At 40.3% G+C, this 72,089-nt stretch overlaps 1 protein-coding gene across 1 annotated transcript; it reads right to left on the bottom strand.

The window, feature by feature from the left end:
* Positions 1 to 25,980: 25,980 nt before the first annotated feature.
* prpf3 (PRP3 pre-mRNA processing factor 3 homolog (yeast)) lies at positions 25,981 to 56,549 on the bottom strand. Its single transcript, XM_052578149.1, has 17 exons — positions 56,314 to 56,549; positions 55,463 to 55,620; positions 49,487 to 49,617; positions 48,413 to 48,568; positions 46,961 to 47,047; positions 42,310 to 42,551; positions 42,003 to 42,121; positions 41,739 to 41,926; positions 41,469 to 41,635; positions 39,569 to 39,651; positions 39,293 to 39,436; positions 38,929 to 39,028; positions 27,684 to 27,797; positions 27,272 to 27,390; positions 27,083 to 27,160; positions 26,940 to 27,001; positions 25,981 to 26,745 (listed from the first exon to the last, which is right to left on the bottom strand). The coding sequence occupies exons 2-17, from the start codon at positions 55,605 to 55,607 to the stop codon at positions 26,596 to 26,598; spliced, it is 2,085 nt and encodes a 694-aa protein (XP_052434109.1). The 5' UTR covers positions 55,608 to 55,620; positions 56,314 to 56,549; the 3' UTR covers positions 25,981 to 26,595.
* Positions 56,550 to 72,089: the final 15,540 nt, after the last annotated feature.

Genomic DNA, 72,089 nt, shown 5'->3' with positions numbered 1-72,089 from the left:
CTTCGGGTATTGCAACTAGGGGCGCAATTTTTCTCAGATAATGTAAGTCTATAGGTAATGTATTTTGACATTTAAAAATTAATTAAAAAAAAAACTTTAAGTCTGATCAGTCTGAAAAGATATAGCAACCAGCACCGCTCTATCCCGCAGGTGTCTGCCGAGTTTGGGGCTTGTGGCTTTAAAGCCCTAGGAGGAGAAGCGTTTAGAATTTCTGTCAGAAAAATAATAATAAGAAAAAAAAAGAAGAAGTTTAAATAGCATAACAGCAACAAGCCAACATAATAAAAATAAAAATAAAAATAAGTTTAAATAGCATAACAGTTTGGGGCTTGTGGCTTTAAAGTCCTAGTAGGAGTAGCGTATAGAATTTTTCTCAGAAGAATAATAATAACTAGAATTAAAAGTTAGTGAACTAACTTTGATGTTGGCTTGGCCATCTTGGCCATGGGGCAAAAGAGCCACAGTACTTGTGTGCCCAACATTCTTGAGTTGCCCCGCTGCAAAAAATAAAAAATAATAATACCATAAAAAATACACCTGCAACAGTCTTTTTCCATGGTCCCTTGTTGTTTTCTTTTTTAATAAAAAGCCTAGGCTATGATAACAGCTACGACAGGGTTGTCTAGCTGAATGCGAAATAAGTCATGCAAAAACCATAATCTCCTAAATACCATTCAATTTAATGTTATTTTAATAGTACTGACAACATATTTAAAGTTATCACACTACTGAAAAATTAAAGAAGGGACACTATATATAGTATACTTCGGTGAGTCAAGAGCTAAACAAAAAGTCCTGTTTCATTACAAAATACTGTAACTTTTATAAACGTTATAGTATCACCACAAAATTTTAATTAATATGTATTAAAAAATAAATATTTCATAAAACTGAAACTTAAATATATTATTTCTATAGACTATACAAAACAGAAAAGAAAAAAGACTAAATAATAAGGCTGAATAAGCTGATCTATAGCATGTTAAATGGTGGTTGCCTGTCTATGAATGGTACTCGAAGCACACAGAAGTGGTTTGACCCAAGTCCTCAGCAGCCAATGACACTGGCCTGTTCAAACTGATTTTTAAGGCATACTTCACGTGTATTTCACGTGTATTTAAAACGTGAAATACACGTTAAATACACGCTGATTTTTCACGAGTAAACAACGCGTATTTAACGCTTTAAATACGTGTCGTCTATGCGTGAAATACACGTATTTAACGTGTATTTGACCCTCTTGGCCTTCCATACACATTAGAAGGGAGTCGTGAAAAAAGGACATCGCGTACTTTTATCACAGAATATTTGTTCGGCAGCACTTGTTTAGTTTAAAAGTAGACATGTCAAGCTTTCTATAGATATATCTCTCATGTCTCTTCGTTGAGTATTCATGGAGTTACAGTTCATTTTAATGACGTGTTTGTAAATGAAGATCAGCGCAGACAAGGTTGAAGACAGCACACCTTGTTTGTTATCTTTATTTTATAAGTGCACAAAGTTTTGTTGTTATTATGTTTGTATCCAAAAAAAAGTAGACCCTTTACAGATTCGATTGATGTATTGCTCTTATCTGTACGATTAAAACTGAAAATGTAATTTAAGTAATTGTCGGGGTTATCAGGAGAAAATGACTCAAAACGCGTATATGCGTTAATCGACTCCAGAGTTAAAAGGCTGTCGTGACTTTTTTCCTTGCAGTATTCATAAGCTGTATCACGCTGTCAAATTATATGTCATTTTGCACACATAAACATATCAAAAACACCTGAATTCTGCTCTTGTTGTGTTCTAATGGGTGGATTAGTGCTGTGATATTATTTTTGGAATCTCTTAAAAAATGCTGATGAGGTGCTCATTTCTCTCTCGTCTTTCTCTCTGTTCTTTGGTCAGAGACATAATTTGTTAATGAGATATCTGACCCGTTAATAATAACATATGTTGATTTAGCTTGTCAGAGTGAATGAAATGTGTAGCCTATTTATTTGTGAAATCTCGCCCTAAACGTGGCTGTCATGTGACTTTTTTTTCCCTTCGCGATGTCAAATATTGCATTTTGCACACATACACGGCTCAAAAACCCCTGGATTTTTCTCTTAGTGTGTTCTAATGGGTGGATTGTGTGCATTCGCAGGAATATTTAGTTTAAGAAGCTCTTAAAAATATATATATAAATGACTTTACCATGTTGTGACGATGGATAACAATTGATGTGAGGTTCAGCCTTACAGATAAAATCTCACAATCACATATAAACACTCATTTTCATGTGTATAATATATTCTTCTAATTGTTTTGTGCCGTTTCGCTGCAGTGTTTTAATGTGACAGGCTGTAAATTCTCTTCAAGTGTTCAGAGAAATACATCGCGACCTCGCGGGCAGTTGCGCTGCCGCGAATATATCATGTTATTACTTTAAACAGTTCAGAAACATCTGAATTTAGCTCTTGGTGTGTTCTAACGTGTGGATTGCGTGCAATCGCCGTTTTAAAAGGTCTTAAATAAGAATGAATTCGCTCGTTGTGAGCTCCGTGGAGACAGCAGCAGTGATTCTTCTCTCATCTTTCTGACTGCTCTCTGCCTAGAAATCAATTATTAATGAGCCCTGACCCCTGTAATAATCAGATATGTTGGTTTAGCTTGTCAGTTTGAGGGAAATTGTATTATTTACTTGGTATTTTTAACCGGTTTAAAAGTGAAACGAAACCCTGCCGACTCCTCCCTTAATCTCGGGTATTGCAACTAGGGGCGCAATTTTTCTCAGATAATGTAAGTCTATGGGTAATGTATTTTGACATTTAAAAATTAATACAAAAAAAAAACTACGTCTGATCATTCTGAAAAGATATAGCAACCAGCACCGCTCTATCCCGCAGGTTTCTGCCGAGTTTGGGGCTTGTGGCTTTAAAGCCCTAGGAGGAGTAGCGTTCAGAATTTCTGTCAGAAAAATAATAATAAGAAAAAAAAAGAAGAAGAAGAATAAGAAGAAGTTTAAATAGCATAACAGTATGTTGGCTTGTTGCCAAGCCAACATAATAAAAATAAAAATAAGTTTAAATAGCTTGTTGCCAAGCCAACATAATACGTTTAAATAGGATTTCAGTAAGCTGGCTTTCTCAAGCCAACTTAAATAGGATTTCAATAAGTTGGCTTTCTCAAGCCAACTTAATGACTGCAAAGAACTTTGAGAAACATTTGAGTTGCGAAAATAAAGTAAAAATACAAATATGAAGAATTTTATTTTTAAAATGCATATAGTTTCTGACAAGTTTTAAACTGGGCTAGAGTAAAATGATAGTATGATGAAAATTATGTTAAAAATGAATGAAAATGCATTGTTACGAGTCCTGAATCCCTCAGAGTTCTCTCTCTCTCTATTATTCAAAGTAAGCTAAAATGCCTTTATCTGAGCCTGTGTTTAAGTGATAAGATATTTATAGTACAGCACAGTGTTTCAGTCAAATCATAGGCACTGAGATGTGAGTCACATGATAAAAAGAGCTCAGATTTAATGCATTAAGAGGGCAATTGGTAGTTAAATGTTCAACTGCCCAATGCATGTAAGAAATAAGAGATTATAAAAATAATGAATAACAATTTAGGAGCAATTGTTGAAGAGACATGAGGTCTTTAAAATCATAATACAGACCCTGACCTATAGATGTAATAATTTTGAATAGTTAAACAGTTGTATTGCTATTTGTTCTATGACCAGTAACTTATCTGTCTTATTTTTAGTCTTCACCATCATACAGGGCCTGATGGCTGCAGCTACAGAAGCAACATAAAATTACAATGAATGGACGGGTGTGAAAAATAACTTCACTGAGTAATCTCAGCATGATAGTTTGGAGGTATCCAATTGATTTTAGCGATTAAATATTAGTTTGATTAACCTTTTTCAATGTTTTAACACTAGTAGGTGCTGTCAATGGCTCTCATGGTTCTTGAGTGCACCTTTCCTAAGCTGCAGGAAATACTGGATTCTGGAAGAAGACTGTTGAGGATGTTGCAACGGGAAAGAGTGGTTACCAGTGTGCATGAGGTGATTTCTCAATGACGGGTAAGATCCTCTTCTGGCCAATAGGGGACAACCTAAGGCAGGGGGTCACCGCCACTGGGCATTTGCCCAGTAGGGAAGTGTTATATGTGAGATGGTAGTGGAGTTGAGCGGATGCTTGATAGGCCTAGAGCATCATGCGTTCGTGTGCGCCTGAGGGTGTGTTAAGAATGCAGGAGAGAGCCCTGCTTTAAAGCCAACGAGCACTAGTTGCGGTCCATGATAGCAAGAACCCCTTCAACATCTGGCAACACGCAGTCTTCCGGTGACGGCGGCTCATATGTTAACTGCACGATGCAGCAACAGCTAAATTCCTTCTTCAATGGAAGCAACAAAGCAAGTGTTAAAAATAATTTTAATATGTTTTAATATGCTCCGCGACGCAGACAGTCACTGAAAATAATGGGATAGTATTTTGTATCACTGCTTCCATCCAACAATACGCCTTATCTATTGGGATAATTTGCAGGTTGTGTCAAAATGTTGTTGGTTTAGAATAGATAAATAACTATTTTGACTCGTGTACGACAATTTTCTTCCAAATACGATAATTTTAAACTTCTGGTAAGATACTTAGACATTTCCAATCTGCTAACACAAACAGCTTTGCGCGTTGGCTGGCACTGAGAGACGGACGCGCTCAGCGCTTGTCATATATCACAATTAATATGCAGTGTTTTCAACCACATAATGTTTATTTTAGGTTTCATACATTTAAATATACACTAGTAAAACAATACATTGGTAGTTTGTAAAATACACACTGATGTCTATGGAAGCAGCAAAAACTATCTAATCAAATGCAATTTGCACACGTGTTTTATTCATATATCAGACACACATATAAGAACAATAAAGTTTACTCTATTCTTCATCCAGTTCAACAGCCACTTGTATTTCGGGAGAAACTGGGGAATTAAAGTGCTGTACGTTAGAGCCCTGCACGGGCCTCAAATCTAGGCCCGAGTCGGCCCTGGCCCGAGACGCTCAGGCCCGACCCGTGTCCGACAGCTCATCAGAATTATCAGCCCGAGTCCGGCCCGAGCCCGTGTTTTTATTTATTTATTTTATTACACAGCAGAAGCCTGCCCTATTTGCAGCAATTAAAAAGGGGGTCAGTTTTGTGTTTCTTTTCATTGCTTTATCAAGTTAGTTTAGAAAAATGTTTGAAGCATTTCTTTAAAAAATGACGATTAACGTTAAACAGCCGAGCCGACAGCAAGTAGCCTAAAACATATTTAATCAATTAAGCCTCTCAAATGAACGCTTTACTTGGCTACAATAAAATCCATAGATATAAAACACTTCAAGCATATCACACATACAGTTAGTTTAATAAATGTTATTAAACCACAGTGAGTAAAATAAAATAAAAAATAAATAAATACTGAGGCAGGCTCGCAACAGCGCTCGCAAACGAAATGAGAAAAAAGCCTACAATCTAAACAAATTAAATTAATTAAAAACAAACTTGCAGGTTATCTTACCTCAAAAATGCACCACAGAACATGTCCATTCTTTTTTCCATTAGTTTCCAACAGTTAAACGAAAATAAAGTCAAATGAAAAGTTAGAACAGTCTCTTACAGAGCATCGTGGAGAAAAAGAATAGGCTCCAGAGTGGAAGGTTTTAACCCCGTCCTCCTCTCTTCCCGCGGCACTGAAGACACGTTCGCTGCTGCTGCTGGCGGGACACTAAACACAGAGCGAGCCAGTCTTGACAGTCGCGGTAGCAGGGTCTCGTGCCTGTTTCCACCATAGCAGCACATCTCGTCCATCACCTTCCATGTTGTGATTGAGGCGCATATATTGCTGTACATCATCGTCGTCATCCTCGTCCTGCTCCACAATGTTTTCAAACTCGGCCAGCGCTCTCTTCTTTGCTGCATGGCCCGCAGCAACAGGTGCAGACGCAGAAATGCATGCTCGCCGCTACATGAATCATCATTTTATAATTATTAGTTGGCAAACTAGGCTATTATTAAAACATTAATTTAGAGGTATGTAATAGCTACTACTACAATAAGTGGATATGAGTGAAGTATAATCGTGGGTCGCGCTGACGGAAAAGCGAGCGTGAGACTGTCATGTCAGTATGTCAGTTTAATTATAACGGGTTGAATTATCAGATTATGAAAGTTATGAGGTTATGAAATGTCTTTCTATATTTGTTTTTGTATCGTCGACGTCAACTTCTATTTTTTTTATTTTTTTTTTTATTAATATCTAAAAATATAAATATAAGGATAACCCAAAAAGGCCCGAGGCCCGGCCCGCATGTCAGCTATAACGTGAAAATTGACCCGAAGCCCGGCCCGAGGGGAATAAGTCGGGGCCCGTCGGGCTCGGGCTGAAATGCAGGGCTTTACTGTACGTTAAATCCGGACTCTGAACTGCAGCGCTCATCTCTTTATAGATCAAGATACTTTATAAAGGTTTTTAAACGAAGAATCGGAATATCAGATAGTTGAGATGGTAAGCAAGTTTGTGTATATATTTTAATAAAAAATGAAAAACTAAATAAAACGAATACCGATACATCTGTTAGTGGCTGCGTTGTGTCACGTGACAATCATGACGCGTCGCCATGGAAACAAGGGGTCAGTTAAAATATTTGTCATTTACGCGTGTAAGGGTTGATTTAAATAGAAATGTATTTTCTAACTAAATAACAATAGCCCAAGTTTAGTAAACATTTTTTATTGAGACTATAAAAAATAATTCTGCATCTATTTTTAGGTTGTGCCAGCTGCCACTGTTGGTGGCACAGGCACACCCTGGCATACCCGTGGCTACACCACTGCCACACTGTCATCTGATGAGAGACTATCTGTGGTTCCTCATTCTTTGCCTGACTACCCTTCTAAAGAGTCTGACATGTTGGGGTTTTGCAGCACAGTAAACCTCAAAAGAATTTAAGTGAGGCACAGGAGGGACCTGATCGGTGCATACCTGGTGAGAGTAGAGCTGGGAGGAGGTTGAAGTCCCCTGGTTGCTTTAAAGATTTTGTACTGTACTAATTTACATGTTAATACAGAGATAAACAGTCATCATTGTTCCCAATTTTTTAAAAGTAAATTGTTCTAGTGTTTTAGATGGTACAAATTGTTTCAAGGTTAGATGCAGGTTAAGGTATTATGCATGTTAATGCTTATTTTTGTTTTGTTACCTGTTCTATCCTTTACTGTTTGAAAGTTAAATGGGCACGTTTATTTTAGGGGGATGAGATGTATGTAGCATACATTTTGAAGTTGATATTAAGGCTGTAGGGTTGCATTTGTATGTGTGTGACTTTTCTATCCCTTGGGGTTTGCCGTAGGCAAGGTTGGAACACACACATGTTACGAGAGCACCCAGTTGTGCCATGTGAGTTGCTTTAGGTGTGAAGAACAATAAAAGTGTATCATTCATGTAATACTTGCATTTTGCTTTCTTTATTTTATTATTTAAAAAGTGTTTAGGCGAACCTGAGACGTAAGCTCGGTCACACAATTATAAACTCAACAGTTCTATAAAAGGGACGGAAACTTAACATGAAGGGGTGCTCCGGATACTGATCTCCTTTCCCTATATGGGTACACCTCGGCTGGGAAACGGCACGATCGATTGAAGATATGAGTAAACAACGCACTCAAGTATTCCTAGAAAGGAACGTTCTTTTTCTTCCTCTCGTAAGAGAGCTTGATGCTGATGGTCTAGCGCTCGCTGTAGCTGCTTTTGCTGAGGACTTTTTACTGATTCCTTATAGGACGGAACACCACCAAGCCACGCAGGAGCCAGACCACCAGCTACACAACTCGAGGTAGTGGGAGAGAAAGGCGTCATCCCCATTTGGGACAGGAAAGTAGTTTTTCCGTACTGGTCCATGAATGAGGGTTTGAGCTTTGCTGCTCTTTTGTCTTATTGATTGCCACAATATTTCTCGGTTGGGTCAGAGGAGTTACGCTGTCGGTGGCGAAGACGTTACTGATGTGCCTACACTCGGCCACGCCTCCAGGGAACAATTTGAGCAACTGTTTTGTTTGGGAACAGATTTTATTCAATTTGCAGAGAATTGTGTATATTTATTGTGGGAAGATCTGCCCTGGTTTTTGTGTGAACTATAAATAAATTGGTTTCAAAATGTCCTAAATATCTGTTTGGCTCTAGTTCCTGGGAATCTGTTAGTGTGTAGAGGGGTACCTCTGACACACACACTGGGAAAAAACAATGCATCTTCTGGTTTGGCAACTCATCCAGATCCCAGCAACAGACATCATCCACCATTCTCAGAATAGCAGGATTTCTAGTGAGGAAACTAGGATAAGTGCTGTAGTATTAGTAGGCCTATGTCAGTGGTTCTGTAAGTTTGTGGTATCTACACAAATTCACTAAAGTCAAGTCATTTATATAGCACTTGTATAGGTACCAGTTCTCTGGTCAAACGAAACAATCATAATGTGGATTAATTCCAGGCCGCAACACAGGTCAAATTGTTGCTTGATTCCCATAGTCTTGTCCTAATGGCCATCTAGTTGAAGTCATCGCAGGGTATCTGTCTCTAGGTCTCATAACTGACATGGTCTTAATAGGGAGCCAGTTGAGTGTTGACAGAACCTGCTAATGTGGTCATAATTCCTAGGTTCTAGTAAGAACGTGAGCTGCTGCATTTTGGACCAGCTGGATTATATATTAAGAGTGCAGAGCAACCAACTATTAAACCCATTATAATAAATCTAACCCTCGAGATAAAAATCACATGAAGCAACTGTTTTGTTTGGGAACAGATTTGATTCTATTTGTAGAGAATTGTGTATATTTATTGTGGGAAGATCTACCCTGGTTTTTGTGTGTGAACTATAAATAAATTGGTTTCCAAATATCCTAAATATCTGTTTGGCTCTAGTTCGTGGGACTCCGTTAGTGTGTAGAGGGGTACCTCTGACACACACACTGGGAAAAAACAATTTATCTTCTGGTTTGGCAACTCATCCAGATCCCAGCAACAGACATCATCCACCATTCTCAGAATAGCAGGATTTCTAGTGAGGAAAATAGGATAAGTGCTGTAGTATTAGTAGGCCTATGTCAGTGGTTCTGTAAGTTTGTGGTCTCTACACAAATTCACTAAAGTCAAGTCATTTACATAGCACTTGTATAGGAGCCAGTTCTATGGTCAAATGAAACAATCATAATGTGGATTAATTCCAGGCTGCAACACAGGTCAAATTGTTGTTTGATTCCCATAGTCCTGTCCTGATGGCCATCTAGTTGAAGTCTTCGCAGCGTATTTGTCTCTAGGGCTCATAACTGGCATGGTCTTAATAGGGAGACAGTTGAGTGTTGACAGAACCTGCTAATATGGTCATACTTCCTGGTTCTAGTAAGAACTCTTGCTGCTGCATTTTGGACTAGCTGTAGTTTGTTTACTAAGGGTGCAGAATAACCACCCAATAAAGCATTACAATAACCTTGAGGTCATAAATGCATGGATTAACATTCCTGCATTTGATATTGAGAGCATAGGCCGTAATTTAGATATATTTTTGAGATGGAAAAATGCAGTTTTACCAATGCTAGAAACGTGGCTTTCTAAGGAAAGATTGCGATCAAATAGCACACCTAGGTTCCTAACTGATGACGAAGAATTGACAGAGCAGCCATCAAGTCTTAGACAGTGTTCTAGGTTATTACATGCAGAGTTTTTAGGTCCTATAATAAACACCTCTGTCTTTTTTCAGAATTTAGCAGTAAGTAATAACTCGTCATCCAGTTTTTTATATCGACTATGCATTCCATTAGTTTTTAAAATTGGTGTGTTTCACCGGGCCGCAAAGAAATATAGAGCTGAGTATCATCAGCATAACAGTGAAAGCTAACACCATGTTTCCGGATGATGTCTCCTAAGGGTAACATATAAATTGTGAAGAGTAGCAGCCCTAGTACTGAGCCTTGAGGTACTACATACTGCACTTGTGATCAATGTGATACATCTTCATTCACTGCTACGAACTGATCCCGGTCATATAAGTACAATTTAAACCATGCTAATGCACTTTCATTAATGCCAACAAAGTGTTCAAGCCTATGTAAAAGAATGTTTTGGTCAATTGTGTCAAACACAGCAATAAGATCCAATAAAATATTAATAGAGAGAAACAACCACGATCAAATGATAAGAGCAGGTCATTTGTAACTAAGGAGAGCAGTCTCAGTACTTTGATACGGTCTAAATCCTGACTGGAAATCCTCACATATACAATTTTTCTCTAAGAAGGAATGTAATTGTGAGGATACCACCTTTTCTAGTATATTGAACAGAAAAGGGAGATTTGAGATTGGTCTATAATTAACTAGTTCTTTGGGGTCAAGTTGTGGTTTTTTGATGAGAGGCTTAACAGCCAGTTTGAAGGTTTTGGGGACATATCCTAATGACAATGAGAAATTAATAATAGTCAGAAGAGGATTTATGACTTCTGGAAGCACCTATTTTAGGAGCTTAGGTGGTATAGGGTCTAACATACATCTTGTTGGTTTAGATTATTTAAAAAGTTTATACAATTCTTCCTCTCCTATAGTAGAGAATGAGTGGAACTGTTCCTAAGGGGGTCTGTGGTATCTGTAACTGTAGCTGACGGCTGAATGGTTACAATTTTATCTCTAATAGTTTTGATTTAGAAGTAAAGTAGTTCCTGAAAAAGTTCATAAAGTCATTACTGCTGTGATGTTGGGAAATGTCAACACTTGTTGAGGCTTTATTTTTCGTTAATTTTGCCACTGTATTGGATAAATACCTTGGGTTATGTTTGTTTTCTTCTAAAAGAGAAGAAAAGTATTCGGATCTAGCAGTTTTTAATTCTTTTCTGTAGGATAGGTTACTTTCCTGCCAAGCAATACGAAATGCCTCTAGTTTTGTTTTCCTCCAGCTGCGCTCCATTTTTTGGGCTGCTCTCTTTAGGGTGCGAGTATGCTCATTATACCATGGTGTCATACTGGTTTCCTTAACTTTCTTAAACGTAAAGGAGCAACTGTATTTAAAATGCTAGTAAAGAGAGAGTCCATAGTTTCTCTTACATCAAATAGTTTTTCTGATGTTTTGGATATGCTAAGGAATTCGGATATATCAGGAAAACAACTTAAAAAGCAGTCTTTTGTGGTAGAAGTGATGGTTCTTCCATACTTGTAACAAGAATTAGAATTTACAATTTTGGCTATATGAAGTTTGCACAAAACTAAATAAAGATCTGAGATATTATCACTTGGCTGCGTAATTTCAACACTATCAACATTAATTTCATGTGACAGCATTAAATCTAGAGTATGATTTCGACAATGAGTAGGTCCTGAAACGTGTTGTCTAACCCCAATAGAGTTCAGAATGTCTATAAATGCTGATCCCAATGCATCTTTTTCATTATCAACATGGATATTAAAATCACCAACTATTAAAACTTTATCTGCAGCTAGAACTAACTCGGATGTAAAATCAACTAACTCTTTAATAAAGTCTGTATGGTGCCCTGGTGGCCTGTATACAGTAGCCAGTACAAACATAACGGGATTTATCATTAACATTTGTTTCTCTGAATAATGTTAAATGAAGCACCATTACTTCAAACGAGTTATACTTGAAGCCAGCCCTCTGAGAAATCCTGAAAACGTTATAATAAAGTGTAGCAACACCTCCCCCTTTGCCTTTTAGACGCGGCTCATGTTTATAACAGTAATCTTGGGGGGTGGACTCATTTAAAATAATATAATCATCAGGTTTTAGCCAGGTTTCTGTAAAACAGAGCACATCTAGATTATGATCAGTGGTCATATTATTTACAAAAAGTGTTTTCGTAGAAAGGGATCTGATATTCAATACGCCAAGCTTTATCATTTGTTTATCCATATTGCATTTGTTTTGTATTTGTTGAACCTCAATTAAATTGTTAAAGGGGGGGTGAAATGCTCGTTTTCACTCAATATCCTGTTAATCTTGAGTACCTATAGAGTAGTACTGCATCCTTCATAACTCCAAAAAGTCTTTAGTTTTATTATATTCATAAGAGAAAGATAGTCTGTACCGATTTTTCCCGGAAAAACATGACTGGCTGGAGGCGTGACATGTGGGCGGAGCTAAAGAATCACGAGCGCCAGTAGGCTTTTGCGCTGAGAGCATGTGGAAGCTGTGACATTACCGTGAGGGAAAAACCATCATCCAAAACAAACCATGGCTTACAGTCAGATTCAGCCGTTTATTTATGATCCAGAATCAGATCCCGAGGCTGAAACTGAACGACAGCAGCAGCATTAAAGACTCGCTCCGAGTGGGGCTTGAACCCGGGTCTCCGGCATGGGAGGCAGATGCACTTACAAGGAGGCTGAGATATTTTAAGCAGTTTTACTCACCGCCTGCGGTTCCAAAACACGATCGTGACCCTTTTCCGTTGGGATTGCATCATCCTTAAGAAATAAACGATATGCAAATCCGTCGTCAAACTGGGCCTTGTTTGTAAAACAAGCATCTTCGAAATGCAGGGAACAAACAAAAACACTTGCACAACTCCGTTGATGCTCTGTAAAAATAAACTCCATCCGCTGGTCCCTTAATGCTGTTTTTTTGGTAATCTGTGCAGGGTTGTCTTGCCCTGGCAACCAAAACACACTCCTTTTGTGACATTTCGCGACGCTCTCGCTCTGATCAGTGAATGCCTGTTGTGCTCTCAGTGCTCTGCTATACGGGAGCTCGCACTCTTCCGGCAGACATGCCCTTAGGACCCATATAAGGAAATTCCGCTCCATCTAATGTCACACAGAGCCATAGTCGAAAAAAAACTTTACGAAACTTGTGACAAACTGGAAGGAGTATTTTGGGAACAAAAATACTCCTTCAAACGTACAACTTAATTTTTGAAACTTTGTCCATGTTTAGCATAGGAATCCAACTCTTTAACAGTGTAAAAAACTCAGTATGCATGAAATAGCATTTCACCCCCCCCCCCCTTCCCCCACCCCCCCCTTTAATCTTAACTTGGTTTGGACGTTTTTTGTATTTTATAGTTCGGGGAACAGACACAATCTCTATAGTGTGATATCTAGGTGAAAGAGTCTCTATGTGCTGAGAATTAGCTGACCTCTGTGACGTGAGGCAGCTAGCAGACGGTTGGTTTAGCCAGTCTGTCTGCTTCCTGACCTGGGCCCCAGTTAGTCAAGTATAAACACTAAGACTATTTGCCATATTTCTAGAGAGAAGAGTGGCGCCACCCCAGGAGGGATGAAGACCATCTCTTTTCAACAGGTCAGGTCTGCCCCAAAAGCTCATCCAATTGCCTATGAAACCTATGTTATTCTGTGGGAACCACTTAGACATCCAGCCATTGAGTGATGACAATCTGCTTTTCATCTCGTCACCACGGTAAGCAGGGATGGGACCAGAGCATATTACAGTGTCTGACATCGTGCTTGGAAGTTTACACACCTCTTCAATGTTATTTTTAGTGATCTCCGACTGGCGAAGTCGAACATCATTATTACTGTATTTACGTTTAGCATTAGCCAGCACTTTTACATATGCCAACATGTCAGGCGCTCTGGCTCCTGCTAAACATTTGACTATGGTGGCTGGTGTCTCTATATTCACGTTCCGTACGATAGAATCACCAATAACTAGAGCACTTTCATCAGGTTTCTCATTGGGTGCATCACTGAGTGGGGAGAACCTGTTTAATGTTTTGATCGGAACAGAAGATCGGTGTTAAATATCAAACAATTGAATTCTTGTAGTGAAAAACTGATTGAAAATAAAAATCAAATCATAAGAATATTTGTCGCGGCGAACGCCCCTTCTCGTCAGCGATCAGGTGGAACTAATTATCACTCACCTGTGTGCAGTAGAGTAGAAAAAGGCGCACGCATTCTTATCAATGTGTTTGCTAGAACTGGCAACAACGCCAGTACAGCGCGAGAAAGGAAAGCAGCAATTTCATCAAACATTCCTGAAGCTGTGCGGAATCTGGTACCAATTCAAAAGACTGAACAGACAGCCGGTAAGATTGCCATGTTAATCAGACTTTGTTGCGAGTGTCACTTGTAGATTGTTGCACGCTGATGAGGCGTTGAGGTGCGGGCGGGAGAAGACACTTGTGTTTGTGCGCTGTAGTATCTGTGTGTTGCAAATATTCACGTGGTAGTTCACGGAATGTATTTTGTAAATAGTGGTTGGTCAATATTAGTGCAGTTTGACTAATTTAGTGATTAATTTTGTTATGCGTTCTGATGTGTGGGATACTGTATACTGAATTGGTTGTTTGTAAAGACATGGTTTAAGAGTGTGCATGGTCCTACTTTCTTATAAAATTTGTCTAAAATGGAAATCACAAATATTTAATGCAAAAAATGTAGATTGTAGTTTAATGGGAGTGAATATGTATTGTAAGTATTTATATGGGTTAAACTCACTGTTTAACTATTCAATTGGTGAGCATTTCATTGTGATTGGTTACTTATGTAAATCATGTTATCTCCTGTAGTTTAAATTGTAATTTAAGATCTGTGATGAATTCAAACTCAATTATTTTAGAAATCTGTCTCTTTACATACACGTGTTTAGAGTCAAGCTGATAATTAATCATTTTGAGCCCTTTGTCTGTTTTTATAAAAAATGTGCAACTTAGTAAATCGTTGGTGTTTTCTGGTTTAAGGTTTTTCACCTGTAAATATCTGGGCTGCAAAAAGTGAAGACAAAATAAAAAATGACAAAGATGCAACAGAGGCCTGGTTATTGAGTGAAACCCAGTTTAATGTTAAGTCCACCCAAAGCTCCCGCCAAGCCCACCTGCATTTGAGTCCGTGCCCCTGCAGTTCTGTCAGAGTTGCCCACGGTTCCTGCCAAGCCTAGTGTGCCAAATTAAAGTTCTTTCCAAAGCCCAAAATGGCTGAGTCAAAGTCTCTACAGCAGTTAAAGAAAGAGAGAACAACTGCCAAACAGCGGTTTTCCCGACTAGCAAACTCAGTACTGAAGTCTTGCAAGAAAATGTCAGCGGAAGAACTGGTGGAAGCCTTCGGAGAGGTTGCGCTGGAGGATGACCAGGGGTTAGGAGACAAATGAGGAGGTAGAAATTGCTTGGACTGAGGAAATGGAGCTTGAGTCCACCCCCAAAGAGGGTGAAGTGCAAGATGTTAAAAAGACTGCAGAAGAGTGTGAGCATAAGCTTGAGGAAGTGGAGGGGACTGTCCAGAGGGTTCTATGGCGAAGTTTTGGCTACCCTGAACTGTCCCTGTCCCTGAACCTATTACAAGTAAAGTTAGAAACAGGACAGGAACGACAGGACAGGAACCTCACATCAGTCACCTGCTGTCAAATTGAGGCCAACAGCACTCCCGCAGTTTAATGGAAATAAGCGAAATTTCTACCTCTGTAAAAAGGAATGGGAGGCGCTCCAAAAGCAAGGGGAACCTACCGGCTCCAAGGAGGTGAGATAATACCAGCTGTATTACTGCAAGAAGTTTAAAATGCTCAAAGTAGCAGAAAAGAAAGACGCAGTTAAGAAACTTGGTGCTTGCGGGAGGTTCCTGAGGTTCATGACAATGATGCAGACTGCAAGACCACCTTTCTGTGCAAAAGCGAGGGGTGTAAGGACACTCAAGTCCTGGGTCATCATTATTATCTCTGTCCCAAGGGTGGAAGCAGGGGAGATGGACTAAGGAGATTGAATCCCAACCCAGCAAGAGGCGAATTGAAAAAGTACACAGAGACCCAGGAGGAGTTCCTGACAAGCTTGACCCCCGACTTGGCTCAGCGGTGTCGGAATGTGTTCTGTAACTCTGTCTCAAAAACGTTCAGTTCAGCCATGGTGGAGAATGGCCTTGAGGAGTTTCCAGTCATAATGATGATCCTCAAAGTCACTCCAAATGCTGGGCAAAAGATTGGAACCTTGATAGACTTGGCAGCCGACACCAATTACATCACTCATGAGGCTGCAGGTGAGCTGAATTTGACGAGTGAGGATGTCACACTCATAGTCCATGGAGTTGGCGGGATGCAAGTAACGGTTGAGACCAAACGATATCTACTGAAGATCCGGGTCACAACTTTGAAGGGAACCCTGAGATCCCACCAGCTTGTGTGTTACGGGCTGGATAGCATCATAGAAGTCAATCGGCACGTGCCACCCAAGAGACTGCAAAAAATATTTCCCGATGTTCCCCTTCACGAACTGGTCCGTCCCACTAAGATCAAGCTCCTCATCAGTCATAAAGAAGGCCGACTCGTCCCTCAGAAGGTGCATTCCATCGGTGATCTTGTTTTCTGGGATGGTCCCCTTGGGATAACGGTGGGTGGTTCTCATCCAGATCTCTTGGAAGATGTTACAATCACGGCTCATGGCTCCAGAACACATTTTGCATGCTCCATGCGCACAGCATCTGTGGAGTACAAGGAAATCATCTGTAATGACTCAGTTCAACCGTCTCCACTCACCCACTACGTGTGCTGTCAACCGAGATTACATGGAATGGTGGAAATGGGACAGTATTGGGGCTGCCTGTGAACCCAGGTGTGGCGGCTGCAGATGTGGAAATTGTCAACCTGGGGGGAAGGAGATTACCATTTCTGAGGAGCGGGAGCTGGAGCAAATAAAGAGTGGATTGACATACGTATCTGGAGATCATCACAGTGAGAAGCCACATTGGCATGCAAAGTACCCCTGGATGGAGGTTCTGGTAACACTGCCCAACAATCGGAGGGCTGTCGAAGCAACATTCCTGAGGACTGAAAAACAGTTGGCAAGAGAGCTAGAATGGAACGTAGCCTATAAAGTACAAGTCCATGACATGGTTGAGCGGAACACTGCTGTCAAGCTGTCAAAAGAAGAACTGGTGAGCTGGACTGAACCCGTGTGTCACCTAATTGCGGCAAACCCCCACTCCGTTACCATGCCGGTTTGCCTTGTGTGGAATAGTAGTCAGAAATTCAGGGGCCAGAGCCTGAATGACCTACTCATTAAGGGTCCAGATGTCCTCAATGAGATCCGTGTTGTCTTCATACGGTTCCGGCAAAGTGTTTTTGCTGCACTTGGGGACATTAAAAAAATTATAATTCTGTATTGCTTGAGGACCAGGAGGTACTTCATCGGTTCTTGTGGAGAGACTCTGAAGAGGAGGACGTTCAGGAATATGCAATATCAGGTTTAATATTGGAGACAAACCAGCGGAGTGCATCGCACAAGTTTCCATGCGTAAGACAGCGATTCTGCCAATGTTCAACCACCTTGCAGAAGAGCGTTGTGTGTTGGAACAAGATGCGTATGTAGATGACATCCTGACCTCACACAATGACCTGAGTAAGCTCAAGCAAATAACCGCTAATGTGGAGCAAATCCTGGAAGCTGGCGGATTTTACATGAAGCTGTGGGTCTACTCGGGCCAAAATGGGAGGCCAGGGCCCAGAGACCTGGAGAGGAAAGAACCCTCGGTGATGGTCCTTCCAAACCAACTCTCCGAAGAGAACAACAAAGCTCTGGATCTTGGTTATGATCCAGAGAGTAACAAATTCCGCTTGATGGTAGCTGTGAACTTCTCCAAAAAGAAAAAGAAAATGAGATTGGGGGAAAACCTGTTGAAAGATGAAGTAAGGGCGCAGGTGCCAAATCCACTTAACCGTAGAGAGCTCCTAAATCAGGTCTCTGGGCTGAACGATCCCCTTGGTCTTGTAACACCTGTCAAGAAGAAGGGAGCCATCTTGGTAAGGAGAGCTTTTCAAGAGGCGAAAGTCAAATATAGTCCATTAGAAAATACATGGGACGTACCTTTGTCCGACGGCCTCTGGGAAGACGCTATCTGCCTCCTTGAAGATTATGCTGAGCTTGGCTGATTGAGATTCATCAGAGCCTTAACACCTCCTGACCCATCCTCCGTGCTCCGCGGTATCACATTCTTACTCAGGTCTGCTGGTAGTGAACGCTCATACGGCGCTGCATTGTATCTATGGTGGAAATGCCAAAAGACGTGATCATACGGTGGGTCGAATCCAAGGCCAGGCTGACGCCTCTAGACCATAAGGGGGGCGCTGTCAAGGCTGTGCTAATAGAATTGGGGAAATTCAAGGCAGCACAAATGTCCAAGACTGGTGGTGGGTTCCTGTGCCACTCAATATAGCAGATATTATTTCCAGAGGGGCAAGCCCCAGGGAGTTGGACGAAGGCACAGAGTGGCAGCTGGGTCCTAAGTTCTTAAGTCTCCCATGAGTGGCCAGTGAAGTCCGTCAAGGATGTTGCTGTTGAAGCAAGAGAAAACCTCACACGTATCCAGAAGAAGGCTTTTGTTGCTGCTCTTACCCGGGCTGGAGCAAAGAAGGAGCCCCCAGTGGATCTGCATTGGCTACCTTCAGGGGTTGCAGTTACAAGCCTGCTGGATATCAAACTGTTCCGTAGCCTAGCACAATTGATAAAGTCACTAGCGCTGGCCTGGAGAGCGGCAAAGAAGTTTCTTCATGGTAGAGCCAGGGGAAGGTTAAAGTGGGAGGCAGTTCCGTTGGTTGGCATTGTCACTGTGGCAGAGAGGCAGGATGCCTTCAAAGATCTGTGTCTAGCAGCGCAAGAAGGAGTTACTTTCCCCAGCACCACAACAGACTGACTGGTTGTGTACAAGGATGAAGCTAGTGGGCTGTTACTGTGCGGATGCCGGATACAGTATTTCAAAAGAACCTGGCTGGGGACTTTATTGGCGTGCCAAAGTCATCAGAAAGGACATGAAGGGGTTGCTGGCACTCTGTTAAGGATGCGGCAGGAGGCTTGGGTCATACAAGGTAGAAGGCTGGCCCAGAAAGTTGTGAACCAGTGCATCCACTGCCGGAAGGCTAGAGCGAAATTATGCCAACATGTGATGGGTGATCTACCAGTAGAAAGGTCAAGACCCGCTGCGCCGTTCAAGTTTACTTCTGTTGACTTGTTTGGACCATACCTGGTGAGAGATGACATAAAAAAAGATTGTCCATGAAGCTCTGGGGGGTCATCTTCTGCTGCATGGCAAGCCGGGCTATATACATAGATCTTGCCAGTAGTATGTCCACAGAGAGCTTCCTTATGGCCTACCAAATATTTGTGGCTATCAGGGGCCACCCCTTTAAGGTTTGGTCAGACCCTGGGACTAATTTTATTGGTGCAATATCTTTTCTGGATAACTTGTATACCTAGGCAAGATACAATAAGCCTGGAGGAGTATGCTGTAAAAAATGGGACAAGCTGGACGTGGAAAGTGCTCCCTGCCGATTCGCCACATCGAAATGGAGCTGCTGAAGCTGCCATTAGGGTTTCTAAGAGAGCTCTTCAAAGTTTGAGCAAATCAGTAAACCAAATCAGTCCAGCATCAAAAGCCAACGACCCAGTCCTCAGTTTCTAGTGACCAGGCAAAGAGGTCAAATGGAATGATATTGTGCAGAGATGTCAGACGACTTGTGGTCCTCTTGCCTGTAGAGGAGAAGTCTCCATAGTGTAAGTTCGCTTTAAAGTTCTGCAACCTTTGCGTCCAAGAACAAAAAGGTTGAGTGGGAGGTGTCGCAGCAAACGCCCCTTCTCATCAGCGATCAGGTGGAATTAATTATCACTCATCTGTGTGCACTAGAGTAGAAAAAGACGCACGCATTTCTTATCAATGTGTCCGCTAGAACCGGCAACAACGCCAGTGTAGTGCGAGAAAGGAAAGCTGCAATTTCATCAAACTTTCCTGAAGCTGTGCGGAATCTAGTACCAATTCTGGTACCAATTCAAAAGACTGAACAGACAGCCGGTTAAGATTACCATGTTAATCAGACTTTGTTGCTGTGTCACTTGTAGATTGTTGCACGCTGATGAGGTGTTGAGGTGTGGGTGAGAGAAGACACTTGTGTTTGTGCGCTGTAGTATCTGTGTTTTGTAAATATTCATGTGGTAGTTCACGGAATGTATTGTGTATATAGTGGTTGGTCAATATTAGTGCAGTTTGACTTATTTAGTGATTTAATTTTGATATGTGTTCTGATGTGTGGGATAATGTATACTAAATTTGTTGTTTGCAAAGACATGATTTAAGAGTGTGCATGGTCCAAATATAACATTTGTCTAAAATGGAAATCACAAATATTTAATGCAAAAAATGTAGATTGTAGTTTAATGGGAGTGAATATGTATTGTAAGTATTTATATGGGTTAAACTCACTGCTTAACTATTCAATTGGTGAGCATTTCATTGTGTTTGGTTACTTATGTAATTCACGTTATCTCCTGTAGTTTAAATTGTAATTTAAGATCTGTGATGAATTCAAACTCAATTATTTTAGAAATCTGTCTCTTTACATACACATGTTTAGAGTCAAGCTGATAATTAATAATTTTGAGCCCTTTGTCTCTTTTTATAAAAAATGTGCAACTTAGTAAATCGTTGGTGTTTTCTGGTTTAAGGTTTTTCACCTGTAAATATCTGGGCTGCAAAAAGTGAAGACAAAATAAAAAATGACAAAGAGGCCTGGTTATTGGGTGAAACCCAGATTAATGTTCATGGCTGGTGCCTCCCTATCAAGTGAGGGTTAAGCACAGCTAAGAAGAAAAACACTTGACAATATAAATGAATGCACAACCACTAATTAGGTGGTGATATGCCTAAAGCAGTGGTTCTCAAGTCAGTCATCGAGGACACGTAGCCCCGTTTTTTGCATTTCTCCCTTATCTAACACACCTGATGCAAGACATGTATTGGTGTGTCTGAAAAGGGAGACATACAAATTGTGGATTGTAAAGAATACAACTTGTCATTAAAGGAGTCATATGTGGTGATTTCAACTTTTATTTTTCTCTTTGGAGAGTTACAAGCTCTTGGTACATAAAGAAGAGCTGTAAAGTTGCAAAGTCTAAAGTCTCTAATCCAAAGAGATATTATTTATAAAAGCTTAGAGTCAACCACACCCTCCTAAATGGCCCAATTCAAACACGCACCCACGTCAACATCAAGATGTGGGAAGATTTGCATAACGCTGTCCAAATGTTCATGCAAAGACAGAAGGTGCAACTTGTATTCTTGCTGTTGCTGCCACCTTCATGTTGTGGAGACACTGTGTGTTACTTTGTACTTTGTTTGGTCTTTCAAATGAGGACATAGAAAATCAGTTGTTAAGTTGTATTGTCAACACTGCTCAAGAACAGATAAAATATTCAGATGTGTGGAGTGCATTTTATGGAGGACTGTATTTCTGATCCTGGGAGAGAAGACTACAATGCCGACTTGTTCTCACACACAGTTTGTAAGTATGTTTACATATTTAAAGGAGTTGCTACTGATGATTCAAACACAAGTTTTATTAGACAGTATTGTTTGTTGTTTGTCTGATCACAAATGCAGACATGGTTTTATGTTTACGCAGCGCGATGCAATGCAACACGTAAAAAAGCATAATTTGTATGTTTCTCTTGTCAATTCAGACTTTGTTCTATATGAACATAAATGCCCTGCGAAATGGTCATCACAGAATATTCGGACATGATTCCAGTTGGAAGTGAACATATATTTTCCATTTAAAGTGAACTGAAGTGTGCAAGACATGAATCTTTAAATTGTATTTATATGCAGAGGTATATGATGTCACACCATGTGTGAAGACGTTGCGCAGTGCAAATCCATGATTAAATGGTCCAAAGTGAAATAAACTTCAACAGATTTCCACTGCTCAGGCAGTAGGGAGCAATTAACACTGCGTAGGGACCATGTAAATTGGAACAAAGTTCATGCACAGAGCTCTCTCATCAGTTTAGTAAGGGGCATAACATTTCCATTACACGCTTGAGGTATTCAGCTAATCACAATGCACTGGATAGCTGGCCAATCAGAGCATACTTCACTTTTCAATGAGCGATGAGCTTTGTAAAAATAAACATGTTTCACAAAAGGCGGGGCATAGAGGAGAATCAATAATTACATAATAATAACAATAAATAATAATTAATAACAGTATGTGGAAAATGTTTTTTTTTTTTTTTTCAAAATCAAATCGCAAAAACGCATTTCATTATACCAAATACACAAAATAGCTAATGTTCTTTTAGCAACATCATATGACCCCTTTAAATGAAAGAAAAAAGATACTTATTAGTGTCCATTTCCATGGTGACTCAATGAATTTGCCATCCTGTTGCAAATGTCTTGTTTTTACCATGAAGACACTTAGTAGAACTAGTATGGAGCCAAAAGAGTCTCAATAAAGATAAATGCACACACTACATTTACATATGCACACACAGGATTCATACATGCACACACATGATTCATAAATACACACACAGGATACACAAATGTGCACACAATTTACAAATTTACACACAAAATTTAAAAAGCACAGAAGATTCACAAATGCATACAAAATTCAGAAATGCACACAAAATTCAGAAATACACACATAATTCAGAAATGCAAACAACATTTACAAATGCACTCAAGATTCACAAATGCACAGAACAAGATTCAGAAATGTATTTCTGATGCACACACAATATCTTGATTTACAAACTGCTTGCGGTCTGTGAACTTCACTGCATTTGTGTGTGAATTTTGAGACTCCTCTGACTTGGCTTGACACACAAATGCATTGAATGATCAGCAACCAATCAGATGTCTCCCTTCTTTTAGCCAATCACAAGAACGCACTCCACGTGGTTGTTTACTTATAATCCAATCACATGAACGCGTTCACACAACCTATTTATGAAATTGTATGGAAATACAGATGTTTAGATTACAATTCAGGTTTATTTTTGTTTTTTACAAAATATAAATTTAAAAATGTCTCAATACATATAGCCCAGACTGTGACTGCAGAAAAAAAGTTAACCATGGATTCATAAATTTGCAATAGGCAATTATTTCATTTTATTGAAATATTTTAATGAAAGAAAAAACAAAATTATACCTTTTTGAATATTTTAAGTATATCTAAATATTCTTTTTGATGCAATATAGAAGTCACTTTAATTATAATATTTGGTCCCTACATGAAGAAAGAGTCAGTGGTCCGCTGAGAGAGGAAAGTGACTCTCCGGCTGCGCAAAGTGAGTCGCCGCTGTGTGAGGAAAGGGAATCGTTCGCTCAACTTCACTGGGTGAGGAAAGTGAATCATTCGCTGAGGAAAGTGAGTCGCTCGCTGCGTGACTCGTGAGAAAAGGGAGTCGTTCGCTGCGTGAGGAAAGTGAGTCGTTCGCTGTGAGAGGAAAGTGACTCTCTGGCTGCGGAAAGTGAGTCTCCTGCTGCGCAAAGTGGGTGTCCGGCTGCGCAAAGTGAGTCGCCGGCTGCGTGAGGTAAGTGAGTCGTTCGCTGAGGAAAGTGAGTCGTTCGCTGCGTGAGGAAAGTGAATTGTTCGCTGAGGAAAGTGAGTCGTTCGCTGATTGAGGAAAGTGAATCGTTCGCTGAGGAAAGTGAGTCGTTCGCTGATTGAGGAAAGTGAGTCGTTCGCTGATTGGCTTACAAGTAAACAATCCCCCACGTGGGGTGCATTCTTGTGATTGGCTCAAACAAGGGAGATATCTGATTGGTTGCAGATCATTCCCTGTTTAAAAAAAGGCATTTGTGTGTCAAGCCAAGTCAGAGGAGTCTCAAAATTCACACACAAATGCAGTGCAGTTCACAGACCGCAAGCAGTTTTTAAATCAAGATATATGTGTGTGTGCATCAGAAATACATTTCTGAATCTTGTCCTGTGCATTTGTAAATGTTGTTTGCATTTCTGAATTGTGTGTGCATTTCTGAATTTTGTAAGCATTTGTGAATCTTCTGTGCTTTTTACATTTTGTGTGTGCATTTGTAAATTTTGTGCGCATTTGTGTATCCTGTGTGTGTATTTATGAATTATGTGTGTGCATGTATGAATCCTATGTGTGCATATGTGAATGTAGTGTGTGCATTTATCTTTATTGATACTCTTTTGGCTCCATAAACTAGTGGCTACAACTGCCTCAAAAAACTGTTTGGGAGATGCACCTATTTCTGTGAAAGGTTAGGAGTAGTGAAGAGAACTCCTAAGTCATGAAGACCAAGCCACAAACTATTACTAAAATGGTTGTTGTTAGCAATCTGCCTCTGAACATCAACAGTTTAGAAACATTTGACGATAATGACCTTTTAAAAAGGTATGACCTTTGCTTTTGGAGGTTACCCTAATTCCAAAATTTCCTTTGATTTATATTTGTATATATTGCTTCCACTCACTAGTTGAGCAATAAGTAACAGCTTTTCTTATGTCCATTTTTTTTACATTTGCATGTATTTCCATCAGCCATGATTGTTTTACTCCAGTAATTAAAATTGTTTATATGCATATCCACTAATTGTTTTTGAGGAGGCTGACAAAAAGCTGAACATTTACTTGTTTAAATATTGACACATGTCCCTCATTTTATAATCTTTATTTGAATGTGGGAACATAAATCTCTGACAGAGACTATCAACCCATCACTGTGTACATAGTTAATGAGTATGCTGACATCATCCATAGCAAAAAGGTCAATCCTAAACTAGACTTCCCTCTATTCCTTAGTAAAGGTTTGTCTCAGATGCTTTATGAATGGGAGAAAACTTTTACTGCCATTTAGGAGAACTCTTAGTGGTAAGATAAATGTTTTGTTAATACGGTCCCTTAAGCACTTGTTTTTTAACCTGTAGTTTGAGTGGCCAAACAGAGAAGGTGGGTTAACCCAGAATATGTTCACATGAACGCACAACCTGGTCCAGATCTGATTATGCTGAAAGCATAAGTTTCTATGGCTATTTGAATACACTGAAAGTTATTTCCCTTTTGGACTCAAAGGTTTTCCATAAACTTGCCCTGGTATGTCACAGAACCTGCTTTCTGGGATACCCCCATGGTCTCATATCATTTTGATGATTCTGACTTAAAAAATTTTTTAGACTACTGTAAAATGTATGACTGGAATCAGGCTCTTCTCAACCACCATTTCCAACACTAGCTCTGGAGTAGCCACAACATAAACATTTTGGATGTTTCGGTAGAACACACCCATTTCAGGTTATGGACTTGGTGTACAGCTTCCAAGTTGTATGCCTTTCTCTCAGTAACATCCTTGTGGATTTGGATGTAAGCATTGTGCCCACAACTGGTGGAACCCAAGTAACTGGAATACCCTTGATCACTTGGAATCTGGTATGGCGCTTATTAATAAATTTACAGTCTATTGTAAGCACCAATATATTTTCCTATGATAACGTTTAACTATGGCTATGTAAGAAAATATCTTAACTAAGGTTAACTGGCATCTGCTGTTACAAGCCATCTGCATTTTAATAGCTAGAGCAGCTTGAGGAATGCATATTGGTATACATGCTCCCTTAGACAAAATCAAGGAATCAAGGGTGCCAAAGGATACTTCCCTTGTCCGCTTTGAGTTTTAAAGTCTTAACTGAGAAGTTGAAATGGATATGTTTAATTAGGGAGATATATAAAAATGTGTGGTCATGTGGGCACTACAAGAACAAAATTAGGAATCAGTTTTGAATCAACTCCACAAATAATGCATGGTTCAAATATCATTGTACCACCACTGAATTTGACTGGAGGACTTAAAATCATAAAATATACTGAATTATAAAATGAACCAAGCCTGTATCAACAAGCAAGCAAGATAATTACTTTCCCCTTGCTTTAAACATTGGCATCCAGTTAGTTGTACTTTTTGTATTTGATCCATGACATGAAATTTGGAGAAAAAAAAAAAAGGGACTTAAAACGTTTCGGCAGCAAGCCTTTATGTGAATGATTTATTGAAGAAGGGTTGCTGCCTAAGCGTTTGGCTGTTGTATGCTGTAGCAAATTTTTTTTTAATAAATCAAAAGTGATTAAGAAGATTAAACTAGTTCAGATCCCCAACTAGAATATGATGTGCTTATTGATCTACACACCCTAGACTAAAGTTGAACTCAGTGAACTTTTGTTTCATGAATTTCTCCATTCTTTATTTTAGCCATACTAGAATCACCAGTTTTCTATCATACAGAAAACAATGCTCTTGTTTGTGCATTCAGTAACAAATTACAGTGTCAATTAATTTTTTAGTTAAGTTTCTGGAGTGAAGCTCATTTACTGAAAAGACTGCATCAAAATGTAGAGAGAACAAGATGCAAGACTCAAACAAGATGAATCCAAAGTAGAAATAAGACAAGATCAAAGACCGCACAGCCTACATTACAAAACTGTTACAAGAGATACAAAACCAGAGTTCACTCTTATTCAAGCTTCCAGCATGGTAAAGTTCTGCAGTACACATAAGGTTTAATATCCTATTCATTACACCAGCTCTTGTTCTTAAGCCTCGCACACTTGTATTGCAGGTACGAAAACAATCCTTCTCTTACACACTCAAACTATATTTACATATACCGGTTTCTCTCTGACATTCTAATTCCATTTCCTTCACACTCTCTCTCAAAAAAAAAAAAATGGATTAAAAAAAAAAGGTTTAAAAAAAAAAAAAACGTGCAAGGTGCACATGCCAAAGGCTCCATGGTTTCTTTGTTCTTTTTCGACTGAGCTTTGTCAGTTTCTCAGTCATCAGTTGTCTCCAGAACACTCTGACTCAGAGCCAAGTCCCAGTAGTGCTCGGTGCCATGCTTCTTAAAATGTTCCCTAGCCATACTTTCTGTTGGACACTGTTTAAACTTTACCTCCCCATAACTACGTTCCTTGGCTGTACCCTGAGAGAGAGAAAAAAAGTATGGATTGAAGAACACAAAGCCTCTAAGAAGAAACATTGCATATCAATAAAAGCCATGCAAAGGTGACAAAAATAAAATAGTTGTATCACAATGGTGAGTCATGAAGACAAACTACAAAATTTATGGTAAAAGTTTCATTGGTATACATAAGAATATATCTGATATGCATTTACCTCCCAAACCAATGTGCATTTATTATTCTTTCTGGAACTCTCATCATCTGAATCTTGAGGCACTAAAAGAAACACAGAATATCAAATGTCAGCTATAAATCATAGCTTAAAAAAGATCTTCTATCACTCTTAAATTCCCTTACCATCTCTCTTGGAATTCGGCTCATCCCATTTGATTCTATTTAACATCAGTCGTTTAAATTTCTTCTGTGCTTTGGGGCCTTCAGGGAGTAAGTCAATTAATAGATGAATAAAAATCCTGAGAATAATAATAATAATAACCATATGTGAAGAGAATCATCTATAGAGATTCTCTAATCACTTTCACACACCTCCCTCTACTACTACAATGTTGACGTCTCTGTGAAGGACAACAGTGCCAGTGAGGTACAATTGGTTTGCATTGGCCTCCACCTTAAACTTCTTGGCTGGATTATGCAGATTTCGGATTCTGAAGGCAAAACAGATAAACAAATTGTGCAATCAGTAAGAACAATGCTATTAAAAGTTTACAAATGAGATGAGGGGGGAAAAAACGTAATTGGATGTGGAGAGACCCTAGTAAAAACAATTTAAATTTCTTTTAAAAAAAACTCTTGTTTGAGTGTTACAAATGTTTGAGTGGTATTGTTTCCACACAAAAAAATAAAAAAGTTTTTACCATTGATTATCAGAAATGTTCCTTGAGCAGCAAATCAGCATATTAGATAATGTAATGTTGAGTGGATTTATCATGTTTTGTACCTGTAAACAGCAATGTGAACCCCATGACTCAAATCCTCCTTAAGTTTCTTCACCTTCTTCTCTTTCCTTTGTTCTGCTGTGAGTTTGCGTGCTGCATTTGCCTCCTCATGGGCTCTAAAAACACAATACATTCAAGCAAACAAATAAAATATTCTTTGAAAGGGTTACTCCTTTTTCCTAAATGAGTCACTTTTTTAATAGTCTGAAATGAAAAGCATCTTACATTTTGCAGTTAACATCAAGCAAATGAAACACTTATATTTGGATTCATGCTGAATAACAGTATATGAAACGAGGTAAATAAGCCCAAGTTCACTGGTCCATAGTTTCAATTTTCCTTAAAAATTTTTTAAAGCTGCGGTAGGGAACTTTTGACGCTCTAGCGGTTAATAAACAGAACTGCTTGCGTCTTGCGGAAGAACATCGTAGCCGGAACTACTTCTCTCTGTTTATGTCTATGAAGAATCACAAAGGTACTGGGTTACTCCGCTGCGGTATCCCCGAAGCAATCTAAAATAGTCCGAATATAAACACTTATTATAGGTGCACCCTAGTGATTCAGGACAAGCCAAAAACACGGATTGGAAAATGGATTCATGGTGTACTCACTTATTATATACATTTTTCTACATTTTGAACACAAACAAAGTTACGGACCACAGCTCTGATTGGTTATTTTTTACCGGGAGCGATGGAGTTTCTGCAAATGGCAATAGGACCACTGGGAGGAGCCAGAGGAGCTTGATTTTTTTCACAGATTATCTGTCTCATATTCTACTGTCAGGACATAATGACAGGTTTAATAAATATGTAAAAAAATATATTTTTTTAAGTTCCCTACAGCACCTTTAACCCCTTTGCATGCAAACATCGCTGACGGCCCCAGTTTATTATTGTTTCACTTTCACAGCACATTAAACATCACTGTCTTACTTCATCTGGACAAACTGTGCATCAATGGAAAGTTTAAAGACTCAAGCTTCGATATTTGACCAATATTTTGATAAAACATTGTTGCAGTGACAGATATTTAGTGATTTATGTCAGGAGTGCAAAATAATAAATCCGTATTATGCCACATTTTGAATAGAAATTCACAACTCACTCATATTCAATCACGTCAAGAGCGGTTTATTTGTGTTCACATAGACTCACTGAACAGCGTCAATAAGGATTTATAGACAAAAGATGCATATCTGCGGAGATATATGGATATATTTACTGATGTTTACTTCATATTTCTTCAGACAGAATCGTCATTTCTATTCATTTTCCACGGATTTACGCGATCAGATGATAAACAGCCTCTCCCAGCGATCTGTGTATGCGTGCAGTGGTCACAGCTCGTGCGGTGTGTGACTCAGACTCTGATTGGGTCTTTCAAACGTCCATCTTAGAGTTTCATATCTGGACACCGCCCCATCGTGTCACATGCTTCCTGCACACTTCCTGGTAGTTATCTGGCCAAAACAACACTGAAACACCTCTGTACACACAAAATATCCGAATAATAAACCCGCGATTACGATAGTAAAGCTTGGTATGAGAATTTCTTGAGATCTGGGGCGTTTTTATAAAAAAAATCGAAAATGTACATCGGAAATGCTAACTTGTGCAGCGATGGAAAAAGGCTACAAATAACATATTTTTACAACAGTAAACGACCAAATTCCACCCCTGATCGCTAAAGGAAGTTATTATAAACACTCGATCGGGGTTTAAAGTGAGTTTTGAGTAAAAGTGTACTAATAATTTCATAAATTGTCAGATGTAGCTTGATGCTAACGTTAGCACCAATGCTACTAATAGCAGGTGCTTTTCTTCTTCATAATGCATTTTTGTCTCAATAATTCACGTAAGGTCGTAAGAAAATGTTTTGTTGTATTTTTATAGTAAGACTTTTGATAAATAAGGGCTAAATGCAAAGAGAGACTGAAGTGAGATCGCTGCTTTGTTGCTTTGTAAAGCCTGAAAAACCACAATCAAGGCTAATAAAGGTGGAATAAAAACAAAAGAATAATGATAAAAGAATAATGCGGATAATGTGTCATACCTGGCGGAGGTGTGAAAGACTCGTTTGGTGAGAACAATACAATCATGAAACGGGCAGTTTTCACAGCCAAACACACATATAAAACACACATCAGTGTTTACATGTGAGATCTTACAGAGATGACAAGGGCCATAAATCAATCTGATTAGCCTTCTCTAAAAACACACATGACATGGCCTTAGAAAATATTTCATAAAATTCACAGTTTTACAGATTCGATTATGAAATTTTTTATGAAGTCTTGGAAGACTTGTGGCCTTAGCTACACTGTGTTTTCAAACTCATTTCCTACATCAACATTTTTTAAAATACATTTAAAACATATGTTTTTAATATTTTTATTTTTGTTTTTATGTTTGAGCTTATATATCTCTATTATCATAACAGTCCTGAGTGATTCTGATTCCTGAACAGTAAACTTTAAAGTGTCAGCTTTGTGAACAAAGGTGGATTATGTATCTAGTCAGAAAGAATCATGAGCAGAAACCTTTTTATTTTGGGTATGTAATTTCGGTCTCCATGCCAAAAAAGGGGGGTTACTAGTAAGGGGTTAAGGCTTGTCATTTATAATGTTATTGATGATGTATGCTACTATAAAACATTTTATTTTAAGATTTATTTTATTACTGTTCTTAACACCTTTAAATCTAAATAATTTGTCGTGGAGTGAGGGGAAGTGGAATGTATGTTTTTCATGTTTATAAACAACTAATTGTATTCACCAGTATTGTACATTATTTCTGAGTATAAAAATAAAAAGCTTCATTGACATTAACATTAATTGACTAATCATATCAGCAGTACATGTGAAAGTGTGAATGAGTACTATAGTCAGGTGAAATCACTATCATACTAATCAGATTTTAAGAGCAGACTGATCGCAATAAAATAAGGGAAGAAATGCTTCCAATCTTTTTGTTCTTGTTAGCAATGGTTACCTCCAAAGAAACATGTGCAGAACATCATCGCATGGCTACAAAGAATATTGCACCTAAAAGAACCATTTACTGGATCATCAAAATCTTCAAGGAAAGAGGTCAAGTCTACAGGAGTGTCCAGCAAATGCCAGGAATCAAGTCACCACCAGTGCAGAGCTTGCTCAGGAATGTAAGCAGGTTGATGTGAGAGCATCTGCGCAACTGTGAGGCAAAAACTTTTGGACAAGGGCTTGGTGTTAAGAAGAAAAGCAAAGAAGCCACTTATCTCCAAGAAAAACATCAAGGACAGACTGAAATTCTGCAAGTAGTAAAAGGATTGGACAGCAGGAGACTGGTGAAGTTATTTTCTCTGAAGCTCCCTTCTGATCTAAAATCGATTGTTAGGAAAAGTGAACGTTCGTTCCCATGGCTCTCTCATAATTCTGCTCAAAAACACAGGAATAAAGAATAGTATCAAAAAGTCCCGAAGAAGTGACTTCTTTGAACTATCCATGAGCAAATTGGTGATGATCCATGCATCTTCCAGCATGATGGAGCACCACGTCACATATATGGACTATAGTGTCGTGCCGTCCGCCATCTCCTTTTCTCTCGCCTCGTCTGTCCTACCCCCAGGTTCCCGCAGGTCCCTGTGAGCGGGGGGGGGGGGGGGGGGGGGGGGGGGGGGGGGGAGTGGAGCGCAGTCTCGGGACTCGCAGGCCGGGGGGTATGTGGTGAGTGGGGCGGGGCCGAGAGGCGTGGGAACGAGGAGTGAGGCCAGGTGTAGTGATTGAAGATGAGCTGCACCTGCGCCCCACCGCCAGTATCGAGTCCCACGTAGGAGATGGAAGGATATAAAACTGGAGCGACGACCGTGAAGGACGAGAGAGGACCAGGCCTGGGAAATTATTTTATGTTTGCTTTTTATTTGCGCGCACCAGTCGTCCGCGAGGGGCTGGTGCGCTGTTTTGTATTTATTTTTAAATTATTAAAATTATGTTTTGATTGTGCGCCAGTTCCCGCCTCCTTCTTCCCGATGAGTATGGAGTTGAAATATCATTACAATATGATTGTAGTTTATGCAGCTTGTCAGGGAACAACGGCTCTGTATACTTAATGCTGCTCCATGTGAAAGCATGCATGTGATGGAGATTTACCACAAATTACAGAACCGGCTTTACTGACAAGATGCGCGTTAAATATCACAAGCAATTTATCATGCAGCCCAACTGAGTAAAGAATATTGAAGTGGAGATTGCTAAGCTGCAATCTAAAGCCACGTTTCCACCGCAGGAACTTTACCCAGGAACTAGGGACTTTGGACTGGTACTCTGTGTGTTTCCAAATGAAGTTCCGGGTAAAAAAAGGCCCCTCAGAATAGTGTTAATTTCTTCAGATGAGATAAGATGAAATATGTTCGTCAACTACCTTTTTTTCTCATTACTAAGACGAGAGGATGACAAGACTGCACCACTGTCCAAAAATGCTGACTAAGACTAAATTAACGCATTATTGTTGAAAATAAAAAGAAACAAAAAAAACAATCGTCTACAATCGTCTCAGCTTTTCATCAGCTGTTACGAGTTTGCGGCTTCATGCTGTTGCTAAAGTTACAGGTCTCATACTGCAACACGAAACTGAACACGCAACACCCGAAGCGAACATGAGTGACGACGACATGCTAGGTCTAAGGAAGAGGCTCGATATTTGGTCGCATTTTAGGTACAATGATACTGACAAAGTCAATGTATCATCATAACTGACGGGAAACACTGCGGACAAAGAATTTCGGGGAAAAACACCACCAACCTTAAAACAACATCTAAATGCTAACCACCCACACATTCAGGTAAATTAACGTCTCATAAGCTAATGCTGATTATAGGCATCTATGCTGTAAATCAACCAGTTGGCTATGGTGTTTTGGCACATTAAGACGGTTATATGTATTTTATGTTAACTAACTTATTTTGCCACATGCATGTGTGGGTCTTTAAATCACGGGCACAGAAAGTGGGGGTGCTGTAAATGCATGTTTGTTCATTAACATTTTTTTGTAATAAAAACTCTGAGTTGGCTATTTAAAAAAAGTTTATTATAAAAAAGTTTTTATATTAAATTATGTAAGGGATAAAGTAGAGCTGTAAGGTTGTTATAGCTTATGTAATGTTGTTATAGCTAATACAACCCCAACAGGCTGATTAGGACCCCGATGAAGCGGATCCCGCTTATTACATTGCTACCTACCAAATAAATCAATAATTTGACACAAAATTATGATTTAAAAAGGACTGTATTGCTTCCACTAAAGAAAATAGTGCGCTCCGTTCTACGGTTAGAATCCTGTGTGTCCGTGGCAATGCTCTGTTTTTCATGGCAACGATGTGTTATAGTTAGCAGCGGTCCGTTATCAAGAAATGAAATAGTGTGTGCATAGAAAAAGTATTCATCCACACGCAGAAAAAAAAATTCTTAACTCAAGTCCACCGTCTAGGCAGGCTTTTTGTGTTAAATTATATTTCCTGTTACTGCGCAGGCTCTTTTATTGTACATGACAGCTTACGTCCCGATGACCGGTCTTTGCATTACGATTAAAAGCAATATCAATAAAGTAAAAAAAATGTGATGTGCAGTCAAGTTCCAATATATGTTCTTACTGATACTTTTCATAATCAAAATTAATAGTTAGTAGAGTTGTTCCGATTCCGATACTAGTATCGAAAATATCTCCGATACCACAACAAATTCTGGCATCGGCGAATACATGAACCCATATACCGATCCGATACCATTTTCTTAAACAAGACCTAGTTATGACCGCTAGCTTTGCCTAACCACTGCACGGTTCTTCTTCGCTGTTCAGAATGCATGGAAGTTGTGCTGTGTTGCCAAAAGCAACCCGTTTACAGCAGCGAAGAAGAAATGAAAACGCGTTAGCAGCACTGATCTATATATGACTGGATCGCTCATCGCTTTCTAAACTGCCAACAGACAGTGAAGCCGCTTCTATATTATAGATCAGTGGTTAGCAGTATGTCTCTGTAGTACCGGTAGTTACCGACTCCCAAGTATATTCAGTACCCGCAACTGCGTTCAGTCGCTTCCGTGTTAGTCAAAGCGCAGGGCTCCAGACAGTAGCCGAATATATACTAGTGTTTGTGAATATTAAACTGCAAAATACTATTTAAATATTACTCCTGCAAATTCTACATCTTTGTGGGTGACGGGCGCAGATGCGCGGGAGCTAGCTGTTTTTTAGTCTCTGCTGTGTGTCACTTTATGAGGACACGAACGCATAAACCGTCACTTCATGAGAATTTACCGTTTCATTTGAGAAAACTGTCATATCATAAACACAGACACTCAAATATCTTCATGGTAGCCCATTAAAATAAATGTTTGGTTTAACATTGACAATAAGTAAATTGACAATATATTAGACAAATATATATATATATATATATATATATATATATATATATATATATATATATATATATATATATATTAGTAGATTTAGCCATGTCTCTATGTAGTAATAATAATACGTCTCTATTAATAATAATAATTATGCGTAGACGGTTGTTTTTTACTTGTTTTGTTGTAAAGAGATTATCTGATTAATATATCATTTTTTATATTCTTAGACTTATTTGTTGCAGTTTTTTATACAGTTATATTGTAAAACTAAAATACATTTTTTAGTTTGCGGCATTAGATTTTTGGCTGCATTTGAAGTTCTTTTTCGCTTAAGAAAATATATAATACTGTCAAATTCATGTCAGATAATAAAAATACTGTAATGAATACAGTAGTTCACCATGTATTTGTTCATGTTTTATTGAGGGATCAGTCTGAAGTACACCATAAAATAATTCTAGCAATTTACACAGGGCTAGTAGTATATACTGCTGTATATACAGATACACACCCAGGTATCGGATCAGTACTCTGTACTCTGTATCAGGTATCGGAATCGGGAAGAGAAAAAGGGTATCGGAACATCTCCAATAGTTAGGCTTAAATGCAAATGTAATGAACACCGTAGCCTAATGGAGATTCAATCACAAATGTAATAACAGTGAGTCATAAAATAGGCCTATCTGGATTTTTTTTTTTTTTTTTTTACTTAATGTTTGAAACAGCAGGTTATCAACTTAGAATATCAACTTATACGAAGTGCCACTATGCATATCCCATAACATTAGGCTAAATGAATTGTATCTATTCTTAAAATAGATTCCAGATGTGGTCAAGCAACCAGCCAGGAAAGAGGAGAGACCATCTATGTCAGGTGCATTCTTTTCTTACATCAAGTACAAGCCAGACTCCCAGGAACAACGCATTAAAGAGGAGGCTATAGCTAGGGTAGCTCAGACAGCCCACCCTCTATGGACAGTAGAAGATGAGGAATTAATCAACATGATGGAGAAAATAAAAGACTGACTGTGCCAAAAAAGACCAAAATTACAAATCTAGTGGACCAAATGTACCAAGCTGAAAAGGTCATTCAAAAACAGACAGATTATGGTCCGTAAAGTAACCATTGGCATTGACATATGGACTAAAAAGGGGCTCACAGCCAACTTCCTGGCTGTCAGTGCTTGCTATTTCAATGTTCAGGACAGTAAAGCTAAACACATACTACTAAACCTAAAGCAAATTGTTCACCCACATACTGCTTATTCTATTGTCACTCTTGTGGAGGAAAGCACAGAAGAATTGGGTATCCCAAAGGAAAAAAAATCATCATCATCATAATAACGGATAATGCAAGCAACATGGTTTCTGCATTTCGGGTTGAAGAAGAGGACATCAGTTCTAATGAGAACGATTCCAAGGATAGTGATGAAGAAGAGGCAGACGAAAGGTCAGTCTGTGAATGGTGTTTTTTTATTATAGAAAGCTTGTTCACTGTAATAGATTTAATATTGAATCTAAAAAGAAACTGAAATAAATATGTTTTATTTGTAGTGATAAAGTGCTATTGTATTGATTAATAGTTATTGTAGGATTTAATGGAAATAAGAGATCAGATATGGAACCTTGGAGAGGACCCCATGTTTGGTCTATACCCTTCAGCTTGTCGCCAACATGTCTCCTCTTGCTGCATCTGCTTGTTTTGTTGACACTAGTGTGTCAGCAGAGACCCTGATTGACAATGATAATGACGACAGAGACCTCCAAGGCCTCCATCAGACAAGTTGTTAAACAATTCAAAGAATCCCTGTCCCATGCAAACCCAGAAGAATCTGGCATGGATTTCTGGTCTTCTCAAAGCTCCACCATGTATCCACTGCTCAAACCCCTGGCATTAGACCTTCTGGCAATGCCAGCTTCCAAAGCATTTGCAGAGCGGGACTTTAGTTTAACTGGAGACCTCAAGTGGCCGCCGCAACAGATCAAGTGTTACATTAGAAAGAAGTGCTGGAAGTCTGGAGAGATAACTGCAATACTGCCCTGGTTAAAGTTTTTTTTTTTTTACTTTTACTTTAAATAACCCTCAGTGGTTTGGATTTTGCTTTCTGTTGCAAATCTTGCCTTTGAACTTGATTAATTCATTCCTAAAGTGGAAGTTTCAGCAGCTGTAGTAACAACAGCAGAACTGTTAATTGTTGAGCCTTGTTAAAGCCTTTTTAAATCTTATTTGTTATTTACCAAGAGATCAGCCTATACTGTAAATAGGTTGTATTTTAGGCCCACAGTAAAGTAGGTCTATTTTTTATTATAAGTGTATTTATTTTATTTCGGATTTGAACAGAAACATGAGACACAAGGCAACCAAAACAGTTTTAAAAACATTTGTAACTTAAGTCTGTTTTTCTGAGACATTTTTTTGTGTGACTAAATACTAAAAGACTTTTAGTCGACTAAACCTTGACTAACAAAAAAAGGTATGTATTCAATTTATCTATATGTTAAAATGAAAATAAAAAAGGCAAATTTATATAATATTTTGTTTCATTGTAAATGACTCGTTCAAAATGCACTGATTCTCCTAAGTTTCTTTTTTTTAACGTTTATATTTTTTCCTAATAAACCTGCCACTATAGATTTGTGATTCTTTTAGTTTTTCCAGCAGAGAGTGGGAGGGATGTCAGAATCACGCTCAGAAGAAATCAGCAACAAGATAATGGACAATGGAGGGGAACCTGTTTTTATACCGTCTATGAGGGGAATGCAGCCTTTAATCACTGGATGTTGAGACATCATTTAACTTTTAAAGAAAGATGCAGAAAAAAATGTCACTATCATTGTAAACTCTGACTACCAATTTGCTGTCCATGGAAATCTTTGACCTAGCAAAGTTAATGCTGGGAATTTCATGTTCTTTAATATATTTTGTAATGTTGATTTTTTTTAATTGTGCACTTCACTCAATTGCAAAAGTGATATTGATTTTATACATCTTCAGTTAAATAAACAAGTAATGTTAACTGACTTACCATTTAGAGACATTGTGGATCATTTTTACTTCATTTCAAACAAAAATAACTATAAGCAAAGCCACAGCAGAATCGTAACGCATCCCCAAGCAACACACAATCTTTCATTACAAAATTATTCATTTTTAAACGAGTCAATGATTCAGTGAGCCGGTTACTTGCTTTATTTGTTGAATGAATCAGCCGTTTGAACGAATCTGTTGAATCAATGATTCACTCATTAAGACAGTGACTTGCCACCACCTACTGGTGGTTTAATATCATATTTAAATAATCATATTTATTGCATTTTTCCAACATTTCATATTTTGTATGTTATAAAGTAAAACATTATTCTAATATCATTATTTATACAGATGGAGTTTGTTGATAGATAGGCCTGTTTTCATTTTAATAATAACAACCATAATGTCAAAATTGCACTAGTCAAGGCAAGCTGACTGATGTTATCAAGCATGCTGCTGTTTGCATATTTACCGGATATGAGTCATCGCGGACCTCACACTCCCGAGTCGAATGTGCAAAGTCTGAACTACAGAGGATGCAAGTCCAAAATCAGCATAATTTGTATTGAGAAATGCGCGCAGATCTGCGTCACTGGTCTATTTGCCTAATCTTCCCGGTACATTAGACCGCGGTGGAAACGCAGAAAGCAAAAGGTCTGGGGGGTTAAAATTCCTTGTACAAATGTTTTGGGTAATTTCGGTGGAAACGCGGCATAACTGGTGTTTTCAGAAAGCAAGAGGGTTTATCCACAGTGGAGAGAAAGAGAGAGAGAGCACGTGCACATGGTTGCCAGAGATAAGTAGCACACTCAGCAGATATTTCCATATTGCCCAAGTGGGAAACTCTGTTTCAGGAATTACGTCCCTTTATAATAGGCAACCCAGTTGTGTTCCTCTGCGGTCAGGTTAAACCTAGTTACTGCTTCATTATTTTTGAAACCTCACACTTCTCTACTCCATTTTAAACATTCTTCTTGTATTCAAATTAAGTGTGGTCCACTGCTGCATAAGTCAGAGTATCGATACAGGGCCACCTGTATAGATACTCGGAATGTAAAATCTCTGTGACGATACATAGCACTATCGATACATACACACACTAGTGTAGAAACTAGGAACATAAATTCTAGGAATTCTGTTTGGGGTAAATCAATTGGCTCCTACTTCACAGTAGAGTCTAAAACCATTCTAAAGGATCTATCAGTAATGTAAGTGTACACTGACTGACCAAACGCAAATGAAACTCCAGCTACCCGGCATTTTTAAAAAGCTGCGTAAAAATATTTAATCCATTAACATGGAAAAACAGCCATTTGGCTACCTGTTGTCTGCAGCATTGTGTTCTGTAAAGAACCTGTCTCCAAGATATGCAACGCAGCAAGTTTTCATATGAGATTTAGTCCGATTTTCGTGCCCAGCAAAGTTGATGCAACAGTTTAACTTTGAACCGTGCATATCCATGCTATCGGATATATGGGGCTGTATATGACATTGGCCTCTCGAACCAACACAAAGGAAACATAGGAGGAAACGTGGCAGATGGGCTGGGATCTCCTTCAGCTAGAAACTACACCTGCAGGCTAGTTGTGAATACAGCATGCTGTTTCCGGACTGGAAGCCAGTTCACCATTCAGCTCCACTAAGAGCTGCTCCATCTTTATCATTTTTTTTTTAATCTTTTGAAAATTCACTTGTTTTCTGTAGACATTGCAAACTGAAGTTGTGTAAATGTATTTTTTTTTCTTTGATCATTGTTGTACAGCACTTAGTTTTAAATGTGCATTATAAATAAACTAAAGAACTAGAAAATTGGAAATTACTCACTTCTGCCTCTTTGCCATTTGTGCTCTAACATGAGCTTCCACTTTAGTGGGGTCCTGCACAGCTTCCGTGCCCAAAACCCTCATCAAATTAGAGATTCGCACTGCACACAAACAGGAACATAAGATAGTTCGAGCACAAAGCTATAATCAAGCTCCTAAACTGAAAAAAAAACATACATGTGTATATATGTGTGTGTGTGTGTGTGTGTATATATATATACATTTTAAGTTATGATGTGAATTATCTAAAGCTGAAAAACAACTGTAATAACGAATGAGTAGGTGTGCCCAAACCCTCAACTGGTACGATAACAGTAAAAGCATTTTAAACCTCCTTTGTGACCAGTGCCTAGCTGGTAATGTACCTTTAGGTTCAGGTGGGGGCATAAGACCCAATCGGACCTTTTCCTGCAACTCTTTCTGGGCTTCTCTGCGAGTTTGTCTCCTCAACTTCTTCTGCTCCTTCTTGGTCAGATACACACCCAGAGTCACCGGCTTATCTGTATCCACTTAGAAAAAATAAAGACAAAGAGAGAGAGAGAGAGACAGAAATAGAAACAGAAAAGGTTAGATAAATCTTTTAAAATCCAACCAGTTTATGCTTGTAGAAGGTTTTGATGTGTGCATGTATTCCTCAATACCTGGAGGGGCCATCTGAATTGGGTGTTCAACTAGGTTGGTGACTCCATGCATTTCCACCTCATCAAAATTTATATGTGCAGATCTGAACAGAAGAAATGTAATGAGACCAATTTCACTAAATTCTATTATGAATTATCAAAATGAATGACATGACTGCCAGATTTACCCTTGGCTCAACCATTTAATCTAAAAACATTTATTTCTAATTAGAGGTGGGCATAGATTAATTTTTTTAATCTAGATTAATCTCACTGTGATCTTGAAATTAATCTAGATTAAAATGGCTCATTCGAATTCTGCCGACGTCATTCAGAATATGTGTGTTATCCAAATAAAATTGACAAACAGTAAGTCTCCGAGAAGGGGTTTATCAAGCTAGATGGTGCATTAGAAATGTACATCTCCTGTTTTCAAAATGCATCACAAACTGCTTGAAAAAGCTGTAAACTAATTCCACATGGCACAAGGTGCAAACAACCGTACGCCTGTTTCACACATACTCCGTCTGCAGTGCAGCCATGCACCCATGTTAACGGATTCCAGTTGCGTTCCAGGAGCGTTGCGTCTTCAGCAGTGCAGCGATCGTTTATGTACCGAGTAGAGAACAGTGTCCTGTGTGAAAGCACATCGAGTCTGTGCTGCATGAGCAGGGCCGTAGCTGGGGTCAGCGGGGACCCGGTGAAGGTTGTACCAGTGGGCCCTATTTGAAATTGTTTAATTTGTATGTTCGTTTATTTTTATTTATTTGTGCTATTTAGACAATGTTTAAGTAAGTTTTTTTCAAGTTTGTAGGTGTCAAGGTACAGAAACTAACTAATTAAAATTTAAAAAAGCACTGGATAGTCTTCAAAGTAAAAATGAAATATACAATCAAACCTACAATTATTCAGACACCTTCAACATTTCTCACATTACAGTTTTGCTATATATATAAAAACATATATCTGGTGTCTGAATAATTTTTGGTTTGATCGTTAAAACTACAAAGTAGTCAAGAGTCGTGAGTGATTTTCTTTCTTTCATTTTCTTGGAGTAACATTACAGCAGCCTGTAGCTCAATTAGGCGCAGTCACTTTAAGAGACGATGAACGCATTAAAAATTTAATACACATCCCATTTTTTTCCTCAACGGTTTACTTTCACTTAAGAAATAACTGAGTTTTTTCGAGCATAATTTCCAAGGTGGATATTTTGACATATTTTGAATGTATTTGTCGGGACTAGAGCAAAAATAAGCAAATTCGATGTTCAAGTGTTTTGAGTTCAAGTGTTTATTTTTAGCGTCTCGAGATGCCTTTGTCTGTGTGAACCCTGAACACCACGAGTATTAAATCGTGCTCTTTCACATCTTTTTGTTTGTTCAAACTGCGATTTGTATTTGTTCGTTCAGGTTCAGGTGCAGGAGGGACTTTGAGGAGAACTTCGCAGAAGAGAGCTCGGTTCAGTGTCGCTGTCCGTGATACACGGCTCTCTCGTGCGCACCTAACACAGCACGTGCTACTCTGTTCAGCTTTTCAGTGTCTTGTGTTTGGATGCTTTAATGTTTAAATCGACAAGCGGTAAGGCTTAAAAACATGTGAAAAAGATTAGCTTTCGTGACGATGCGCAGCAGTGGCCCGTCAACTGTCCTGAGCATCTTTTTAGGCTGGCCTCAGGCAGTCGGTTATATAAAATATCAAGGTGAAAGTCATCATAGCTTGCTTAGTATAGACCCAGCTCCAAACCCAACTTTGAGAATAGATTAACGGTGATATATTTTTTTTATCGCCCGATAAGAGTCTCGCGTTAATGCAGCACGTTAACGCCGATAGCGGCCCACCATTATTTCTAATACAATTGGTCTTCCATGATTTTTAGTTGTCTATTGACATTTAAAAGTTGAAAGCTGTTAACTCTTACAATTCTATGTGGGAAGGCAGAATGTAGGAGTCCCACCACTCTATGTGAGGAATCTCCCCCTCTCCCAATTCCTTTTTGGGGGCAATAAGAGCCAGTTTAGTGGAGGCCTGTATGCCAGTCTTCTTAGCAGCCTGAGCAATCTCCATCTGTAATTTCTCCAACTGAGCCTGATAACAGAAGATAATATTGTTTCTCACTTGTAATTGCTTTATTTAATTTGAATCTATTGATTTTAGAGTAAAAAATAAAAAGAAGCATGCTGTTAGCCACCTTTGTGCGTATGCGCTGTGCGATCTTTTCAAAGCGTCCCTGTTCATGGAACCTAAACCCTCTCTTGGCTCTCTGTGCAGAGTTGATGGACACACGTGTGTCAAAGTAAGACGTGGATTCCAGGTCATCACTGGGCTTTTCCTTTAACTGCTGCCGAAACTGCTCCCTTTTCACTGCTCTGATGTTGGCTATAGAGAGAGAAAAAAAAAACATTAGTAATAAAGAAAAGTGAGAGATTCATATTTCTGTGGCAGCACATGGTACCTTTTAGAGTGGGCATACGATGAGTGAGTTCAACTTCTTTCCCACTGGCATCAACAGTTCGTCCAAGCTCATCCAAAATTAGGGGTGTTGGCTTTGTGACCTCACGTGGTTCCACTTTACTGTAAGCAAATATAAGAAAACCTTTAACATTAATTCTTTTTAGCAATACATTCATCCTAAACATCAAAAAAAAAAAAAAAAAAATCCTAGAAAACATAATTGTTCCCAATATTCATCGTCAGGGCTGCCAAGAATGTCTACATGCTCATTCTAAGAATTGTTAATTTTAGATGTATAAAATACTCACGGTGGTGCAATGCCCATGGCGTGCAGGTTAGCCAGGGCTACCAGGTTATGTGGCCCTGTGTTTCCCAAAGCTCCCAGAATTCCAGGTTTCATAGCCAGTGTGGACTGGATTTTGGCCTGCAGCTCAGCTGCCTTGCGGGCTTTCTCTATAGCGTCATTCATGAAGTTAGCAGCCTGAGAGGGAGCGATGGACTGGGTCGCACCCACTGCTGGAAGGATGGGTTGTGGAGCACTAGAGTCTGTCTGAGAGGGAACCAATCTAGGCTATGAGGTGAGGTATAAAACAATTTTTCAACTCTACAAAAACCCTGTTAATTGGGTGGTAAATCAAAGAAATATATATACTATATTAAAAATTAAAAATGTATAATTGCTGACTGCTTAAAGAAATTAAAATTACTAAACTGAAAGTGATAAAAACAAGAGCTCATGCTAAGCAGGGATAGGCAACTTCGGTCCTGGAGGGCCACTGTCCTGCAGAGTTTAGCTCCAACCTTAATTAAACACACCTGAACAAGGCAATCACTGTTTTCGGGATTACTAGATAGATACATGCAGGTGAGTTTTTATGAGGGCTGAAGCTAAACTCTGCAGGATAGTGGCCCTCCAGGACCGGAGTTGCCTATCCCTGTGCTAAAGTGTACATTACGATTATACATCACTACAATGGTCCAGTGGTTATTATACATTGATTTATTTGTGGCAACCTGCCACAATATCAAAACTGACTGCCACAAATAGATTTTCCAAAATGCCTTGGCTTTGTTGAAAAGACATGAACACTGCACATTCCAAAATCTAAACTCGGTGTTTTATTTATATCACTGTATTTCTGTTGGAAACCAACTGTCTTCAGAAAAGTTTGGATGCCATTTTAATTTAATATTGCATGTAATGTCAGAAGCCCCTCACTGCAGAACAAAGATCCAGGCCCAGGGGTTGGTTCCAATTCTAGGGGGTGGAGATGGATAAGGTGAAAGGAATTCGATCTGGATCCAACCTCACCCCCTGGGATCTTGTGTTCTGCAGTGAGGACCATCTATGTAATGTCTGACAAAGCAACATTTATGAGTGGATCGCTGCTTTGTGTACAGCAGTTATTGGGGAAACCTCTATCCCTTCTATCATGAGATCGCAACTATATTTTGTTTGTGATGAATGCACTTACTCAACCATTGTTGTTTTAATAGATAAATAGGCTGTTGCAAATTGGAATTATAGTGGAATTACTTGGAATTTTGTTTTACATTTTCTAGGCAACATTTGTCATCGGTTTAGTTTTCAGAGAGACTGCATAAGTATTCGCATAAGTCTATTAATTTATATAATAAAAAGCCTATAATAAATCAATAGACCAGGGGCCCGTTCTTCGTACGTCGCTAACTCAGTTAGCTGGATTTGAATGTTGACGATTTGGCGTGATCTTGGATCATTTGGTTCTTCGAAGCTCATCCTGGAGCTGCTGTCATAGCAACAGGTCCGTTAGCTTAAACCTGCTCGGAAGTCCATAACAGCCTTCTATAGACACAGCCAGTTTTACTCACTGAAATATTTGTCATAAAATTATTACTTCATAAGTGTATTAGAGTCTTACACACATGCTATACAGATAATAGAGTCGTGCATTATTTTGAGTGATGACTGCTATTATAAGAGTGGCTTGATGGAGCGCAGGAGATGCAGATATCATAATATTGACCCTTAAGAAACTGTCATTAATGCGGTCACGTAACAAATCTGTCCAAATATAAAATTAAATGAATAGATAATTTCTACATTGAAATAAAACTGTAAAGACTGCGCAACTATTATAAATTGCGAATGTAAATAATTGGGAATAATGAAAAAAATTCTAATAAAGTAAAAACATGTATCTATTATCTGTTTCATGTATCTGTTATAACATTTACGAAGTTTTGTATGCTTGGCTGTTTCCTTATAAAATCCAGAAATTTGTCAAGTTTTTCGACAGGTGTCGTTTTAAATTATATGACATCATTACATTGCAGTCTTGCCACCAGCCAATCGCTGCACTGCTGATCATGGTTTCGAGTATCGATACATATCCCCTTTTAAGAAAACACATGAACGCGCAATTTTCTCACATAACTCAATCCAGCGATACTAATCATACACAGCAGGTGTGTTCGAAGAACCCAATTAGCCAGATCAGGATTAGCACGATGATATCATCTTGGATGTGTCATTTGATCTCGGATGTAATAAGCGACGCACGAAGAACAGGCCACAGATGAGGTAAAATATACCATTTGTGTTTACTGGTGAAATTGCAATACCTGAAATGTAAAAGTAAATTTCTCAAATTACTATGATTAAGAAAATTGACACTCCAGATCACATAATTCAGTGGAGAATTAATAGAAATTAAATTAAGTCTGTTCTAGGGGTGTGCACGGATAGTCGAACATTCGAATATTCGTTCTGCTCTAATTATTCGATAAATAAAAATGATATTCGAATTTCTAAAATAAATAAAATAAAAAAAGTCACAATAAAACCTAATTTCGTCACTTTCTGTGATTCCCCACGGCATATCTGAAGATGCATGCAAGCAAAAAAATTATTAATGAATGAATAAGGGGCCGTTCACATATCGCGCCTAAAAATGCATGGAAAACGCTAGGCCCGCCACTTTCTCCTTTCCAAAGCGATTGGGCAGAAGCACTCCTGAGGCGTCTGCCGTTGCTAGGCAACAATGATGCGCTCTCTCCATGAAGACGCGGAAATTTCAGCAAAGGATAAATGGATTTGCAGCACAGAAAAAAATGGCTTTCAGTAGCTCTACATTTATTTCAAAATGGCAATCCATATACAGCTATGATCAGCTGTTCCTTCATCTTGGCTGAGCTTTCAACGTTGTTGAAATGAATTTATGAAGCTGAATGTTTAGTTCTTGTCACATGACCTGTGGTGCACTTGCGGCTCTCTGAAAAGTTGAGATGTTTTTAACTCTATGCGGTGTGGAAGCGATTTAAAAGAAATGGGCGCATACCGCACGCCTACATTGGAAATAACAATCTTGAGCGCGCAAAAGATTCGATATGTGAACGGCCCCTAAGAACTGCGGTCTTCTACAGCAGCGGTCCCCAACCCCTGGGCTGCAGACCGGTCCGTGCGGCATTTGGTACCAGGCCGCACAAGAAAGAATAAATAACTTACATTAAAGCTGCAGTCGGAAACTTTTGGCCCTCGCGTCTGGCGGAAGAACATTGTAGCCGGAGCTACTTCTCTCGGTTTACATCTGCGGCAAGTCACGCAGGTACTGTGCTACTTTGCAGCGTTGCCGAGCCCAAACAGACTTAAATAGTCCGAATATAAACACTTATTATAGGTGTACCATAGTGATTAAGGATAAGACAAAAACACGGTTTGAAAATGGATTCATGATGTACTCGCTCATTATATATTATCCATGTTATGTTGGCACGATGTTACGAGGATGCTGCTAATAAAGTTGCATACGAATGCACAGTGGATTCATGTTTATTATATTTACAAAATACCAGAGTTTTTATGCCAGTCGTATGGTTTTATTTTGTTGTATTTATGCTTCACAACTTAATGCCCAGTCCATGAAAATATTGTCATTAAACCGGTCCTTGGTGCTAAAAAGGTTGGGGACCGCTGTTCTACAGTACTTCAAATATGCTGTGGAGAATCACAGAAAGTGACCGAATTCAAGAAAATTGTTGCGGCATCTCTCAAGCAACGAATAAATGGAGCCATGTATTCCACCAGATGAGGATCCCATTCAGTGGTGAAATGAAAACACGAAGCGCTTCACAAAACTTATTTGCTTAGCACTTTCTCCGCGGCCGGCCTTATTGTTTACAGACTAAGGAGTCGACTTTCCCCTGATCATGTTTACATTTCCATATTTCTTAACAAGAACATGTAAAACAATAGAAAAAAAAGCAAAAAAGATTTGCTGACAGTTTAAAAGTTTCAAAAGTTAAGTGTATGTTACACTTTTTTTCACTTTTAATCTGTACTTTAGTTTTTTTGCACGCATTGTTAAAGGTTTTCAGCTACAAAACATGATGTGTAATGTTCAAGCTTATTGTGTGCAAGCTTTTTCAAAATGTAGGAAACAATAAATGTTGCTGAAAAATAACGCCTGTCTCAAACTTAATTTAAATAAACAAATATTCGATTTTTGTGAGCTCAAATATTCGAATGTGATATTTGCAGAAAACGCCCATCCCTAGTCTTTTCCAAAGATACCATAGATAATATGGTTCTCAGATACCAAAGAAAAAAATCTCTGTGTAACAGCAGCTGATCCACACATGTGATTAAGCTCTAATCTGATCGGATGGTCCATTTCATCACAGAGCGACGGGAAAAATTAAAATAAAAGTCGACAGATGACGAAATGTGGTCAAATTACTGTTCTCATAAAAATAAAAATTTATAGTCTTACATGTTAGACATTAAATCCAGGTTTTCAATAAATATTTTTGAAAAAAAAAATATATATATATATTTTTTTTACACAGAATGATCCTAGAGTCTGCTCTTATTCTATGGCACACCACCATTTTTTTAAATTCCCTAGTGTTTTTCTAAACACAAGTACTAAAGGCCAATCAAAAAACAAGTTCTTGGTATTGTATTTGTTTTGTTTTTACCTGCACAATAGGACTAGGAGTCACAAGACTTAGCTGTTTCTTTCTCTCCTCTATCTGCCGGGTGGCTGCTTCCATCATTTGCTTGATCTGAAAATACAATATCACAGATAGTAGTAAAGGGATAGTTAAAAACCTCTACAAATCATTCACTTTTTTTTTTACTTAAAGAATAATCTTTAATTTATAGTCCAAAATGCAATGCGGTTTTGATTACTTTAATTTCTGTACCTAAAAACTAATGCAAGACCTACCTAAAAAAGAGGGAGCGCCAAATTCAAATAGACTATCTTCCGCCTATTTTTCATTCATTCTTTTTTCGGTGGATCACCTCATTCTGTTTGTGACACTGTACACTGCAAAACCATGATGTATTTTTACTACCAAGACGCAGTTTCCGGCCGTGAGTTATTCCATAACGGACGCAAACAATTCTGTCGCAGAATTGAAATGTAGCAAATAGTCTTTATAAGCTTTCCATTGAAAAACAGCGATCTGTCGTCGATGCTTGAGGCTTAGATCTTTATAATGATACATAGATTGTCAAGATTAAATTTGTCCCGTTTCATTTAATCTATTCATAAACACTTAAACGTGCAAGACAAGTGGCTTTGAGGACGAGGGCGTCATGGGAATCATGGCTTTGATTATCATTAAACATACACAAACGGAACCAAGTTAAACCCTGCAGCTTGTGAAGACACATTGGTGTGTATAGAGACAAATTGATCAGTATCTGGAAGAAACCGAACAGTATTTATATAGTTTTTTGCCACTTATTTTGAACTGTCCTGAGCACGTCCGCCTCTTTTTCTTCACCTGTGCGTGAGGTGTCGTCTTCTTACTTTATGACTGAAGAAGATAAATCGAACACACTCAGGAGGTGCTCAGGATAGTTTAAACATTGCAGTGAAAATCATAGGTAAAAAAAAAAACAAATACTGTTCAGTTTCTTGCACAGACCAATTGTTTTGTGTTTTTACACATCAACGTATCATCACAAGCTGCAGGGTTTAATTTGGTTTTGTTTGTATATGTTTTATGATTCTCAAAGTCAAGATTCCCATCTACTTACATTATAGGACTGACAGACTGCAACGGTTTCAATTAAAAATCTCAGTTTGTGTACTACAGAAAAAAAGTCACCTACATCTTGATGACAAAGGGTTAAGCAGATAAACATAAAATTTTCATTTTGGGTGAACTATCCCTTTAAGACTGATGCTGGCAGTACATAAAAAAAAATTACATGAGAAATTCTTTCTTTCTTGTGCTGCACACTGAGCAATATCCATTTTATTCAATCAAGTCATTATATGTTCTGAGTATAACAGTGATCACACTTACATTACATTTTATTAAATGGTTTCCATTTTATTACAGTGTATGTGTTCCATCAAATACCTCTGTGTCTAGTGTCAACCTTTACTGATGGTGTATCTGTATGTGTGTTACCTGCATTTTGGTGAGCATGCCAGGACTCTCTGTAGGGGGTCCAGGTAAAACAGGTGGTTCCTCCACCTCCTCAAAGCGAGGCACCCTCTTCTTCTTTACCACAGATTCCACATTGTCTCCATCCTTCACTCCTTCCATCTCATCTCCAAACACTTCCTAAATAGAAAAAGATACAGAAAAATAGAAAAGAAAAAGACAAGATATACAGTCAGACTTTAACCATGACTTCCACCTTACATTAAGTGTCAGTTTTAGGTGTGGGTGATATGCTGCTCTTAGACATGAGATCAAATCTTTTGAGCTGGAAATGAATTTGGACTATAGTCTCACTGTTACACTCATGTGACATTTCCATGCTGCAATATCACAAAAGCTTGTCATCTAAATGCATTTAAGTGGTACAGTTTAAAAACATGTGGTAAGCATCTTACAATTTGGTATGTTTGGTATGTCTGATTAACATGAATGTTAATAAAACAAAGAGATAATTTCTCAATGTTCTAAACTGAATAAATTTTGCAACTTTAATAGGGATAAATCTATATTTAATTAAATACACTTAGAAATATGCAGTGTTGTTTGTCTTTTTTGCTTGCAATTTATTCTTATTTCAGACTGTTTAATTTTACTTAAGATACTATTCTTTTTTGTGATTTTTAACAATATCACAATTGTGAAACGGCTAAGTCTTGTGGCAATTGTGATATTGTCACAAGAATAATGAGAATCGTATAAAAATGTTGATTTCACAAAAACTTGAAGTTAAAAAAAAAACTTCCATGAAATAAGATTTTGGTCATATTGCCCCCCCTACTCAGTTTCAGAAAAAATGACTTAATTTACTGCTGTGTTCTTTCAATAAATGACACTGGCACAGCATACATGCAAACAAGAATCCAGGATTTAGCGATGTACACTGTGTACACTGTGAAAAACATGATACCACCCAAAATTAATGGTTACCCCAGGTAAATTATAAGCAGTGTGAAACGAGAAACAAGATGCCACAATGACTAGTTGAAATGTGAAAAGCCCTTCAGAAACTGTAAATTTAGGAGGCTCACAAAACTATACCTTCAGCTCTCTTTTGCGGTTCTTCTCTCCTGCTCCTTTATTGCCACGGGAGTTTCTACTTTCCTCAAGAGCTTCAAACAGACGCTCAACAAAGCTGCTTGCTGAATCATCAAGAAATGGCCTTAGCTGGTCTAAAAGAAGAAAACATCACTTAATGAAAAGAGCCTCATAAAACCCTAAGCCCCATTTAAAAACACACAATGAGTAATTCTGCACAGTGTTGCCCTTTTTTCAAATGCTACAAACACCAGTTGTAAACATCCCACACATCATCCTTATCTATATAAATTAGAACTACTTTACAATGACTTCACACGGCCCTTGCATTTTTTGGTCCAGGCAGCCCACTACCACTTCGAGATATTTATGCAGGGGTGCACATGTTTTTTCACACTGGTTCTCATATGAGAACCTGGAAATTTGGTTTGGTCCTCACATGGCGGCATATGGTGTGACCATCAAATAGAACCCAAAAAAAAAACAAAAAACAAAAACAATATTGATATGCATTATTTTGTATTATATATATATATATATATATATATATATACACACACATATATATACACACACACATATATATACACATATACACACACACACACACACAGTCCAGACCAAAAGTTTGGAAACATTACTATTTTTAATGTTTTTGAAAAGTTTCTCCTGCTCATCAAGCCTGCATTTATTTGATCAAAAATACAGAAAAAAAATATTGTGATATAGTACAATTTAAAATAATTGTTTTTAAATTTATTATACTTTAAATTATCATTTATTTCTGTGATGCAAAGCTCCTGATCCTTTAGCAATCATTCTAATATTGATGATTCATTATCAAAGTTGGAAACAGTTCTGCTGCTTAATATTTTTCATAACATGTGATACTTTTTTTTAGGATACTTTGATAAAAAGTAAAAAAAAAAAAAAAAAAAAAAAGCTGTGCTTTTAAAATATAATTATTTTGTAATAATATACACTACTGTGTCAGTAATTTGGGGTCAGTAATTTTTTTTATTTTCTTTAAAATAAAATCAATACTTTTATTCAGCAAGGATGTGTTAAATTGATAAAAAGTGATAGTAAAGAAAATATATTATTAGAATATATATATATATATATATATATATATATATATATATAATCAGAATTTTATTTTTATTTTTAATAAATGCAGTTCTTTTTAACCTTTTATTCATCAAATATATATTAGACAGCAGAACGGTTTCCAATTATTTTTTTTAAGTATATTCAAATAGAAAACTATAATTTTAAGTTGTAATAATATTTCACAATATTACATTTTTTTCTGTATTTTTGATCAAATAAATGCAAGCTTGATGAGCAGAAGAAACTTCTTTCAAAAACATTAAAAATAGTAATTTTTCCAAACGTTTGGTCTGTACTGTATGCTTATACTACTAAAAAAATCTTCCATGTTTTATTTTTAATAATAAAAACTTTCTACAAAAAAGTTAAGTTAATGTTCCATAATTAAAAGATACATTTAATTAATGTTTTATGTGTTTAATGTTTAATGTGCATCTCAGAAAATGCTTTATTTAAAACCAACTGAAATGGCACTTAATTCATCGGTCAACCTTATTGTCATTGATGGCACTTAAATGCACTTAATTCATCTGTCAACTTTATTGTCATTGTTCACAGTAACAATTGTGTGTGGGGCTATGTGATGTCACAGTTTATGGATTCTGTGATCAGTAACCATTAAGACACTGCTTATGATTTATTTGAATTAAAATAGAGAAATGAGCAGATTTTTATTATTATAACATGTGTGTGTGTGTGTACACATACTGCCCAACGCACATTTATGTTCAAACATGTAGAAGTGAATTTTGCATAAGCTCCCTTTAATACTCACAGAAGTGATTGTTTTTGGTTCTCCCAAGGCAAGATGCACTGTGGTACAACATTTAGGTAACTTCACTTCATTTATAAAACCCTATGCTAGAAATGTGGGTGTCATTCTTGACTCAGAACTCTGTCTTGACAAACAGATTACTTCTGTTGTTAAAAACAGTTTTTACCAGCTCAGAATGATTTCCTGCCTGAAGTCATTCCTATCTTTTAACGATCTTGAGACAGTTATCCATGCCTTTATTACATCACGGCTGGATTATTGCAATTCCCTCTACTTGGGCCTCCCAAAATCATCACTTAGACGTCTGCAGTTAGTACAAAACACAGCAGCGCATCTTTTAACTGGCACTAGGAGACGCGAGCACATCACCCCCATTTTGGCATCTTTGCATTGGCTCCCAGTTCGTTTTAGGATTCAGTTTAAAGTTTTATTGTTTGTTTTTAAGGCACTTAATGGGCTCACCCCAACCTATATCACAGACCTTGTACAACCATACTCAGTTCAGGTCACTGAGATCTTCAAACAAAGGGCTCCTGCTTGTGCCGCGCTCACGGCTTGAACAGAGAGGTGACAGAGCCTTTGCAGTTGCTGCCCCACGTTTGTGGAACCAGCTCCCCCAGGATATTAGATCTGCCCGCTCCATTGCTGCATGCAAATCCAGGTTAAAAACTCATTTTTATTCCTTGGCTTTCCTTGTTCCCTAACCTGGTACCTCTGTTTGTTTTCTGTATTTCGGTGTGAGCTGATATTGAAGGCTTATTTTTATTAATGTTTTATATAATTATGATTATTGAATCTGTGTGTTTATATTTTTATTGTCTTTTTAGCTATTCATTGTACAGCACTTTGGTCAGTTTTGCGCTGTGTGTAAATGTGCTTTACAAGTTAAAATGACTTACTAATACTGGCTTGTTTCCACGTAACTAGTGGTAGACTGATAAATCAGCCGATTAATGGCATTTTCCAAATATCTGCATTGGCCGATAAGGTTTTCTGTTTGGCTGATGCATTAAAGGCGGGACTTTTATTCTGATAGCGCCTGAGCACATCATTCTCCCTTTTGTTTGCAGTCATCATCAACAGTTCTGTCTAAGACTGACAGAAGTCTGTCTAAAGATCAGATAGAACTGTTAAACAAAGGAACTAAAATGTATACAGAAAGTATTAATTGCTTTTATATTATTTTTTTATACTATTATTATAATAGTTTCTTGTTTGCCGTCAACATTCAGGAAATAAGCATTTACATAATTTAATAAAATCTTTGAAATGGCTAATGACTGACACAGACTCGAGAGACTGTTCTGCAGAGCTTTCTCTGTTTTATTTTCTCTTGAAAATAAAATATTTCTTTGGGAAACAAAACCCAGGGACTGTATGACTCCTCAGATCCATGGCACACGAAAATACACTACATTTGTCGCCCAAACAGGGACAGGAAAGGAGCAGCAGAGTGGATAATAATAATAATAGTAGTAATAATAATAATTCATTACATTTATATAGTGCTTTTCTAGGCACTCAAAGCGCTTACATAGTCAGGGGGTATCTCCTCATCCACCACCAGTGTGCAGCATCCACCTGGATGATGCGACGGCAGCCATAGTGTGCCAGAACTCCCACCACACACCAGCTTACTGGTGGAGAGGAGACAGAGTGATGAAGCCAATCAGCAGATGGACGGAGGCCAATGGGCGAATTGAGCCAGGATGCCGAGGTCACACTTCTACTCTTTTCGAAAGACATCCTGGGATTTTTAATGACCACAGAGAGTCAGGACCTCAGTTTAACGTCTCATCCGAAGGACGGTGCTTGTTGACAGTATAGTGTCCCCATCACTACACTAGGGCGCTAGGACCCACACAGACCACAGGGTGAGCACCCCCTGCTGGCCTCACTAGCACCTCTTCCAGCAGCAACCTAGTTTTCTCAGGTCTCCCATCCAGGTACTGACCAGGCTCAGCCCTGCTTAGCTTCAGTGGGCAACAGGTCTTGGGCTCCAGGGTGATATGGCTGCCGGCTACTTTTGAGCTGACTGATGAGCAACACACACACAGTTGTGGCCACCATAGAATAAGGTAAGCATTTTTGCTTATATAATTAGTGCGTGTTGTTGACTGGTCAGTTCTGAGCGATAAGGTCACTTAAAATCTGCTCTTTCAAATTTAGAACTAAATAAATAAAAATGTGGGGTTTTGTTTCGAGAAGAAAAACTGCATACACATATTTGGTATACTGTAAGGAAGGCCTTGATGTGACCTTATTTGAATCTAGATAGTGTTGGCAGAAATACATTGTATGTAAGAGTCTGTGTTTATTGAAGACTTGGCCTAAGAAAGACAGCAATAAACGGGAAACAGATGTAGAAACGCGCGGAAAAGTCCTTTGGATACCGCTCTGTAGAAGTCATAGGGAAGATACAGAGGGCTGCAGGGGAAGGCAAAAATTCCTGCAGAGTACTGCTTTTTTACTGTGTTGAGGAACTGCATCAGTGAAAGTGCGAGTAGAACTGACAGGTCACTCTGGAGGAGTGTAGAGTAGTTTTGATGTATGATTTAATGTAAGTGTCTGTGTGACTGGCTGTAGTTATATGAGAAAAACTCTAAATCTAGTGAAGCAAGAGGTGCTCTCCCCTCCTGGACCATCACTTGAATGTGATTAGGTTACAGAGATGGGCGTGGCTGGTGATAAGAAAGGATGAGTGCAGGAGCCCTAAAACAATAAAGTGAATTGTATGAAGGTTGTTTTAGAGAAAAAATAAATAAATACAAATGTTCCAAGAAAGGGACTATGCAGAATATATAAATGATAAATTAATTAAAATAGTATATGCATTATTTAATAACTTGTATTAATAGATTAATTTAAAAGATTGCATGTGCTTAAAACTTTATATGTAATATGTGAAGACATCTAAAATGTGTATCTTGTTATCCCTGGGACTCAGTATGAAAGTTAATCCAGTACAGATTTTCAGAGATTTGGGCTTGAGTTAACTAAAACAAATAACTGGTGTAGTGCAATGTTGAATGAGAACAAGATGGGTGACAAAGTTAATACGAATTTTGATTCAAAAGCCATAGGCATTTTACAATGGGAATGGAACTAGTTGCTTAAATATTTAATGAAATTATTATATTTAAAATAATAGGATTTTTTTATATATATTGGTTGGTAAACATTAATTCACCAATACCAGATTATTCTGAATTATGTCTGGAAATGCAGAAGAAAAATTATGATTGAAGTCTTTATTTTACCATACGCATGTCATGCTTTTATAAAAGGAAGGATTATTTTGTTTAATTGCAGTATACTTAGATAATAAAGGTAGCTGATTTCTGCATTTTGCTAAGAAATAATGCTTGCTATTTTTCTGCAATGAAGAACTTGCTTTACTAACATAGAATAAGAGAACTGCTGTTTTCAACCAGATGATTTTGTTTTTACTAAGGGACCACTGAAAGAGGAGGTTGAAAAGTGAAAATTAGAAAAAGAGCCGACTACTCAGAAACAATTTGGTCAGAAGTTACGTAGGTACATTTGATTAATGCAGTCTCTGAGTGTTCAAACTACAGATGACTTCTGAAACAGTGCCTTGACAAAGGGAGGCAATGAACTGGATTCTGTAAAGTGGCAAAGCAGCAAACACAGCTGCAGAGAGAAGAAGAGGGAGGGGCTGATAGATGTTCCCCTCCCCTCCTGAAAGAGGAGAGCACTCTTCAGCATGGAGAAAGACTGAAGTAAGCAGGAAAAGGTGAATCTTTCACTTGAGACTTTTTCTGAGGGTGAAGCGAACATTGTGAACTGCAGAACTCTGGCAAAAAGCAACCAAAAGCCAGACTGAGAAGAAGCAAAGAAACAACATCATATGTACATAAACTGATAGTCACCACTGATTAGCTACTACTAAATATTGTAGAAACTTAAAAGTGTCTTTGCAACGATTTGTATCGTAAAATCAATATGCAAATAAACTTATATTGAACTGATTTGAAACTGTGTGCCTTTTTGTTTCTTCCATCTATCCAGACATTCACCCCTGAAGTAGAACTACAGTGTCATCACTATATTTGTACTAGACTTCTTACCTGTGGTTTTCCTTTTGTCCAGGCCTTTTCCTACACAATGTAATGCTGCTTTGACCACAGTAGGTTCAGAAAAACCAAGGACCTTCTTTACTGTACGTTCCACCCATGGCCTCAGTTCATCAACCTCACGTTTGGGCAGTGACATGCTGAGGGAAAATCTAACAAACAAACAATATGCAATACTAATATCACAAACTTGTTTAAGCTTATGATTAGTTTCACAATAATAGATAAGCCTTATGGTTACAAAGAGCTGTCTGTAATTGTTCTTTATGTCCTTCTTTGATTGTTTTCCAGTTCAGACATCTACAATGACAAATAATGTAACAGTACGAAAATTTATGAATGTGATTACAACTTAAATGAAGATGTAGTGGCAAAATCACAAAAAAAGCATTTATAATATAAATATGCAGAATTTAAACATAGAATTAAACAATGATTTACTACAATTCACTACAAACTGTGACTGACTAAAACCTTTCTTTCAAACATTATTGTAATTAACTTAGTCTGACTTCGAATCAGAGCAATAAATTGATGCATGATTCAGTTCAATAACTGCCTCCATTGATCCATTAGCGGCTCCAAACCTATTAACATATGAGGCCCGTATAACTTACAAGTAATACATTTTCAAAGAAGTCAAGGCATCGGAAAAATGTTAGTTTTATAGTTGGTGTTATGCTTGAAAATTAATTTCGTATAATGCTTTGATTTTATAACAAGTAACAACTATAACTGTAGCAACTATAACATTTTGACAGATGTTATGATTATCATGATAATGTTTTAAAGAAGGGTTTCGATAGCAAACGAACCCTCAACATAAACACTTAACGTTAACGTACCTCTCACTTTATTCGGCTGTTCTACAGTGGAATATAGAGTTTCTTCGTTACTATTTAATTCCCGTTGTTTGCGTCCGTCACAACAAATTACGCTGATAAAAAATAACCCTCTAGTTATTTAAAGCTACAAAATTTTCTGAAATGTTTCTACACTCTTCTACTACCACGGTGTCCGCTAAACGTTTTCCAGCGACGAAAAGGAAACGGAAATCTCCGTTGAAAATTTCCGCCGGAAAGACACGCATTGACGCCGGCCATACCATAGATATCTATGGGCGTCACACCACTGCCATCTGTCGACCTGGAGTTTTTTTTTTTTTTTTTTTTTTTTTACCTAAAATTAAAACAAGCATAGACATATAAATACCTAGACGCCTCATTGGCCGCTTTGAGACGTTGTCGCGATACGTCAACGCGTCCGCCATGTTAGTGAGGGCAAGACTGAATAACATCTCGGTTACGTATGTAACCTTGGTTCCCTGAATAGGGAACGAGATGCTGCGGTGACGTCACCACGTATGGGAACACCTCTGGTGTGACGAATGTCTGAAGCCCTATACCATCCCGCCAATCCTATTGGCCAAATGGCGCATAGCACCACCCTGCGCATGCGCGAGCATGATATACCTGGGTGCAGCGCGCCATTTCGCTCAGATTTCATGACTGAAGATGAAGAGTTATCAAGGTACGGAACGGCCAGAACCGCAGCATCTCGTTCCCTATTCAGGGAACCAAGGTTACATACGTAACCGAGATGTTCCCTATCATAGGTCACTTCGATGCTGCGGTGACGTCACCACGTATGGGAACGATATACCAAAACGCCTGACGTACCTGATAACTGAGATCCGAGGAAGCAACTGCTCAAGCGGAGAGAACCCGGGAGCCAGGGGCCATCCTCACATCCAGACTGTAGGATTTGATAAAAGTGCTCGGTGAGGACCATCCTGCCGCAGCACAGATATCATCCATAGAAGAGCCACTGAGAAAAGCTTGAGAAGAAGCTACAGCTCGAGTGGAATGAGCCTTAACCCCTAAGGGCGAAGCGAGTCCGCGCGCCTCATAGGCCAAAGAAATCGCCTCCACCAGCCAATGGGACATGCGCTGTTTTGTAACTGCATGGCCCTTACTTTTATGTCCAAAGCAGACAAACAGCTGGTCAGAACCACGCCAAGGAGCTGTGCGATCCACATAAGTCTTTAAAGCTCTCACAGGGCAAAGACTTAGATCTCCTGACCCGGCCTCGGCAGGCGAAAAAGCTTCCAGAACCACTTGCTGAAAGCGAAAAGGGTTAGATGCGACCTTAGGAACATAGTTAGGCCTGGGCCGCAGCAGCACCTTCACAGAGCCTGGTGCAAATTCCATGCATGAGGGTGAAACAGAAAGAGCCTGTAAATCCCCAACTCTCTTGAGGGAGGATAAAGCCATGAGAAGAAGTGTCTTCAATGTCAGGATTTTATCCGATACGGTCTCCAAGGGCTCAAACGGATGCCCTGATAAACCTAACAACACAATGGATAAATCCCATGAAGGAACTCGCACAGGGCGGAAAGGCCTCAGCCGTCGCGCACCCTGTATGAAACGAGAAACTAATGGATGACGCCCCACAGAGGCACCGCCTATGCATTCGTGGTAAGCTGAAATGGCTGCCACGTAAACCTTTAAAGTGGCTGGTGTAACGCCATCCGAGAAACGCTCCTGGAGGAACTCCAGCACTGAAGCCACTGGGCAGTAAACTGGATCCACATTATGATTACCACACCAGGCTGTAAACAGTCTCCACTTGAAAGCATATAAGCGTCTCGTAGAAGCTGCTCTAGAACTCAATATAGTCTCAGTAGTTTCAGCAGAAAGACCGGGACATACTAACGCACTCCGCTCAGTGGCCACGCCCACAGTTTCCACAGATCTGGCCTCGGGTGCCAAATCAGCCCCTGTGCTTGTGATAATAAATCCTGTCTGATGGGAATCTCCCACGGAGAGCCCGCTAGCAGACTGATCAGATCCGCAAACCACGGCTGCGTGTGCCATCGCGGAGCCACCAGCAGCAGCTGTTCCACTCTGTCCCGGCGTAATCTGCATAATACCGCTGGGATCAAACGAATCGGAGGAAAAGCATACAGACTGGTCTTGGGCCAGCTGTGAGCTAACGCATCCACGCCCAGGGGCGATGGGGAGCGTAGGGAGAACCATAGCGGGCAATGCGTAGTCATGCTCGATGCGAATAAATCCACTTTCGCTTTGCCGAATATCCGCCATAAAAGATCCACCGTCTGGGGGTGTAATCGCCATTCTCCCTGTTCCAGAGCCTGTCTGGATAGCAGATCCGCTCCGAAATTCAATCGTCCGGGGACATGAATGGCCCGGATCGAGAGAAACTTGTCCCGAGACCACAGAAGAACACGCCTCGCCAGCCTGCACAGGGGGCGAGAGCGCAATCCTCCTTGATGGTTCAGATAAGACACAACCGCTGTGTTGTCTGATCTGAGTAGCACATGACGGCCGATCAGCAGATCCGAGAAATACTGGAGAGCCAGAAAAACTGCCAGTAATTCCAGTCTGTTTATATGCCAGCCGCGCTGAGCCGCTGTCCACACTCCGTGGGCTGGTCGCCCTCGACACACAGCTCCCCAACCAGTCAAAGACGCGTCCGTCGTGACAGTCTCTCGGAAAGCATAAATTCCCAATCGAACTCCTGACAGGAGAAATTCGGTTGACATCCAAATTTTCAGCGACATCACACACCGCCGTGTCACCGAAATCGTGCGATGCGGGAGACAACGGGGTGAAATATTCCGCCTTTTCGTCCACCACTGAAAAGGGCGCATTTGAAGCAATCCCAGACGAATCACGGGGGATGCTGCTGCCATTAGACCCAAGAGCCTGAGGCACAATCTCACCGTCACCGTGCGACCTGCTTTGAAGTGCCGCACGCATGACGCAATCGACTGAGCGCGCGGGAGAGAAAGCTTCGCTGTCATCGCGCGAGAGTCCAGATCTATTCCAAGAAAAGTTATCCGTTGAGAGGGAGTTAAAACACTCTTCTTGAAATTTGTTCGTAAGCCCAGGCTGTTTAAATGATTCAGCACAAGATCTCGGTGAGAGTGTGCTTGAGTCCGCGATTGCGCTATCACCAGCCAATCGTCCAAATAGTTCAACACACGAACGCCCTGGAGCCGCAACGGGGCCAGAGCTGCGTCCATGCACTTTGAGAACGTACGGGGCGCTAAAGCCAAGCCAAAGGGAAGAACGCGGTACTGATACGCTTTGCCCTCTAAAGCGAATCTGAGGAACTTCCTGTGTCTCTTGACGATCTGAATATGGAAATACGCATCCTTCAGATCGATCGTAATAAACCAATCGCTTGGTCGGATCTGAGACAGAATATTTTTCACCGTCAACATCTTGAATTTGCTCGGTCTGAGTGCAAGATTCAGACGGCGTAAATCCAGAATGGGTCGTAACCCGCCGTCTTTTTTCGGTACCACGAAATAACGGCTGTAAAAACCTGTCTCCATCTGAGAGGGGTGTACTTCTTCTATAGCCCCTTTGCTCAGCAGAGCTGACATTTCTTGTCGCAGCACCGCCATTTCCGTAGACTTCACCGTAGTGGGAAGAATTCCGCGGAAAGGAGGCGGGCCTTTCCGAAACTGAATAGTGTATCCGTGACAAACCGTGCGTAACACCCATTGAGGAATGCCGGGCAAGCGTTCCCACGCGGCCCGAAACAATATTAACGGTTTCAAAGCTTCCGCTCCCAGCAACGCCGTCATACGCGTTAAAACGACCGGACACGAAAAACCCGTGGTGTTCGTGCACCGGGGAAGCGTATGCGCCGGAGTCGTTGCGTTCCGTTGAGTATAATCCTGAAGCGTGTCCACGGCAGGAATTAGGCCAACAGATGGAACATCGGGCTCTGCCGCTAGCGAAAAAGCGGCGGCTGTGTGAGCCGTCATAAACGGGCCGTTTGTGTAGGGTCCTTGAGTCGTCCCTCGAACTCCGAAAGCAGGATTGCGCAGAGTGTCTGAGGGAGCGTCTGTCATTACAGCTCGATCCAATGTTGCTCGAGGCGCTGTTAGCGGCGAGACAATCAATGTTTGAGCAAGGGGACTGCAATGAGAGTGTGGGATGCGCGAAAGCGGTCCGACAGCGCTCTCTAGCGGAGGGCACAGTCCCTGGCAAGCAGCAGAAAGATCAGGAGCTGCTATTCGGCACCCGAGAACGAGAGGCTTTAGCCGTCGAGGTCAGGTTCAAACGCTTACGTTGACGCTGGTGCGCCGGAGGAAAAACCCTAGGGCCCCAGTCCTTACGAGGAGGCGCCATGGGTGTAGGTTCCTCTCGAGAGGCTGCTCGCTGGCGGTGAGAGGAGGTTGAGCGAGAACGCGCGGGCGCTTGCCGGCGTTCGACCTCCCTGGGTCTGCGGGGAATCAGCTGGCGGAAAGCGGCTGATTGTTGTTTCGCTGCCCTGAACTTCTCCACTACTGACGTGACAGCCTCACCGAACAATCCATCCCTGGAGACAGGGGCATCCATAAGGAAAGATTTATCCTTCTCCTTAATATCGGTGAGATTAAGCCAGAGGTGGCGCTCAACCGAAATCAAACCGGCCATAGTACGGCCCACTGCACGAGCGGTATGTTTGGTAGCGCGTAGCGCCAAATCCGTAGCTCTACGCAGTTCTTTAACTGCCTCCGGTGTGATGCCCTCACCTTCATCCAATTCCTTCAATAACTCCGCCTGGTAGGCCTGAAGGACCGCCATAGAGTGGAGCGACGCAGCCGCCTGACCAGCCGCCATGTAGGATTTACCCACCAAACTAGACGTGACTCGACACGCCTTCGAAGGAAGAAGGGGGCGAGACTTCCAAGCCGCGGCCGAACTAGGCGCAAGGTGTTCGGCGAGAGTCTCTTCCACCGGGGGCATCATAGTATAGCCATGGTTCGCCATATCAGAAACGGTGGCGAAATCCGCGGCCGCGGCGTTAGTAATCCGAGCCGAAAATGGCTGTTTCCAGGACCTCGAAACCTCCTGGTGGAGGTCCGGGAAAAAAGGCAAAGGCCTCCGGGGCTGTGTAGGTGTCCGACTAGTTAAAAAACGGTCGTCCAGCTTGGAAGAAGGTTGGGCCTCGGCCTTGTCAACCTCCCAGTCTAGCCCCAATTTACCCACCGCACGAGAAACCACATCCAACAGCTCACTGTAGGAGGGGGAAACACGCCTCTCCTGTCCGCTAGGAGGAAGAGGGCTAGTGTCGGTCGCGAAGTCCTCAGACCCCGAGGCCGCGGTGGATAAAACATCGTCGTCATAGCGTCCACAACCGAAGGAGATGGCGGTGCATGCCTCCGGTGTGGGAAGTAAATCCTCATTAGAGAAGACGACGGGCTCAGTATAAGTTTTATTCTGCAGCAGGGTAGGGGAGAGCGAGCGATGTGGAGAATATTCCAGCGCTGCGCTGTCCACAAAATCCATGTCGCACGTGTCACCCCAGGCCCTCGCCTCGTGCGGTGCCTCGGCAGTCGCAGAGGTGACCTGACGGGGGTTAGACTCGAGGGCGACATTAGAGAAAACTTCCACCCTGGAGCGCAGCACTCTGAGCCGCAGGCCATCACAATGGGGACAGGAAGAAAGGCCGCTAAGCGCCGCCTGTGCGTGATGTAAACCAAGACATACTACGCACCTGTCATGAGTGTCCCCCGCCGTGATGTACCTGGTACATGGCTCCTTACATTTTCGAAAGCTCATCGCGTCCGCGAAGAGGAGTTAACACTGCTCGAAGAGATCGCTGGAGAACGCGAGACGATAGGGCACAGATGATTCGCTATTCCTGAAGGAATGAAATCTGAGCGAAATGGCGCGCTGCACCCAGGTATATCATGCTCGCGCATGCGCAGGGTGGTGCTATGCGCCATTTGGCCAATAGGATTGGCGGGATGGTATAGGGCTTCAGACATTCGTCACACCAGAGGTGTTCCCATACGTGGTGACGTCACCGCAGCATCGAAGTGACCTATGATAGGGAAATGGAAGTAGATTTCAGAGGTCTGTGATCTACTTGCAGTAAAAAAAAAAAAAATCTTTGCCTCCAGTTATTTAGTTAGTTTTGGAAAATTATAAATTTTCGTAAGGAATTGTGAAAGCTCACATTTACTTCTTGATTTCGTTTATTTTTTCGGTTTACAACTCTAATGTTAATTTAGTATAACTATGACATATGCATTTAATGTAATTACATTAAATGAAATGTAGTTGTTTTATTGCTTCCTCTGTTTTCAATCCCGACATTTTTCTTTCTTTTTTTTCTCTCTTGTGTCTCAGGTCGGAACACAGCTCATTCCCAGTAGAAATATAGTAAAAGTGATATGTTATATTAAAAAGTATATGTAGTACAACTTAAAGTGAATAATATGAGAATCGATTACAACAGTACAATAACATATGTGATATAATAGATTTATAATAGCATAAAATTATGTATAATATGAATAATACCATAATAAATAACTGAACAACAATAGGTTAATAATAGCAAGAAGAATATGTAATATAAAGGGTGGAATAATACAGAATAGACAAAAATGAAGAATAAATTAATAGTTAATTAAAGCGTAAAATAAAAAAAAACTGAAATGTAATTTTAAAATACTATTTGTGTAATAATTATTAATCAAATTAAGACAAAACTTATGACAACAACACAAAAAAACTTTGGACATGAGTTCCAAATTGTGTTTAATTAATGAGCTCAAGTACAGTACAATACACACACACACACACACACACATGTGTTTTTCATTTCTAGGCTATTTACTTCATGTAGTTTTTGTGTAGTTCAAGTTCAAGTCTGCTTTATTGTCAATTCTTCCACATGTACAGTACATACATACAGAGAATCGAAATTGCGTTACTCTCAGACCCCCGGTGCACACAGATAACATTAACATTAAAGCCTAAAAATCTAGATCAAAATATAAAATGTAGATAGAACTATACAATAAGGGAATGTTAAAAAAGACATATAATAAAATTAAAAATAAAGTTAAATAAATCAGAGCAAGGCAAAAGGCAGATAGAGTGCAAATCAATGAAGTGAACAACAGTGCAGATAAAAGATTATTTAGTGCAAAAACAAAAGCTTAAGCCTGATTAAAGTGGCAAAGGGCTCAAGAGCAGTTATTTTATTTAAAGGGGGGGTGAAATGCTCGTTTTCACTCAATATCCTGTTAATCTTGAGTACCTATAGAGTAGTACTGCATCCTTCATAACTCCAAAAAGTCTTTAGTTTTATTATATTCATGAGAGAAAGATAGTCTGTACCGATTTTTCCCGGAAAAACACGAGTGGCTGGAGGCGTGACGTGTGGGCGAAGCTAAAGAATCACGAGCGCGAGTAGGCTTTTGCGTTGAGAGCATTTGGAAGCTGTGACATTACCGTGAGGAAAAAAACATCCAAAACAAACCATGGCTAACAGTCAGATTCAGCGTATATTTATTATCCAGAATCAGATCCAGAGGCTGAAATTTAACAAGAGCAGCATCAGCAACGACGTCTCTATGTGGTATGTACTGAAACTGTATATATTTGCTTAGCGGTTTTGGAAAATGACTAAGTTCCACTTTATGTCGTCTTTTTTTTTTTTTTTAAGCTGTACATGTGGAAAGTGCAGTTTGATGACAACATCGCATGTTATTTACTTGATGTGCTTATGCGCCGATAGCTAAGTTAACAACACAGAGATATTTGAAGCAGTTTTACTCACCGCATGCGGTTCCAACACACGATCGTGACCCTTTTTCGTTGGGACTGCATTATCCTTAAGAAATAAACGATGTGCAAATACGGCGTCAAACTGGGCCTTGTTTGTAAAACAAGCATCTTCGAAATGCAGGGAACAAACTAAAACACTTGCACAACTCTGTGAATGCTCTGTAAAAATAAACTCCATCCACTGGTCCCTTAATGCTGTTTTTTTTTTTTTTTTTTTGGTAATCTGTGGAGGGTTGTCTTGCCCTGGCAACCAAAAACACACTTCTTTTGTGACAATTCGGTCTCTCGCTCTGATCAGTGAATGTCTGTGCTCTGCTCTACGGGAGCATGTGCTCCTCCGGCAGAAGTGCCCTTAGGACCCATATAAGGAAATTCCACTCCATCTAACTCACACAGAGCCATACTCGAAAAAAAAAACTTTCCGAAACTTGTGACAAACCGGAAGAGGTATTTTTGGTAGGTAATATTATATATAATATAGTATAATATAGAGGTATATTCATAGTTCAGTGGTGCCTGGGGCAGAAGAGGGGAGGGGGAGGCAAGTTCGGGAGTGAGTTCCGCTTCCTGACAGCCTGGTGGATGAAGCTGTCCTTCAGTCTGCTGGTCCTGGCCTGGAGACTTTGCAGTCTCCTCCCTGATGGCAGCAGGCTGAAGAAGCTGTGTGATGGGTGGGGGGGGATCACCTGCGATGCAGAGGGCTTTGCAGGTGAGACAGGTTCCATAAATGTCCTGGAGGGAGGGGAGAGAGACACCAATGACCTTCTCAGCTGCTCTCACTATACGTTGCATAGTCTTTCGGCAGGACGCGTTGCAGGCGCCATACCACACAGTGATGCAGCTTGACAGGATGCTCTCGATGGTGCCTCTGTAGAAGTTGTACATGATAGGGGGCAGGGCTCTGCCTCTCCTCAGTTTGCGGAGGAAGTAGAGAAGCTGATTTGATTTCTTGGCCAGTGTTGCTGTGTCTTCAGTCCAGGAGAGGTCCTCTGTGATGTGCACACCCAAGAACTTGGTGCTGCTCACTCTCTCCACAGTTGCACCTTTGATGGTCAGAGGAACGTGCTGAGTGTGTGCTCTTCTGAAGTCTACAACAATCTCCTTCGTCTTCTCCACATTCAGAGAGTGTGATGAAGCGACTGCCACTGCTCGCTTCTGGGGAAGGGAATAAAGGTAACTTGGGTCCGTGTGGATGTAAATGAGTGATGGGTTACTCGCAGAGCATTCTTGTGAAAGGTGAAATTTATTTACAGTGCCAAAAACACAGACGGTCCACAGTGAAATATGTATAGACAGGTGAACACAAAAACCTAAAAAGTACCAAAATAAATAAAAATAAACAAAAAATGAAAAACTTTCCAAAACGTATCCACAGTAAACGGTTTGCTTGAGGCACCGCAGTTGCACTCTCGCTCTGACTTGGTTAACAAGTCCTGATTATGTGTCTGGCCTCCCTTTTTATAGGCCAGACTCCACCTTCTTTGAGAACACCCATTGAGAGGTATAGATATAATATTTAAATTCTTACCAGTAACATTATACCCACTCAAAATGTTTATTTATCTGCATTTCTCACTGGTAATTATCAAATAAATACATTGTAATAATACATCATTATTAACAACACCGAAACACATAAATACCAAACACTTAATTCACATATAATCCCCCCTTAATCACAAGACAATGGTTTCACCGGCTTTGGCGGCACTGCACAGGCGCGACCCCCCTGTTTTGCCACAAGTATCCGCTCTTCGTCTGCTTGGTTTGGCCGACACAACGTTTACCCTCCAAAGCCCGACTACGCCCATACAACAAACAAACGAACGTACGAAGACACGTGAACAATGATGTGTGTGTGTATGAAATGATCGGGTATGCTTATGGACTGAAGGGGTAATTTGGTGTGGAGAAATGTCCGTGATCCATCGGACCGGCATGTGCACCTGCGTTGCCGATGGAGAAACAACAGGTGAGGACGGGAATGAAGAGTGAATGGGGTATGTATGGAAATATGTTTGTGTGTGCGTGCCAGTGCTACTCCCTCAGCGGTGACAATAAAACAGGTTTTTCACATTACCTTCCCCCTCTTCAAGCCGAGTACTTGCCGGAAACCTGGACAGATAGTTGGCAACCACGTTTAGCCTTCCAGGTCAGGGCTCGGTGATCTGTCGGCGAGTCTCCCTTGGCAAAAGCTTACGGCTGAGGTATACAACTGGCCTCTCATTTTCCCGGGTTCCCTGCACCAGGACTGCCCCAAGTCCTGTAGCGGAGGCATCTACCTGGACTAGGAACCTTTGCGTAAAGTCTGGACTTTGCAGGACCGGACTGGATCACATCTTCTCCTTCAAAGCTTGAAAGGAGAAGATGTGCTCCAGTCCGGATTTGCCATGCCTTTGCTCAGCAGGTTGGTCAGGGGTGTGGCAACAGAGGCGAAATTCGGGACGAACCGTCAGTACCAGCCCACCAGTCCTAGAAATGACTAGTTCAATGACTAGAATAGTTGCCCATTGCCTAGATGATAACCTAGATAGTTTGCCTCTTGTTTTGCCCACTCACATTTTGTCACATTTAATGTTAATCCCGCTTCTGTTATCCTTTCCAAGGTCTGTCTCATGAGCTGTAAGTGCTCTTGCCAGGAGTTGCTGTGTATGACTACATCATCCAGATACGCTGCAGACCACTCCTCACATCCTTGCAAGACTCTGTCCATTAATCTCTGAAATGTTGCCGGAGCTCCATGCAGTCCGAAAGGAAGCACAGTAAAATGGAAGAGCCCCAACGGAGTCTTGAAAGTGGTGTAGGATCTGGAAGTTGGCTCTAGGGGCACTTGCCAATATCCTTTGCAGAGATCTAGGGTCGTGATGTACTTGGCTTTTCCTATTCTCTCCAGCAGATCATCTATCCGTGGCATTGGGTATGCATCGAATTTGGATTGGGCATTGAGCTTACGGAAGTCGATGCAGACACGTAAGGATCCATCCTTCTTTGGGACGATGACCATGGGACTGCACCAGTCACTCAATGATGGCTCAATCACTCCCAACTCTCTCATCATCTCAGTTTCCTTCCTTAGGGGTTCCACCAGTCTCTCAGGTACACAATAAGGTCTCTGTCGGGATGGGGTGGAGTCGGTAAGGTGTATGGTGTGGTGTATTATCTCTGTCTGTCCAGGCCTCTGACGAAACAAAGTGGAGAACTGGTCTAGTAGCTTCTCCAATTCTTGGCGCTTGATGTCCTCTAAGTGAGTTAGACTCACCACAGATGCTTGCCTCTCTGCAACCTCAGACCCATCTTCCTCCTCCACATCCTTCACCATCCGTACCATCAACGCTGACTCAGGTTTTTTCCCTGGTGATTCCTTCCATTCTCTTAACAGGTTAAGGTGGTAGGTTTGCTTGGACTTCCCCTTGTCGGGATGGTGGATCTCGTAAGTCACTGGCCCCATCTTACGGACCACAGTGTATGGCCCTTGCCATTTCGCCAGTAGCTTGTGTGTTGAGGTTTGTAGTAAGAGTAATACCTTTTGACCTGGTTGGAACTGCCGTAGTCTTGCATGCTGATCATACCACCGCTTTTGTGCTTGTTGTTTCGCCTGCAGGTTTTTTTCGCTTGTTCTCGGTACTGCTCTAGACGGTCTCTCATCTCCAACACATACTGTACAATGCCTTTCTCCTTGGTTTTGGCTGCAGGACTCTCCTACCAGCTCTTTCGCAGGAGGTCCAGTGGTCCTTGCACTTGCCAACCATAAAGTAGCTCAAACGGTCAGAAACCTGTCGATGCTTGAGGAACTTCTCTGTAAGCAAATAGGACAAAAGGTAGCCACCTGTCCCAATCTAGTCCCGTGTCTGCAACAAACTTCCGCAGCATATTTTTGAGGGTCTGGTTGAACCTCTCCACCAGGCCATCGGTCTGTAGGTGGTATGGGCTTGTTCTAATAGCGGTAATGCCCAACTGTCGGTTCAATTGCCCCATGAGCTTTGACGTAAAGTTTGTCCCTTGGTCCGTCAAGATCTCCTCTGGAATTCCTACCTTGGAGAAGAGTTGTACAAGGCAATGGACAATTTTTGGTGTGGTGATGGTACGGAGTGGGAAAGCCTCTGGATACCACGTTGCATAGTCACTGATTACCAGGATGTACTGGTGACCTGTACTGCTTTTCTCCAGTGGCCCGACAATGTCCATAGCAATCCGCCTGAAAGGTTCAGAAATCACAGGGAGAGGTTGCAAGGGTGCTTTGCTCCGCCGGGTCACAGCACTGGGTTTTTTACATATAGTGAATGTGTTGCAGTGTGTCAGTACATCAGTATATAATGTTGGCCAGTGAAACCGTGAGCTGATGCGTGCATATGTCTTTTGTTGGCCTAGATGCCCAGCCCACGGAACTGTGTGTGCTAAGTGCAATACAAGTGGACGACAATAAGTTGGTACAACAAGACGGGTCACATCATTGACTTGCAAATACAACACATTATTCAATAGCTCATACCTCTCATTACACAGATTCGATGGTTTATCCGAAGCAGTTTTCTCAAACAAAGGTTTTAACGTCTCATCATTTCTTTGTAACTCAGCAATATTCCCTAGTACCTGCCAGCCACTAACATCGAGACCCTCTACAGAAGGCTCAGAGATGGGGGTACTGAGGTACTTCTCAAGCCTTCTTTGTTGGCGTGACTTTTTCGGGCCCTTAGTCCCGCCCTGCAACAGACTACAATCAAGATCTGGCAGTGGCTGAAGACCTGCCCTGGCTTGCGACCGAGTAATGGCGGAACAAGAGACTTCCACCGGGTTTACAATGGCTTTTCCAGAGACTTTAACAGTGGCTTGTAGCAGGTCATTAAACACTGGTAAGTCTTGTCCCAGAATCATGTCTGTAGGCAAACTGTCAACTATAGCAACATTCAACAGGTACACTTGATCTTGTACTTCCACCAATACCTCAGCTCTGGGGTACTGCTTCACATCTCCATGTACACATTGAATAGAGGCAGTATTCAGATAGTTAACATTTGTTACATAACAGGATTTCAACATTGACTGGATAGAGCATCCAGTGTCCAATAATGAATGTACTGAATGTCCCTTAATAGTCACTTTGCACATTGTTAGATTTTCCCTCACACAATCTAAGTCAAAGTCTCCCTCACTTGGCACATAATAGTACCCGGTCAGCTTAGCTTTACGCGCAGGACATACTGCTGCTTTGTGCCCCGGCTGCTGACAGTAAAAGCATACCAGTTCTTTCCCCCCTGCTGACTTTGGTTTTTGCACATTGTCTGACAGTTCAGCATGACCCCTCTCAGCCCCAAAGTGCGTGCGGACAGTACCTTTAGATGGTTGAGTGCGTGGACCCCCACGATGAGCGTTCTGATATTGCTGCGCCAGCTTAGCCGCCACCAGTCCTGAAGTTGGCTCATGCTCTCTTACTCAGGTGCGAGCATCATACGGAAGAACCCGGAGTAGTTGCTCAAGGACAATGGCTTCACCAACCTCATCCTTGGAATGCTCCCTCGGTCGTACCCATCGCTAATATGGGTTCTTTAGGCAATGATAAGTCTCGGATGGTGACTCTCCAGCTGGAACAGTAGGTGTTCGGAACCTCTGCCGATATGTTTCTGGTGAGATGTTGAATTTCTCCAGAAAATGCCTCCTTCAGATCAGCGTACACCTCTGCCTGCTCCTCATCCATCGCCAGGTACGCCTCCAATGCTTGCCCCGTCAGTAATGGAACCAGATAATAGCTCCACTACCTCTGTGTAGCTGGTATTGGTAGATCCATTCGCAAGCTGTCATTGTCAGACAATGGTTCAGCAGGCCGAGTCGACTGCCGGATAGACTTAAGAAGACCCCGGAGCTCCTGCATATATCTCTCTTCTCTCTGCTGCTGGGCATCTAGGAACTGACGCATTAGGGAAACCATTCCCTCACCTGCTGTAGCAACTGGAGTTATTGGCTCCGTCCGTGGTGACCTGGACTTTTTCGAGGTATCAGGAAGCTCTGCCATCATGTCCTCTTCCTCTGAAGTCTCAGCTGAATTCCACGCCTCATCCTCCATCGTTGATATCTTCCTCTGTGACCTCAACCCCGCCCTGGGTTTTCTGCCTTTTGGCGCTGTCTTGCGAGTAGCCATCCCACCGCTGCCACCAAATGTGATGAAGCGACCGCCACTGCTCGCTTCTGGGGAAGGGAATAAAGGTAACTTGGGTCCGTGTGGATGTAAATGAGTGATGGGTTACTCGCAGAGCACTCTCGTGAAAGGTGTAATTTATTTACAGTGCCAAAAACACAGACAGTGAAATATATATAGACAGGTGAACACAAAAACCTAAAAAGTACCAAAATAAATAAAAATAAATAAAGATGAAAAACTTTCCAAAATGTATCCACAGTAAACAGTTTGCTTGAGGCACCGCAGTTGCACTCTCGCTCTGACTTGGTTAACAAGTCCTGATTATGTGTCTGGCCTCCCTTTTTATAGGCCAGACTCCGCCTATTTTGAGAACACCCATTGAGAGGTATAGATATAATATTTAAATTCTTACCAGTTACATTATACCCACCCAAAATGTTTATTAATCCGCATTTCTCACTGGTAATTATCAAATAAATACATTGTAATAATACATCATTATTAACAACACCGAAACACATAAATACCAAACACTTAATTCACATATAATCCCCCCTTAATCACAAGAAAATGGTTTCACCGGCTTTGGCGGCACTGCGCAGGTGCGACCCCCCTGTTTTGCCACAAGTATCCGCTCTTCGTCTGCTCGGTTTGGCCGACACAACGTTTACCCGCCAAAGCCCGACTACGCCCATACAACAAACAAACAAACGTACGAAGACACGTGAACAAAACACAAGACACGGACGATGTGTGTGTGTATGAAATGATCGGGTATGCTTATGGACTGAAGGGGTAATGTGGTGTGGAGAAATGTCCGTGATCCATCAGACCGGCATGTGCACCCCCGTTGCCGATGGAGAAACAACAGGTGAGGACGGGAATGAAGAGTGAATGGGGTATGTATGCAAATATGTTTGTGTGTGCGTGCCAGTGCTGTTCCCTCAGCGGTGACAACAAGGCAGATTTGTCACAGAGAGAGATTGTTGTAACTGCACCACTCGGCCAGGCGGCTCACCTAGCTCCTGTAGTTTGTCTCATCTTTGTTGCTAATGAGACCCACCACAGTCGTGTCATCTGCAAACTTAATAAAAAGGTTGGAGTTGTGTGAAGGTGTGCAGTCATGGGTCAGCAAAGTGAAGAGGAGGGGGCTCAGCACACATCCTTGGGGGGCCCCAGTGTTCAGTGTGATGGTGCTGGATGTGTTGCTGCTGACCTGTACTGCCTGAGGTCTTCCATTCAGAAAGTCCAACAGCCAGTTGCACAGCGAAGTGTTGAGCCCCAGTTGGATCAGTTTGTAAATGAGCTGTTGAGGGATGATTGTGTTGAATGCTGAACTGAAGTCAATGAACAGCATTCTGACATATGAGTGCTTTTTGTCCAGATGTGTGAGTGCTGAGTGGAGGGTAGTGGAGATGGCATCATCAGTCAAGCGGTTGGACCGATATGGGAACTGGAAGGGGTCCTTAGACTTGATGTGGTGCATGACTAGCCATTCAAAGCACTTCATGAGGATGGGGTGTAAAGACACTTATCAATTACACTTACTTAAGTACATTATCTGCATTAAACAGCCTGTGCAAAGCTTTTCAAATGCAGTCTATAGTATTAGAATATGAGCGGTCCAGGTTCATTCTGTTGATTCATTCAGGGCTGCTCTGGGTTTAGTACAAACACAACATTAGTCTGTGGAGGTATAGTCTTGTCTCTTGGAAATGCAGAGAACAGCTTTCCTTAAAGGGTTAGTTCACCCAGATAGCAAAATTATGTAATTATTAACTTACCCTCATGTTGTTCCAAACCTGTAAGACCTCCATTTATCTTTGGAACACAGTTTAAGATATTTTAGATTTAGTCCGAAGGCTCTCAGTCCCTCCATTGA

This window comes from Carassius gibelio, chromosome B16 (genome assembly GCF_023724105.1).
Source record: "Carassius gibelio isolate Cgi1373 ecotype wild population from Czech Republic chromosome B16, carGib1.2-hapl.c, whole genome shotgun sequence".
Lineage (NCBI taxonomy): Eukaryota > Metazoa > Chordata > Actinopteri > Cypriniformes > Cyprinidae > Carassius > Carassius gibelio.
This window is presented reverse-complemented; position numbering and strand designations above follow the sequence as displayed.

Coding starts and splice junctions, on each gene's coding strand:
- prpf3 (XM_052578149.1), bottom strand. CDS start 55,607: ATGTCACTGCCCAAACGTGAGGTTGATGAACTGAGGCCATGGGTGGAA. Junction 41,636..41,738: donor CACAGCGCATACGCACAAAG/GTGGCTAACAGC, acceptor TTCTGTTATCAG/GCTCAGTTGGAGAAATTACA. Junction 39,437..39,568: donor AATTCAGATGGCCCCTCCAG/GTATTGAGGAAT, acceptor ATTTTTTCTAAG/TGGATACAGATAAGCCGGTG.